Source organism: Rhinatrema bivittatum, chromosome 12, assembly GCF_901001135.1.
Source record: "Rhinatrema bivittatum chromosome 12, aRhiBiv1.1, whole genome shotgun sequence".
Classification (NCBI taxonomy): Eukaryota; Metazoa; Chordata; class Amphibia; order Gymnophiona; family Rhinatrematidae; genus Rhinatrema; species Rhinatrema bivittatum.
This window is the reverse complement of record NC_042626.1, coordinates 4,719,883-4,776,301: the sequence shown is the minus strand read 5'-3', so window position 1 is coordinate 4,776,301 and position 56,419 is coordinate 4,719,883. Positions and strand designations below refer to the sequence as shown.

At 50.0% G+C, this 56,419-nt stretch overlaps 2 protein-coding genes across 2 annotated transcripts; both read left to right on the top strand.

The window, feature by feature from the left end:
• The first annotated feature begins 19,784 nt into the window (after positions 1-19,784).
• On the top strand, positions 19,785-24,275 carry LOC115074497 (protein FAM72A-like). The gene is made up of 4 exons (XM_029573992.1): positions 19,785-20,362; positions 21,840-21,917; positions 22,186-22,310; positions 23,036-24,275. Exons 1-4 carry the CDS (start codon positions 20,211-20,213, stop codon positions 23,128-23,130), a joined length of 450 nt encoding a protein of 149 aa, XP_029429852.1. The 5' UTR covers positions 19,785-20,210; the 3' UTR covers positions 23,131-24,275.
• A 26,221-nt stretch (positions 24,276-50,496) lies between these two features.
• LOC115074238 (vasopressin V1b receptor-like) lies at positions 50,497-52,591 on the top strand. Its single transcript, XM_029573533.1, has 2 exons — positions 50,497-51,397; positions 52,239-52,591. The coding sequence occupies exons 1-2, from the start codon at positions 50,497-50,499 to the stop codon at positions 52,535-52,537; spliced, it is 1,200 nt and encodes a 399-aa protein (XP_029429393.1). The 3' UTR covers positions 52,538-52,591.
• Positions 52,592-56,419: the final 3,828 nt, after the last annotated feature.

Below are 56,419 nucleotides of genomic sequence, written 5' to 3'. Positions count from 1 at the left end.
TTAATTAAATCAAGCTTTCAATCTGCAGGCTCTTCGTTTCATGTTAGGACAATCTGAAAGGGTAAATACCCATTCCACCCCACGCAGCAGATCTCGCCTGCGTAGCCTCTCACCACGGGAGCGATGGTTCACCCGCTCCATCATCTTGGTCGCCCTCCTCTGCGCCGTCTTCTGAGACCACGCGAGCAGAACTGCGCACAACATTCAAGATGCAGTCACACCACGGCTTCAAAGGATTTTGCTGGTCTGGCCCCCAGCCTTGTTCTGAGTCTGCGGGGGCGCTGCTGGTTATTGGGTGCAACGGGTACAGTGATGGTGACCCCCAATAGATTGTCAGCCCCAGGAAAAACAATAGAGGCAATCTGATATTTTCCATTTTATTCTCGGATCATTCCTGCTATTCGGTTTGCTTTTCTGACTGCCGCGCACACGGAGCTGAGGATTGTTCGCAGGGATGCCGAGCTCCTCTTCCTGGGTTAGGCGACTCCCGATACAGAACCCGGCATCGGGTACCTGTTGTTGGGATGATTTTTCCCTGTGTGCATCACTTTGCACTTTTCCACATTAAAGAGGCAATTCTGAAAGTCTGCAGCCCGGGTGGTTTCCCTCTGAAATGCGCCATGGACATAGCCACCCAATGGCTGGGCCGGGACGTTTTATTTGTGCGCAGTTCTACACCTAAATGTCCCCAGGAGCGCATCCTCTAAATGCAGACCATACATCCATAGAACATCTTATTTATTTATTTAGAATTTTTATATACCGACATTCTCGATACACATATCAAATCAGGTCGGTTTCTATTGAACAAAACAGTCGCTGTTAAGGCGTTACATTGAACAGAGTTTTTTTGAACATAAGAACGTAACTTATTAAATAGATATCAATAACACGTCAAACCGTGTTATTATCCCAGGAAAGCAGGAGACAGCTAGAGAGCGCGAGCAACCTCGTCACTGGGAGGCAGTAACAGGGGCAGCGTCTTATGCAGCCTGTGAGCACCACCGTCTTATCCCAGGAAAGCAGGAGACAGCTAGAGAGCGCGAGCAACCTCGTCACTGGGAGGCAGTAACAGGGGCCGCGTCTTATGCAGCCTGTGAGCATCACCGTCTTATCCCAGGAAAGCAGGAGACAGCTAGAGAGCGCGAGCAACCTAGTCACTGGGAGGCAGTAACAGGGGCAGCGTCTTATGCAGCCTGTGAGCACCGTCTTATCCCAGGAAAGCAGGAGACAGCTAGAGAGCGCGAGCAACCTCGTCACTGGGAGGCAGTAACAGGGGCCGCGTCTTATGCAGCCTGTGAGCATCACCGTCTTATCCCAGGAAAGCAGGAGACAGCTAGAGAGTGAGAGCGAGAGCAACCTCGTCACTGGGAGGCAGTAACAGGGGCCCGCGTCTTAATGCAGCCTGTGAGCACCACCCGTCTTATCCCAGGAAAGCAGGAGACAGCTAGAGAGCGAGAGCAACCTCGTCACTGAGAGGCAGTAACAGGGGCCGCGTCTTATGCAGCCTGTGAGCACCACCGGCTTATCCCAGGAAAGCAGGAGACAGCTAGAGAGCGAGAGCGAGAGCAACCTCGTCACTGGGAGGCAGTAACAGGGGCCGTGTCTTATGCAGCCTGTGAGCACCACCGGCTTATCCCAGGAAAGCAGGAGACAGCTAGAGAGCGCGAGCAACCTCGTCACTGGGAGGCAAGTAACAGGGGCCGCGTCTTATGCAGCCTGTGAGCACCACCGTCTTATCCCAGGAAAGCAGGGAGACAGCTAGAGAGCGCGAGCAACCTCGTCACTGGGAGGCAGTAACAGGGGCCGCGTCTTATGCAGCCTGTGAGCATCACCGTCTTATCCCAGGAAAGCAGGAGACAGCTAGAGAGTGAGAGCGAGAGCAACCTCGTCACTGGGAGGCAGTAACAGGGGCCGCGTCTTATGCAGCCTGTGAGCACCACCGTCTTATCCCAGGAAAGCAGGAGACAGCTAGAGAGCGAGAGCAAACCATCGTCACTGAGAGGCAGTAACAGGGGCCGCGTCTTATGCAGCCTGTGAGCACCACCGGCTTATCCCAGGAAAGCAGGAGACAGCTAGAGAGCGAGAGCGAGAGCAACCTCGTCACTGGGAGGCAGTAACAGGGGCCGTGTGTTATGCAGCCTGTGAGCACCACCGGCTTATCCCAGGAAAGCAGGAGACAGCTAGAGAGCGCGAGCAACCTCGTCACTGGGAGGCAGTAACAGGGGCCGCGTCTTATGCAGCCTGTGAGCACCACCGGCTTATCCCAGGAAAGCAGGAGACAGCTAGAGAGCGCGAGCAACCTCGTCACTGGGAGGCAGTAACAGGGGCCGCGTCTTATGCAGCCTGTGAGCACCACCGTCTTATCCAGGAAAAGCAGGAGACAGCTTAGAGAGCGCGAGCAACCTCGTCACTGGGAGGCAGTAACAGGGGCCGCGTCTTATGCAGCCTGTGAGCATCACCGTCTTATCCCAGGAAAGCAGGAGACAGCTAGAGAGCGAGAGCGAGAGCAACCTCGTCACTGGGAGGCAGTAACAGGGGCCGCGTCTTATGCAGCCTGTGAGCACCAACCGTCTTATCCCAGGAAAGCAGGAGACAGCTAGAGAGCGAGAGCAACCTCGTCACTTGAGAGGCAGTAACAGGGGCCCGCGTCTTATGCAGCCTGTGAGCACCACCCGGCTTATCCCAGGAAAGCAGGAGACAGCTAGAGAGCGAGAGCGAGAGCAACCTCGTCACTGGGAGGCAGTAACAGGGGCCGTGTGTTATGCAGCCTGTGAGCACCACCGGCTTATCCCAGGAAAGCAGGAGACAGCTAGAGAGCGCGAGCAACCTCGTCACTGGGAGGCAGTAACAGGGGCCGCGTCTTATGCAGCCTGTGAGCACCACCGGCTTATCCCAGGAAAGCAGGAGACAGCTAGAGAGCGAGAGCAACCTCGTCACCGAGAGGCAGCAACGGGGGCCGCGTCTTATGCAGCCTGTGAGCACCACCGGCTTATCCCAGGAAAGCAGGAGACAGCTAGAGAGCGAGAGCAACCTCGTCACTAGGAGGCAGTAACAGGGGCCGCGTCTTATGCAGCCTGTGAGCACCACCGTCTTATCCCAGGAAAGCAGGAGACAGCTAGAGAGCGAGAGCAACCTCGTCACTGGGAGGGAGTAACAGGGGCCGCGTCTTATGCAGCCTGTGAGCACCACCGGCTTATCCCAGGAAAGCAGGAGACAGATAGAGAGCGAGAGCACCCTCGTCACTGGGAGGCAGTAACAGGGGCCGCGTCTTATGCAGCCTGTGAGCACTACCGTCTTATCCCAGGAAAGCAGGAGACAGCTAGAGAGCGAGAGCAACCTCGTCACTGGGAGGCAGTAACAGGGGCCGCGTCTTATGCAGCCTGTGAGCACCACCGTCTTATCCCAGGAAAGCAGGAGACAGCTAGAGAGCGAGAGCAACCTCGTCACTGGGAGGGAGTAACAGGGGCCGCGTCTTATGCAGCCTGTGAGCACCACCGGCTTATCCCAGGAAAGCAGGAGACAGCTAGAGAGCGCGAGCAACCTCGTCACTGGGAGGGAGTAACAGGGGCCGCGTCTTATGCAGCCTGTGAGCACCACCGTCTTATCCCAGGAAAGCAGGAGACAGCTAGAGAGCGAGAGCAACCTCGTCACTGGGAGGAGTAACAGGGGCCGCGTCTTATGCAGCCTGTGAGCACCACCGTCTTATCCCAGGAAAGCAGGAGACAGCTAGAGAGCGAGAGCAACCTCGTCACCGAGAGGCAGCAACAGGGGCCGCGTCTTACACAGAACTCTGGGCGAGATCACCCTTTTGTCTGACCCAGGTTGCCAATTCTTGAATTTATGGAGATTGTTAAAACTAGAAGTCTGGTCTCGAAGGGAAAACGAGGGGGCAAAGAGTTTTAATCTTAGAATCTAAAAACAGTAAGGCAGCCATGGAATAAGGAGGTTACAGTAAGAGTGGACGGGCCTGGTGACCCCTTCCGCAGGCCGAGTTACCGTTTCTCCAAGCCCAGTCCCACCTGGACTCTCAAGTGAAGAGCAGAAGCCATGGGTCATTTCAAGGACTACAACCAAAATATGAAAAAGAGACAGACAGACAGACAGACGTAAAAACCATTCTAAACGAGAGCATCCAAGCTCCGTCTAAACGTTTAATTACAGAAGGCCCTCAGCAAGTCGGTAAAGCCTTGTGATCATAAAAACAACAACCGTCGATCATTCACCCGCATCGGTCCCGGTAAATGCACTTAATAAATACTCAAGATCCAGTCCCCACATCAGGGGAACGTTCTGTAACCCACTCGTCTGGACGTCACCCTTCTTTCAGTCGGGCCATTTATTCTGAGGTGTAAGCAGAGTTCAGAGTGGTTTTTAGGTCCGTCCCTCTTCCATATTTTCAAGCCGCACTGCCGGCCTCACGAGCGTCCCAGACACAGGTTCGACGCTCCCTGGCTCGGAGCCAGCTCCCTCGCAGACTCCGGCCCAATGTGCGCGAAGGGCCCACACCCATCCATGCACCGCAGGAAGCGCTGAATGCACAAGAGGAGTCTTTGTAGCAATGGGGACAGGATAAAATTAAATCAGGAGAAAGCGAACTCAAGATCTCAAGTGAAAGGAAATAATAGCAGAAACCAGCGCGCACTGCCCCGAAGCTCCTGCACTAATTATCTGCAACGCAAGCCTCGGGCGTCTTGGCATGCACGTCCCTGGCCTGGCACAGAGCGCCCCCCCGTCACCCTGGCAGCAAAGGAGGCAAATCTGCTGGGATCAGCAGCAGGTCAAAGCCAGCAGAGTGTGACAAGCGTGAGGGGAGCCCTCCAGGCCCCTCGCTCCTGTTTACATTCCCCTGAAAGCAGGCCCTGCTCACTCACATCCTGACAAGTGCTCTCCAGCTGACAAGGCCGCTCCTGCCTCCCAACACGTGCCAGACCCTTCCCAGATTGGCCGCACGCCCCGGCTCCCAGCCAGATTACAGCGAGAGAATTTGTACTCGGCGCCAATTCCATCGGAGCAGGGCCGTAAGGAGATTCCCAGGCCTGCTGGCGAGCACAGAACAGATGTGAGCGCGCGGCGAGGGACACAGCAGCCCAGCTACACAGAGGGAGCCAAGGCACACCGGGAAGGGAGGAGGAGGTGGACCCTGCCCCAAAGAGCTGAGAACAGAAATCTGACCCAGAGGCTCGGCCGTGAAATTCCCCAAATAATCTGCATCAACCCCAGGCCGTTTCCAAATCAAGAGAAAGACCCAGCGAGTCAGGGAGGATTCCTCGCTTGGGTTTTGTGCCAGTGCTTTTGCTTTATTTTACAGCTGCCGACGGATTATGGGCGGGGGACAGAATAAAATCTTAGCAGGACAGGATGCTGCAGGGATTGCACAAGTTTCAGCAGAAGGCAAGCCTGGATTTGCCGACAAGTTAATGAAAGTCAGCAGCCTGTCCCCAGTTCCCAGGAGGAGGCCTTCTTCCCGAAAATCAAAGATGGCAAAACAAAACCCGGATTGTAAGCCAGCCCAGCGGCCCCTCCCCCATCCTGCAAGCCACTCCGCCACGTCCCCCCCCCCCCCCCCCAAGAGTTTCCTGCTAGGGACAGACGGGAGCTTGGGAAAGGAAGGAGCCAGGCCTGCTTCACACAGCGGGGCCCACGTAGTCTGGCCGGCTCCTCGCAGACCCCACTCGGTCAGCTCCCTCTGCCACGCCTGCTTGGACTCAGCCCCCGGTCCGGGGGCACCAGACAGACATCGGCCCCCCTCATATCAGGTTCTCGCCCACTTCAGTTCCTTTATCCTCTCCCAGCTGCTTCCATGGTGCGAGGTCAGAGAACGCCGAGAGCGGAGGGAGCCAGGTCACCAGCAACAAATTACAGCCTTCCTATTAACTCTGTTACGTGCCCCAAAACGAAGCCAGCCCGGACCCGCCAGGGACTGCTCCTATAGGGGAGATAGCAGCTCCCTGCCCCATCCTCAGGGACTCGAGCGCTTCTCCAGAACTGACCCTGCATGCGGCTAGCCGGGCCAAGGCTGCTCCGAGCCACGGCAGAAGCAAGGAGCAGGTCTGCAGCCGCTCTGCCGCCAGACAGATGTGCACCCCGGGCTTCTGCGATACCGCGCTGGTGGGCGCCGCAGGCCCCTCTCGTTCACCTCGGTCTCCCTTTCCTACACAGCCAGGACAGGAGAGGAGAGGAGGGGGCCCCGCCCAGCCCTGCTGGAAATGTTGTAGGGGGCAAAGAGCTGGGCAAGGCTTGTGAGACGGCAGAGAGCCAGAAACACACAGAGCCCTCCCTCCGCACCCCACCCCCCAGCTCTCCGGGAGGGGAGAGCTTTGTCTGCTCGCAGGATCTGCGCGCCCAGAAGCATTCGGGAAGCAGCAGCTGGGGCCCTGCCCTCAGAAAAGCAAACACAAAAAAAGAGGAGGATTCTCAGACAAGCGGATGTCACTGCAGTTCCTCAGGCCACCGCCCCCGTGTCCCTCCCTGCAGAGAAGAGAGGGGAGCGGGTCCAGCGAGGAGGGGCCCCAGCAGGTCCACTAACCTGGGTAGAGATGAGGGCAATGCCAGGGTGCAGGGCAATGGACACGGAGATGTGGGGGGATTTTACCTCTGCAGGCGGCTTTTGCACGCTGGGGAAAAACGCTGGCCGCGCTCACAAGTTTCAGGATCCACGAGTGGCACAGACAAAACGTGTGCGAGGGAAGCGGCGAGCGGCTTGTTACCAGCAATCCGTGATAAGAATTACGGAGGAGGGACTTGGACGCTGCAACACAGGAGAGGAAAAGCTGCACTGCTTGCAGAAAATGGCAAAGGCTGATCACACCAGCGAGCACGGGCCAGCCACATAGCCAGGGGCAACCTGGCCCGAGCTGGTGCCACTCCGAGAACGGTCTGTGTGTGACAGAAGAGGTGGTGGCAGACGTGTGCTCCAGGGTCCGGCTCGTTCCCCGGTAACCAGGGAAACCCTGGGCAATGAATGCAGGTCCACGCGCCTGTGCGGGTTCCTCTCTGGGTGCCAGGACCAGCCCAGCGGCTCCATGTGCAGGACCCAGTGCAGGCCTTCCACTGCTCCACAGATCGGCCGGGGCTGGGGATGCAGAGAAGGGACCAGGAGCAGCCCTGGTGCAAGGCCCTGCAATAAGTGAGATTAAAGTTAGAGAGGGAGAGGGGAATCTGCTGAGGCCAAGCAGGAAATGCTTCACCCGTACGCCATTAGCTTCTCGCAGCGCTGCCGGCGCACGGCCCGACAGGAGGGGATTTTGTTTCTGGAAAATTCAACAATAGCAACGTACAGAGCTGGAGGTCTCCAGCCTTGCTGCCCTCCGAGCCTGGTTTAGTAAGTCCTAGCGCAATGAGCGGAGGTCCTTAGAGTCCCGATATTGCATCCAGGACGAGTGACGTTAACAATTTGCCTTCCAGACTTCACCGCACCGCCTGACATAGCCCGAGCCACCTCCGCTAAGCAGGATCTAGGCCCAGCCCCACCAAATCTGCAAAGCAGGACACGAGGGGTGAGAGGTCAGCCGCCGGCCTCTGGGGCGTTCCTCGTCTGACAAATAAGGGTCTTCATGCAGTTCTGGCAGGGCTGCGATGGGAAGAGTCCTGTGTTGGCGTCTCGCTGCTGAGGCATCGTTTGGACTCCAGCGAGCCCAGACCCCCGCACACACATAGGACGGCAGCGCTGGGGGAGGGGGGTGGAGTCTCTCCCGTTAACCGCTGAAAGGCCAGGGGGAGAGCATCCAGAAGGTGGACGGGGGCACAAATGTCTTACAGGGACAGAGCTGGAGTCCTCTTAGAGGGACGAAGGAAACCAAGCAGCCAGCCTGACGGCCCAGCGCAGGTCCAGTTCCATTCCTGGCTGAAGCTCCTGGGCCCGGCTTCTGAGGGAGGGAATCCCAGCAGGTGACCAGAGCAGCAGTGGCCGAACCTCTGGGGCAGGAGAGCCCGGATTTGGGAGCCCAAAAGCAGAGAAGCAGTTGGGGAGGAAAGGGTAATGCTGAAGCAGCCCCAGGGCAGGACGCACGACCCGGCTTTTCTTCTAATGGCAGGACTCTCCGATGAGAGCCAGATGGAGAGAAGAGGTGCAACGAGTCCAAATGTAACCTCTGCTCCCAAAAACAAGCCCGTCCAACAGAGGAAACGGGAGACTAACAATACCTGAAGAGCTGAAGCCTGCCTGCCCTCTCAGCAGAGCTGAGCATTCAGAAACCCCGGGAAGGTGCGGCCAGGAACGAGACCACGCAAGAACCCCTCACCTGCCCAGTCCGGAACTGCCACAAGACAGCTTCAAAATTCACAATTCCACCCTCTTGTGCAGACTTCACTTCTTGGCCTCTGACCCCCCCCTCCTCAGGCCAACCACCACACCGGGAATCCTCCAGGCAATCCCCGCAGTGAATGAGAGACGGACAGAACGGTGGAGCCGTCCGTCAGGACCCAGGCCCATCGCTCTGATCACCAAAGACAGATACCAGCTCGATAACAGCTGGAACCCAAGCTCTGCAGATGCTCCAGAGTCAAATAAACTGTAATAATAGCCACCCGTACAGCCAAGCTAGGGCGCAGCACAGTGCCCGGGCAGCTGCTCAGCCTCCGTTTCCATGGAGCCTCGCATTTCCAGTCCTGTAAGAGAATCCGGGAGTTTTAGGATCCCGACCTTGCAAGGCTTCTGGGCTCCCAGGAAACCCTCCCAGGCTGCCTGAATCACTCAGCCCCAGCCTAAGGATCACTGCTTCGGGGCAGGTCACCTGAGGGGGCCATTAATCCGGGATCCCATGGCACATTTAGACAAAATTAAGCATCTTTACGGCAGTACCTTGGGTAATAGCTGCACGCGACTTGCTTACTATAGGAATACTCCAGTCACCTACACAGCAGCAGTCGGCATATCCAGTTTAAGAACATAAGCGCCACACTGGGTCAGACCACGGCCCATCCAGCCCCACATCCCGTCTCTGACAGCGGCCAGTCTGGGTCACAAGAACCCGGCAGCTCCCAAGAAGTAGATCCGATTCCTGTAACTCACTGCCAGGGATAGCGATGGCTGATCAGGGGTTACCACGTTTCCTCCAGGAGCTGGACAATCCTCTTTTAAACCTCGCTCTGCGCCTCGCCCTGACCACGTCCCGTGACAGCAGATTCCACAGCTTGAGTAGGAGCAGCGTGAAAGAGATCACGTCTCCCCTGGCTTACTGTACAAGGGAGGCTCACCTCTGCCCGCGAGCTGTAAACGTGGGTCCCGCTCGGGCCTTGAGAGCGGCCGCTGGAGAACATTTTGCATTGCTGCGCGGCTCCAGGCTTTGGCTGACACACAGACACTCAGAGAGGCACTGAAGCCCTCTCTCTCTCAGTCATGCGCTGCCTGCCTTATTATTAATGCTTCTTGCTCTTGATTTTAGGAAGCTTTTAGCTTGTCCTCTGCTGCAAACTTTGATTTATTTAAACGTTTTATGTTCCAATCTGCTGAGCGTCCCCTTGTTTTAGCATCTGAAAAGATAAATGCCCGTCCTGTATTTACCCCCTTCAGGACTTTGTAAACTTCTATCGTTTCCCCTCTCAGCCGTCTCTTCTCCATCCCCTTTTCCCTTTCGGTCGCCCTCCTCTGCACTCACTCCAGCGAGCAGAACCGCACACATTGGTCCCTAGGGGAGAGAGTGGACCTGAGCCTCATTCATTAATGTGGCAGGACCACGCTGTGAGTCCACTTAGAAATATAAAATCAGGAAAGCTGCAGGGGACGCCTGTGACAGTGCTGCCTCCGGCTCGTAGTGCTACAACAGGGCTGCGTATAGTGGTACGGGGCTAACACCACATTTATGATTGGCTTTTGAGAGCGATCAATGAAGAGAGAGTTGCTTTGTCTAATAAACCTCTACCCACATTCACCTCCCTTCCAGCTGACGTTACTGGACGCACGTTTTGTCTGTTCCTTATTGCGGGGGATGGGGGACCAGGATAACCCAAGAGACTGCCCAGACCTGTCAGCCTACACTTAGAGAGCTGCGAGATTAACGTCAGGGCAGCAGGGGACAGCAGCGGACCCCCCCCCCCTCCTCAGATCCCCTTATTAACGACCCAATCGATCGGAAGGAGAGCCGATTAATTTAAGCCAGCGGGGACTTCACTTCCATTACACGCTGCAGAAACATTTTGATGGATGGGAAGCAGAGCTATTCATCTGGGGAAAAAGAAAAGCCAGATCGATGCGTTTACGGGACTGGAGGGATTCAGAGGACAGGGGCCGTGGCGTCAGCACGAGACAGAAGAAGAAAGCCAGAGGCCTGGTGCAAGCCTTCAGGTGCTGGTTACTTCCCTTCTCCCCACTCCCAGGCCTGCCTTTTGCTGCTGAATCTGTTCCCTCCCGCTCTGCTTCCGTGCCCTCTCTGGCAAACACAAAGAGCGAGCCTGTCTGTTTCAATCAGAGCCTGGAAACAGGGCTCGAGTCTTCCTGTAAAGCTGCTGCTGGGCCTGGCGGGCAGAGGTTAAATGCCAGGTCAGCTGGCAGTGGGAAGTAAAAACCACGGAATAATTCTTAGCTTTTTAGGGCTCTTCAGCTTGATAGAGGTTTATAAATGTACGAGGCGGGTGGAGCGGGTAAATAAGGAATGGTTATTTATCCTTTCAATTAATGCAAAAACAAGGGGACGCTCCGTGAGACTACATCAGCAGATTCAGATCGTGGAAGGCACTTTCTCAGCCTGTGGAATCTCTTGCCGGAGGACGTGGTCAAGGCAACGAGCGCAGGGAGGTTTAAAAGAGGTTTGCACAAGTTCCTGGAAGAAAAGTCCATGAGACATGACTAGTCAGGAAGACTAAAGGCGGCTCCTGATCTCCCTGGGAGCAACAGGAATCAGATCTACTTTACGGGATCTGCAGGTCCTTGCGGCCTGGACTGGCCACGGTTGGAGAGAGGATGCTGGGCCGGATGGATCCCGGTCTGAACCAGCATGGAGAGTCCTTCTCCTCATTACCTGTCCTCCCTCAGTCACTGCCCCAGCACTTGGAGAGGGCAGACATGATATGATACCCCTTCCTCATTTAAGAAATATGTAAGAATCTCTGTGCCCAGCTCTTGGCTTTCTGGGGTGATCCCACTTCAGGGAATACTTTCACAGGATTTACGCCCGACTGGGCATCTCTTAGAAAAGGTCTGAAAGCATCGCACCTGCCCGATCGGAGCTTTCAGCAGCTCTCGCCACAGAAGGGGGGTCAACGCCATGCGCTGGGCAGCGAACATTTCAAGGCTCCTACCATACAACAGTTTGATCCACTCCAGCTTTTACCGTGAGCTTAACGAGTTTCACCCACCGATGCCGAGCTCACACGTGCGGCCTGCAAGACTCAAAGTGTAACCCAGCAGGAATCGTGAATGTTCCCTGCTGGTGGAGAGATCCTCGCAACTCCCACGCAGAAACCCGCCCCCTCCCCGCCAGGGGGTGATACAGAACATAATCCCACGGGGAAAAGTGCACAATGTAACCCCAATATTTAAAAAAAAGGCTCCAGGGGTGATCCGGGTAACTATAGACCAGTGAGCCTGACTTCAGTGCCGGGAAAAATAGTGGAAACTATTCTCAAGACCAAAATCGTAGAGCATATAGAGAGACATGATTTAATGGAACATAGTCAACATGGATTTACCCAAGGGAAGTCTTGCCTCACAAATCTGCTTCATTTTTTTTGAAGGGGTTAATAAACATGTGGATAAAGGTGAACCAGTAGATGTAGTGTATTTGGATTTTCAGAAGGCGTTTGACAAAGTCCCTCATGAGAGGCTTCTAAGAAAACTAAAAAGTCATGGGATAGGAGGCGATGTCCTTTCGTGGATTACAAACTGGTTAAAAGATAGGAAACAGAGAGTAGGATTAAATGGTCAATTTTCTCAGTGGAAAAGGGTAAACAGTGGAGTGCCTCAGGGATCTGTACTTGGCCCAGTGCTTTTCAATATATTTATAAAAGATCTGGAAAGGGTTACAACGAGCAAGGTGATCAAATTTGCATTTGACACAAAATTATTCAGAGTAGTTAAATCACAAGCGGATTGTGATACATTACAGGAGGACCTTCCAAGACTGGAAGATTGGGCATCCAAATGGCAGATGAAATTTAACGTGGACAAGTGCAAGGTATTGCATATAGGGAAATATAATTCATGCTGTAGTTAGACGATGTTAGGTTCCATATTAGGTGCTACCACCCAGGAAAAAGATCTAGGCATCATAGTGGATAATACTTTGAAATCATCAGCTCAGTGTGCTGCAGCAGTCAAAAAAGCAAACAATGTTAGGAATTATTAGGAAGGGAATGGTTAATAGAACGGAAAATGTCATAATGCCTCTATATCGCTCCATGGTGATATCACGCCTTGAATACTGTGTACAATTCTGGTCGTCGCATCTCAAAAAAGATATAATTGCGATGGAGAAGGTACAGAGAAGAGCAACCAAAATGATAAAGGGGATGGAACAGCTCCCCTATGAGGAAAGACTAAAAAGGTTAGGGCTGTTCAGCTTGGAGAAGAGACGGCTGAGGGGGGATATGATAGAGATGTTTAAAATCATGAGAGGTCTAGAATGGGTAGATGTGAATCGGTTATTTTCACTTTCGAATAAGAGAAGGACTAGGGGGCATTCCATGAAGTTAGCAAGTAGCACATTTAAAACTAATCGGAGAAAATTCTTTTTCACTCAATGCACAATAAAGCTCTGAAATTTGTTGCCAGAGAATGTGGTTAGTGCAGTTAGTGTAGCTGGGTTTAAAAAGGTTTGGATAAGATCTTGGAGGAGAAGTCCATTAACGGCTATTAATCAAATTTACTTAGGGAACAGCCTCTGCTATTAATTGCATCAGTAACATGGGATCTTCTTAGTGTTTGGGTAATTGCCAGGTTCTTATGGCCTGGTTTGGCCTCTGTTGGAAACAGGATGCTGGGCTTGATGGACCCTTGGTCTGACCCAGCATGGCATGTTTTTATGTTCTTATAATTGCAAAGTTCTGCCCGACCACAGGATGTGGAAGTGCACCTCCAGGAACTTATCTAGTGCTCAGGAAGCCTAAAGGTTGCCTCTGGGGGATGGGCGGGCTGAATACAGCAGGACCTGAACGAGCCCCGCCGAGCCAAGTCCTTGCTGGGCTGCAGAGAAGCGCCACGTTTACCACACGCAGCAGCTGGCATGACGCGGAGGGCTGCTGCATTATCCACTTTAGGTAAAAAGGAGTGCCGACATCTTTTTATTCATAAAAGAGCAGGGAAATAACGCGATAGCCTCTAATAAAAAGGTCTCAGCTAGAGCTCCTGTGCTCACCTGGACTCTCCTCTCTACGTGGCCCAAACTATTTTGTGGAGACGCTGCTTAATTTCCCTCTGTTCTTCCGTTTCAGATCCTTCTCCTGCCATCTGTGTAAAGAGGGACCTTCTCCAGCCCTACAGGAAGCCAGGGAAGGGGAAATCCGGCTTCTCTGTGCTTATTGCAAGGAGGAGAATTTCCTTACCTGCAGACAGCCCTGCATGGTGCCCTCCCCTGCCCAGCCTCCAGCAGAGTCCTTCATACGTTCAGGGGGTCACCAAGCTCCCCCGCTGCTGGAGGCTTGTGAAGCCGCTGCATTCTTGCACAGGGTGGGCACAGTCTGGGGAAACGCTGAGCCAAGGCTGCACGCTGGGCTCACAGAGCAACACACCCCACTCTAGCAATTGAAAAAATATTATCACGTTCTCTGTTGCAAAACCGTCCAGAGCAGTGTACGAGCACGCACAGGCTGAGCAAAACAATACGTTACTAAACAACCATCCAGACAAGAGAATACTGCACCCTCAGGCACGCACTTCCCCACCCCCCACAGCTATGATCTGCCCAGCCAAACATGCACCAGAAACACATCTGATCTTTGCTGTGTGTTAGAGCCTTCATCGACCCCAGGCACAAAAATACCAGAAACATCTCCTCCATACTTCCCAGCCCCTCCCCTCCCCCAGTCCTCTCTCATCAGGGCACAGGTGATCCCCTCTCTTCAGGTCCAGCAGGAAGGGGGAAAATCACTCAGAACAAGGTGAAAGGGAAAACCACAAAGAAAAGACTCTGTCTTGTAGAAAGAGTATTTGGGGCCAATTGTTTCGCTCCAGTAGGCGTGTAGCAGGAACTGGGCACACAGGTCTAGATTTCAGAATATCTACAATGAATATGCAGGAGATAGATTTGCATACAATGGAGGTAGTACCTGCAAATCTATCGCATGCATATTCCTCGTGGAGATCCTGAAAGCCTGAGCTGACAGCAGTACTTGGGGAAAATGTTGGATTGTTAATAAAATATCATTTACAAAAAAAAAAAACTGCCTGTCGCTGCCGTTCAGCATTAAACATTAAAGCAAAGGCAATAGACAACCCTGTGGACCTAAATCTGCATTCCCTGGAGGAGACACTCAAATACTTCAAAAGGTACAAATGCACAAGAGGCTCAAGTTCTAGATTGGCACGTGAGGCTATGTTCTAGATTGGCACGCGAGGCAAACAATGCACGCAAGGCAACAAATGTACAAGAGGCTATGTTCTAGATTAGCACGCGAGGCAACCAGTGTACAAGAGGCTATGTTCTAGATTAGCACGCAAGGCAACCAGTGTACAAGAGGCTATGTTCTAGATTAGCACGCGAGGCAACCAGTGTACTAGAGGCTATGTTCTAGATTAGCACGCAAGGCAACCAATGTGCACAAGAGGCTAGGTTCTAGATTAGCACGCAAGGCAACCAATGTGCACAAGAGGCTAGGTTCTAGATTAGCACGCAAGGCAACCAATGTGCACAAGAGGCTAGGTTCTAGATTAGCACGCAAGGCAACCAATGTGCACAAGAGGCTAGGTTCTAGATTAGCACGCAAGGCAACCAATGTACACGAGGCTAGGTTCTAGAGTAGCACACAAGGCAACCAATGTACACGAGGCTAGGTTCTAGAGTAGCATGCAAGAAAAGATTCATGAATAACATTAGAAACTATTTCTTCACAGTGACCAATCTCAAGAAACCCTGGGATAAAGGACAGAGGATCCTGAGCAAGAGAGAAATGAGAGAACCGCCAGAGATCAATCAGGAAGAGCTGATCGAACATCACTCTCTGCTTTGTCGCGGAGCACATGAACACAGCTGTGACTGAGGGGCAAAGGTGAGTGTAAGCCTCACTGAGTCCAGCCAAACTCATCCAGGGGCTGTCGACCAACTTGCTTACAGGTCCTAACAGCATCACTTTTAGCTGTAAGTGATAAATATCTTTTCAAAAGGAACTATTAACATAATATTTCCATATCTTCTCTGGCAGAAGGCGGCACCCAGCCCTTGTGGCCTGATCTGTATATAATTCAGTGCTCTTTGGGGCAAGGACCCCATAGTCTTCACGCCGTTGTCCTCACTAACAGTGGGATATAAATAGCCTTATTTAATGTTTGTATTGTTTATTTATGTATTTAACATTTATTTATTTATTTAGCATTTTTTATATACCGAGGTATAGCAGAGTTGCCTTCACTCTGGTTTACATATAGAAACAACATGTTTATATACCACAATTCATGTAGCAGAGTTACATATCATTTCGGTTTACATTAGAACATTGAACAGGCATGTAAGAATGCAATTATATAGAACAAGGGAGATAAACTAGGATCAAAGTAACTGGGGAGTAACGTGCAACGAATAAATAGACAAGTAATGGTAGTCTGTGTAGAGATTACATTAATATTGTTAAAGATCTAGGTGTATATTGTTGTGACAAAGTCTCGGTACATGGAGAACATATTAGGATTGGTAGTTTGCGATGTTGGACTCTGAACTTCGTATGTAGGAGGTAAATCCCCCATGAAGGCTTCAGTAGCAGGATGTTATGTGGCTTGCTCAGAGTCACACAGCAAGTGGTGGTGGGACTGGAACCTGGCTCTGCAGTTTATCATCTCTGTGGTGTTACTGTTACAGAGTGGCTGGGTGGGGGGGGGTCTTAGCCACAGCATGGGAAAAGCTTTTGGAATAAAGCCCCAAGAATACCAGTTATTCATTGCTTTCTTCATATACTGTGGCTCTCCTGAGGGACTGGAAGTGGGATGGAAAATACATGGGCCTATCATCTTTGAGATTACTTCTCAAATCTGCCTTTATCCTACCTATTTCGGGACAGAAACACAAGCTGAGGTCGCCTTGAACTCATCAGGATCCCCATCTCCCCACACACATCACAATCACAGTCACCCAGCAAAGAAACCACCCATGCAAGAGACGAGCTAAACCTGCTCCAGGGCACCGCACCATCCACAGGCTGCTGAGGGAAAGAGGGGGAATGTCATCTTTACATGCCCCATCCTCACCATCCACCATCCCAAACCCCACCCCGAATGCCTAAAGGCAGAAATATACTCGTCCACCTCTCCCCAAGTCAGGGATTACCAATGGCTCTCCCTCAGAAAAAGGGATTTAAGACCAAAGTGAATTCAGCCAGCCTCACCCCACTCCCTCAAAAACCCTTTCAGACGGGAAGGTCCGCAGGCTTAACCCGACGGCCCCAGGCCATCAATGGTTAAATAAATCCGGTCTCCTCCCTTTCCTGGGGGGAAGGGGGTCATCGGATGCCAATGCACTCACCTCCATGCCCCGTCTAACCTCCGCCTTCGGGAGGCAGTGCCACCCAGCAGCCCCCGGGGAAAGGGTCTGCTAAACCTTGCTGGGAGGAGAGGAGCTGCAGCGTGCAGGCTCTCTCGCGCTGGATGGCGAAGTGAAGCGGTATTGTGGGGGAGACATGCTGTGCGATTTCCTGACACATCCAGGGAGGCTCCGGGCTTACCGGGAATGCTTTCCACAGGCTGCAGATCCTGCAGGCTCCCTCCCCCACAAAGCTCGTGCTCGCCTACCTTTCACTTGGGTGTCATATTCAGCCAGGATTTCTTTCTCCTTTTTGAATTTCGCAGGCGACGTCATGTTTTCCTTCCCCCAAAAAAAGCGATCGCTTGGATTGGATCCTCCAAACAAAAAATAATCACAATTACAGCAACGAAAACAAAACAAAAAAAAAAAGACTGCAGTCCGTCCCTTGTCTTTCCTGGTTTCAATGTGGCCCCGGAAGGGATGGCTCAATCCATGGGGAGGGGAAACCCTGCAGCCCTCAGAGGCGGCCAACGAGTCCTTCCGCTTCTCGCCTGCTAAATCCCGCAAAAAAACGGCGAGGACGGAAGGCGGAGCGGAGTCCGAGCGACCTGCGCCACCGATCGCCCGCGGGGGGACCGAGCCGTGCCCTGGCACACGGGGAAAGCCAACATTGCAAAGGCGGAAAAACCCAAGGCTGCAAATCAGTGCATCCGCAGAGCCTGACGAGCCGCACTGCGCCCCATCCCTCTGCGGCGCTGTCCCGCAGGGGCCCGAGTCGGCTCCGCTCCTCCGCGAGGGGCAAGGAACCCTTCCACGAGCAGGCGGGGTGAGACTGGAACTCGGCTCTCACTGCCCGCCCCTGCCCCACAGGCTCCACTCCCTTTCCCTCTCCGCGCCAGCGAAGACCGCGGGGACCGTCACCTCCCCCCTGCCCCAGGGAACCGCATGCAAGATTCCAGCGCAGCGCCAGCCCCGCGCTTTACCTCGCCCCGCGCACCCTCACGCGCCAGGGCGCCTCATCCCTCCACGTTTTCCAGCCCCAAAAAGCCAAAGGCAGAACTTTTTCGCTTTCCCCCAAAACTCCAAAGCCTAGGGAGCAGCTAATCCCGCCCCCCAGCCCTTTACTTCAATAGCGGCCAGCGGAGGGGCTGAGCGACGACGCTCAGAGCCAATAGGAAATAGGTGTTGCTCCGAGGGGCGTTTTTCTCAAGGACGACAACTCTGTCTTTGACTGATGATCCTCTCCTCCAATCAGACGTTTGAGATGGAAAGGGGACAGGCCGGCGGGGCACGCCTCCGGATTAATTGGCCAATCAGAGCCCAACGAAGGAAGGTGCCGCCTGACGGCGGAAATCGCGATTATAGCTATTTGGCCGTTCTGACGCGCACGTTCCAGCGCAGGAAGAACCAACCAGAAAGCGAGGCTGGGTTCCGCTCAGCCAATAAGAGCGCGGGCGTGGACTTTTTAAAATAGTCGGACCCCAGTGTTGTTAGGGTTGGTGTGAGAGGAGTTGGTGTGGGGTCTGCGGGTCATAGAGAGGGAGGCTGGGGACAGAGGGTCGGGGGGGGTGCTCAGTGAGAATGCCCTGGGGCGGTGCCTCTCGTTAGTGCTGAGGTTATTTAGGGGCAGCGAGCAGGGCTTGGTGAGGGCTCCCAAAGGCTGACGGTGGCACAGGGTCTAGAGGTCGGGGGTCCCTGGGGGCAGTATCTCTCGTTCACCCTGAGATCTAGGGGCAGAGATTGAGGAGTCCTAGGAGCAGGGAGGACCTGGGGGCAGTGCCTTTCATTTATCCTGAGATCTAGGGGCAGAAGGAGCCGGGGCAGTGCCTTTCGTTTATCCTGAGATCTAGGGGCAGAAGGACCTGGGGGCAGTGCCTTTCATTTATCCTGAGATCTAGGGGCAGAAGGACCTGGGGGCAGTGCCTTTCATTTATCCTGAGATCTAGGGGCAGAAGGACCTGGGGGCAGTGCCTTTCGTTTATCCTGAGATCTAGGGGCAGAAGGACCTGGGGGCAGTGCCTTCCGTTTATCCTGAGATCTAGGGGCAGAAGGAGCTGGGGCAGTGCCTTTCATTTATCCTGAGATCTAGGGGCAGAAGGACCTGGGGCAGTGCCTTTCATTTATCCTGAGATCTAGGGGCAGAAGGACCTGGGGGCAGTGCCTTTCGTTTATCCTGAGATCTAGGGGCAGAAGGACCTGGGGGCAGTGCCTTCCATTTATCCTGAGATCTAGGGGCAGAAGGAGCTGGGGCAGTGCCTTTCATTTATCCTGAGATCTAGGGGCAGAAGGACCTGGGGCAGTGCCTTTCATTTATCCTGAGATCTAGGGGCAGAAGGACCTGGGGCAGTGCCTTTCATTTATCCTGAGATCTAGGGGCAGAAGGAGCCGGGGCAGTGCCTTTCGTTTATCCTGAGATCTAGGGGCAGAAGGACCTGGGGGCAGTGCCTTTCGTTTATCCTGAGATCTAGGGGCAGAAGGACCTGGGGGCAGTGCCTTTCGTTTATCCTGAGATCTAGGGGCAGAAGGACCTGGGGGCAGTGCCTTCCATTTATCCTGAGATCTAGGGGCAGAAGGAGCTGGGGCAGTGCCTTTCATTTATCCTGAGATCTAGGGGCAGAAGGACCTGGGGCAGTGCCTTTCATTTATCCTGAGATCTAGGGGCAGAAGGACCTGGGGCAGTGCCTTTCATTTATCCTGAGATCTAGGGGCAGAAGGACCTGGGGCAGTGCCTTTCGTTTATCCTGAGATCTAGGGGCAGAAGGACCCGGGGCAGTGCCTTTCATTTATCCTGAGATCTAGGGGCAGAAGGACCTGGGGGCAGTGCCTTTCATTTATCCTGAGATCTAGGGGCAGAAGGACCTGGGGGCAGTGCCTTTCATTTATCCTGAGATCTAGGGGCAGAAGGACCTGGGGGCAGTGCCTTTCATTTATCCTGAGATCTAGGGGCAGAAGGACCTGGGGGCAGTGCCTTTCATTTATCCTGAGATCTAGGGGCAGAAGGACCCGGGGCAGTGCTTCTCTTTCATCCTGGGATCTAGGGGCAGAGAGTGGGATCTGGTGGTGACTGAGGGGTCCTAGGGGCAGAGAGGAGCAGGGGGGACTTGGGGGCAGTGCCTCTCATTCAAGCTGAGATGATTTAGGGGCAGGGAGGTGCAGAGAGGGGGGGCCTGGGGGTCAGTGAGGGCATTTCTCATTCGTGTAGTGATTTAGAGGTAGGGAGCTGCTGCTGCCTCGTTTATGGGTCTGGGGGCTTTGCTGGCTGGGGGTCAGAGCTGGACGGATTTACAGTAATTGTAGGTTCCCAGGCGTTGAGGCCTGTCCTGCTCCTTGTTTTCTGCACCAGGCAAACATAAACTCCATCTATATATGTATCTATCAATTGGAGAAACTCCACTCCGGCTTCCTTTGAGCAGAGAGATTTTTAGATGAGATGACAAACTCTGCCTCGCCAATGCCTCTTGCTGGGAGGTGCTAAACTGTCAGTACTGGAGCAGTTAGGGTGGAATATAAGGAGCTTGTTCCTTATTTATAGTGGTTTCTAATTCCACCTCTAACCTTCAGGATAAAGTGCCGACTGCATTTTTGAGCTGAAAGAGACTTGGAGTCATGTCTAGCAGCCCTTGTAGTTTTAAGAATCGATGCGTCTCCGTCTTGTGCTGTACGTTTTGCCAGCATGTTCTCAGCTCCAGGGGTATGAAAGCTGTGCTGCTGGCTGATAGTGAGACAGAGCTCTATTCAACTGATATTCCCCCATCCAGGTAAGTCACCTGCATGCACCTCGGGTGCCTCCGCAGTAAGTCCTCAGATCTCTGAAGGCCTTTTAAACTTAAAATGAACTTTAGGGAGACAGATGTTAGATGGAGGGAGTTGTCTGGTTTTTTTTTTCACCCTCCCCAAAAAACAGATTTATTGGGTGGGGGGGGGGGGGGGGGAGTGGTAAGGAGGTAAATATTCTAATGGTTCAAATGCAGTCTTAAAAATGAGCTTTGACACTTTGGAAATCTTGGTTAAGTGGTGACCAGACATTCAGAGGCTCAGAAGGATCTGTCCAAGGACTTGCATACCTCTTCTAATTCCCAGATTTCTGTTCTTACTCTCGAATCCCAAAAGGTGGATGATATACTTATCTTGTTTACAAAATGCAGCACACATCTTCATATATTGTGGCCGATGCAACGAAGTACACTCAGCGAGGTGCATAGGTTTGGATGCGCTAGACTACTGCCTGATAAAATAAGATTAGAGAGTTCAAAATGTGTACCCGATAGTGCCCGGCAGATGTAAATTGCATGTAGATGAGGACATTAGATATTACCCCCAATGCATTTAAGTGCTAGGTACCCAATGCCTACTCTTTAACGCGGCTAATTTAACTCCAGGCTCAGAGGTGGCGTAAAGTCAGCTTGCAGTCAAGCGCTCATGAAAAAATAGGTTCTCTGTGTTGTGATAAATGTGTCACTGTACTGCTTGTGGTGGAGAAAAATAATTGGCTATTTTGACTTTGATTAAAAGAAACCCAATTTTCTTATGGCCACACAATTCAGATGCCCATAGCAAGGGGTGCCTAATATTTTGCTGAGCTAAATTATAACAAAAAATAAAGTGGGATGAAAACACTGATATTGGGTGCTCAATGCAATAAACTATTGAGGGCTAGGGATGCTCGGTTCTCAGTTAGTGTGCCCTTTTACCGCTTGCATCGGGTGCCCAGGAGATGTGGCTGCACGTGTGTTATGACAACAGGCGCTCACTGCTAGTGCCCATTTTCAGTGTGTGTCTTACTGCATCAGCCCCATTGTGTGGATATTGTCATACTATCACATTTACCCGTCCTTAGTGAGATTTCAGGGGAATATCTGCCCAGCCATCTCATGCAAAAATGCTTGAAGATAACCCTTGACTAGTTGTCCTGTTGCTTCACATCCCTGTGGTAAGATAAGACACCTCAATCTGCAGCAGTTGACTAATTTTGTTTAAGATTTTTTGCCTGGATTTGTTTTCATTCATGAGGAGAAAGAGGTGTCTGAAGGCTGTATCTGGCTGTTGGAGTACCCAGTGGGGTGAAGTGAGAGAGAGGAGCTAAGTAGGATGAGGGTATCTAGCTATCCATCCACTTAGTATTTGGAGGATAAATTGTTAATATATTAGTTGAAAATGAAGGGTTTTTCCTGGACAGAACAACAGAATCCAGCTTCTGCTGAGCTGTAACCCTCTTGTATTACACTTTGCTTCCAGTGCTGTGGACTTTGTTGGGAGCTGCTATTTCACAGACATTTGCAGATGTAAACTGAAAGATGTGGCATGTTTGAAATGGTAAGTAAAGGATCTCATTTGTATCCCATGGGTCACCAGTTCATGAAGTACTGTAGTGAGCTCCATATACACACACCAGAAACACAATCCCCCGAGTAAGGTTTTTCACACTTGTATTTTCTGAACAAAGAAAACCCAGCTTATTTTGCGTATTGAAATAGATTCTTCCTGGATGACTAGAGGGGCACCTTATAGCTTACTGTACACTTGACTTTCAAGCTGTGTTCACTGCTGACTTCTCTTTTTGTGCTTGGTTTTGCTGTACTAGTGGCAATGTTGTAGGTTATCACGTGATTGCCCCATGCAAATCCTGCCTTCTTTCATGTAATAATGGCCATTTCTGGATGTTTCACGGCAAGGCTGTTTTCGGTGTCAACAGACTGGATCCCTCTGGTAAGAAACCCTACAATAACTCTTAAAACGAGCCCGGAGCAGCCGTGTATGAATGGGCCTTATAGCTGTGCTTAATTCAGAACCCCCTTTGGCTCTGTGCAGCTTCAGTCCAAAAAAAGTTCTTATCTTCAGTTGCCGATTTGTCAGTACCCAAGGCATTGCCATCTGTGCTGTTCAGTTGGGTCGCTGTCTATCTGTGCTCCTGCCCGAGATGTGTGGTATGGCACAGCTAGGGGCTTAACTGAAAAGAGAAATGCAGCTGGAGAGACCCTTTGCTGAGCTCAGGGAAGCAAGAATAGGGTTTATTTTTAAAGCCACACATGCACCACGAGGTCCTGATGAGTGAGATCAAGAATATTTAGTAATATTTCATGCAGGTAGCAAGCAGACTTGCCTTCCATTAAAAGTAAGAGGCAGGGACTAACCCAAACCAGAGAGCAGATTTCAAAGCACTAATCTACTTGTACTAGAACATAGCTCTGGCAAGTCTCAGGTTTCCAGCTATGCATAAAACTTGTGGTCATGCTTATCCTGCATCCTGTCAGGTTAGGAATGGATTTCTTAACTTCCTTTTAAGTGTAAGATTGGGGAGGACCAGTGCAAGAGATCATTTCACTGAAAATGTTTAGAAATTGTTAAGCATGGCAGGAGAAAGACAGACATCCTTTTCTAAGTCTACTGAGCGAGCCTCTCTGGTATGGGAATAAAAACTACTTCCATTTCAGGTGTGGACTTGCTTCTGTGGGGAAACCTGCCGGCCACAGAGGAAAAGGAATCGGATGAAATATTCAGCTTTGCAGAGGAAGAGTGTATCAGATAAATGCCCAGATTCAGTGACTTCTGTAGAAAGCTCATCTGAGCTTGGAGCCTGAAAAAACTTGCAGCTAAAGGAACCAGAAGAAAGCTGGATCCTAACTGCCAACTCATGATCCTCAGTGCTGCAGAGAGATCACTGTATCCAGTCCTAATCCAGAGCTTCTCTGCCTTCCGGCGCGGCTTCTGAACTCCGCTTCTCCTCAAGGCTCGCCTGTGGTTGGACTTCCTCCGCCTGTCTTACATTGCGTCTGAGCTGCAGGCAGGGTGCTGCCACCTGCATTATCTCTGGTCCTGAAAACATTTGCATGCATCTCTTAAAACAAGCAAACTCCTCTTTGGATGCTGTCCTTGTTCGCATTATTCTAGCAGTATTGTGCCTGTGTTACATTCCTTGCAGTTTGCTGTAATGCTTTTCACATAAACAGCATTGTACAGTGCTACACCTCCCAAAGTGTGATTTATGCATCGCTGTTTGAAAGAGAAGGTGGAATTACACTTGCAGCACAGGACACCCCCCCCAGATGTGATGCACGCAATCTCCATTGCATTTCACTTGCCTCTCTGGGATAAAGCAGAGAGGGAGGACATGAGAGGGGCTTTCAGGAGCTGGGTCCCCTAAGCCCCTGCAGACAGTCACAGTGAGGAGGGGGGGTTTTTTCCTTGCTTTGCAGACGTTATCTGGGTTAACAAGTCTTAAGCTGAGCTGGACTTTTAAGGAAGAGAGTACGACACTGCTGACTTATCCTGTAGGTGTCATGGGGAGGCCGAGCAGTGGGATGGGAACGAGGGCAGCCAGAGTTCAAATCCCACTGGTGCTGGAGCAGGGACTTACCTTGTGTCCCTGAATTATGACTTGAGGGAGGGATGGAAAGTTAGGTTTTTAAATCCCAAATTAGGTGTGGAAATGTGGAGAATGATAAATGAAATGTAACTTAAGAAGGATCTGCCCCAGCTCGCTGTGAACCACGGGTTAGTAATGTGAGAGATCTTCTCTTCTCCGATAGTTAATTCCTGGCGGGTGGGAGAACAGCACTTATGTCTGCCTTCCTTAGGACTGTAACTTCTCTCCTTCAGCACTCGCATCTCTCTCTTCTCAAGGAAGTCTTGCCCTCTTCTACCTCCACTACAGGAGGCAACTTGGATGCTGCTTATGCTGAGTGTGCAGTATCCACAGGGGCAGGGAAAATGCTTTTATTAAATCTCCCAGTCATTTGCTTCAATCGATGCTATTTTAAAATGAAGTAATTGGATTGATTGCTGGTTAAGTCCCAAAGCTGCTGTTGTAGCCTTGCACTAAAAGCAGTGGCACGGGAGCGTCCTCTTCACTGAACAGGGCTTCTTAAAAACCCGGCCAGCAAAATGCAGACCCGTGTTGGGACTAAGTAGCCTTCCCTCCCTCTGTGCCCCATCCTGCATGCCACGGGCTCGCTGGGAGCAGAGTAGAAAGCGAGCCGGGCTGGGGCCGACCCTCTCATTCACAAAGCTTCCGCATTCTGGCGCGATTGAAGGGGGGGGGGGGGGGCGGCTGAAAAAATCTCGGTCTAATTTTTTTTTTTTTTTATTTAACAATTCTTTAGATTTTTTTTTTATCTAGAATTTTACTTCTGCCTTTTGAAATATTGCAATGTAAATTCTCAAAAGCACAAATATAACAGTTAACAAAACAAGTTCTTTCTTGGTATAAACATGCATGTAACCTAAACTGGTTTGGATTAAAATTAAAAAAAACCCACTAGCGGTGCAGGGGTCGCCAGAGCACAGAGCAGGCTGGTCCTGCTGTAGGCCTGCTGCTTGTTTAATACCACTTTTCTCTTTCATGCAGCAGCTCATTTGCCTACTGCATTGCGTGCCCAGGACAGGTGGGTGAGTGCACGTTAGGAAAGCTGTGCCCAGTCTGGATGCACGGTTTAGTGCGTCTGTATGGCATTGGCCTGACTGTGAGGTGCTGTGTCCAGGGCAGGTGGGTGAGCGCACGTTAGGAAAGCTGTGCCCAGTCTGGATGCACGGTTTAGTGCGTCTGTATGGCATTGGCCTGACTGTGAGGTGCTGTGTCCAGGGCAGGTGGGTGAGCGCACGTTAGGAAAGCTGTGCCCAGTCTGGATGCACGGTTTAGTGCGTCTGTATGGCATTGGCCTGACTGTGAGGTGCTGTGTCCAGGACAGGTGGGTGAGCGCACGTTAGGAAAGCTGTGCCCAGTCTGGATGCACGGTTTAGTGCGTCTGTATGGCATTGGCCTGACTGTGAGGTGCTGTGTCCAGGACAGGTGGGTGAGCGCACGTTAGGAAAGCTGTGCCCAGTCTGGATGCACGGTTTAGTGCGTCTGTATGGCATTGGCCTGACTGTGAGGTGCTATGTCCAGGACAGGTGGGTGAGCGTGCTTAGGAAAGCTGTGCCCAGTCTGGATGCACGGTTTAGTGCGTCTGTATGGCATCGGCCTGACTGTGCGGTGCTATGTCCAGGGCAGGTGGGTGAGCGCACGTTAGGAAAGCTGTGCCCAGTCTGGATGCACGGTTTAGTGCGTCTGTATGGCATCGGCCTGACTGTGAGGTGCTATGTCCAGGACAGGTGGGTGAGTGCACGTTAGGAAAGCTATGCCCAGTCTGGATGCACGGTTTAGTGCGTCTGTATGGCATTGGCCTGACTGTGAGGTGCTATGTCCAGGGCAGGTGGGTGAGCGTGCTTAGGAAAGCTGTGCCCGGTCTGGATGCATGGTTTAGTGCGTCTGTATGGCATTGGCCTGACTGTGCGGTGCTATGTCCAGGGCAGGTGGGTGAGCGCACGTTAGGAAAGCTGTGCCCAGTCTGGATGCACGGTTTAGTGCGTCTGTATGGCATTGGCCTGACTGTGAGGTGCTATGTCCAGGGCAGGTGGGTGAGCGTGCTTAGGAAAGCTGTGCCCGGTCTGGATGCATGGTTTAGTGCGTCTGTATGGCATTGGCCTGACTGTGAGGTGCTATGTCCAGGGCAGGTGGGTGAGCGTGCTTAGGAAAGCTGTGCCCAGTCTGGATGCATGGTTTAGTGCGTCTGTATGGCATTGGCCTGACTGTGAGGTGCTGTGTCTAGGGCAGGTGGGTGAGCGTGCTTAGGAAAGCTGTGCCCGGTCTGGATGCATGGTTTAGTGCGTCTGTATGGCATTGGCCTGACTGTGAGGTGCTATGTCCAGGGCAGGTGGGTGAGCGTGCTTAGGAAAGCTGTGCCCAGTCTGGATGCACGGTTTACTGCGTCTGTATGGCATTGGCCTGACTGTGAGGTGCTGTGTCTAGGGCAGGTGGGTGAGCGTGCTTAGGAAAGCTGTGCCCAGTCTGGATGCACGGTTTAGTGCGTCTGTATGGCATTGGCCTGACTGTGAGGTGCTGTGTCGTGCTGCTAGTAAATGGTGGAGCCATGCCATCAGGATCTTCTTGAGCTACACCCAGGATGGAAATTACAATTTTCTAGTTGTTTTCCAGTGTTACATCATTCTCTCATCTTGTCTGACATAAGAAAATGGTTCCTTATTGGGGCCTGTCTTTAAATTACCCGGGCAAACTCGGATGTGTAAGGGGGAGGAGCCTCATCCATTTGGGTGTTAATTGCTCTGCACAGGAGCCGTGCATGCACCGTGCTTACAAATGCAGGCAAAGCAACCCGAGTCCTTTGAACTCCAGGATCCTGAGTGCAGTAATTCTCTGAATGCTTTGCGGGCGTTGCTTCAGAGGGTTTTAAACCACCTTTGCCTGCCCGGGCTTCCTTTTATTTTGGCCCTGATTCATTCTGGCAAGGCAAGTGGAGGCTTGAGGAAGAAACTGAAGTGGGGCACCTTTTCAGCGCTGGGTGGAAAGCTGCTTGTGCGGTAATACAGGCTCCAGTGAGGGCTTGTGTGCAGGGTGAGGGTGCATCTCGGCATCCAAAATAAAGCAGTGCAGCCAGGGAGCCGAGGCACGAGGAGGGCAGCAGAGGGGGCGCTGGCTATCTGCCTTGGCTTTATTCTGTTTGGGTACTTTTTACTTGCCTTATCACTCAAACACCCAAGCCAAGCTCCAGCGTTTCAAGAAGTTACCAGAAAAGATAAATTCAAAATAAATGCACCGTAGCTAAACCAAGTAGCATGCAGTAAAAATGTAATAAAATACATAATGGATATGAATGATGAAGCCCCAATCAATTGCACAGTTTTAGCAAGGTGAAACCAACAGCTGTTGAGCAGGTAAGGGAGAATGGACAGGGCCTATGGTTCCCCCTGCTACCTCTGTTGCAGTTACTGTAAAGGAAATGAGTGACCGATTGCAGCTCTCAGGCCCTCTGACCCTGTCCAGGTTTCCACATGGAAGGTGCAACAGCTCTGGATGTCAGGTCAGGAGGGGCAGCTGGAGAATTAGGGAGCAGGAAGCTCAGATCCTGCTTCTCCCCCCGATGCTGCGTGTGAGCTTGGGAAGTCACTGCACCTTCCATTCCCTCGGTTACAAACTTAAGGCCTGACTTACTAGGGCTTTTCTCCCAGTCTGGATCTGTGGGGAAAATGTTTATTAAACCAGGCCATTAGCTTGTAGCCCACCTCGAGCTCGGGGTTGGAAACAGGAGTAATTCAGTGCTATCCCAATCTCTCCCTAGTGCTATGATCGCTCATCTGTATGGCTCGGCTTCCAACACCAAATAAATAACTAAACTCTTCCGGGGGGCTGGAAGCAAACTGCAGCTGTCATTTGTCTCTGCGCGAGGAGGTGGGCTGAGTCCCTGTCTGCTTTCTCTCTCATTGCAGAAGGGGAGAAAGCCCTGTTATTGTGCAGCATCTTGCACAGCCCTGCCTGGCTCACAGATTCAGTGTCTTGGCATTGCCGTCAGCCTCCACACCTCGCCCTCAGCTGCTGTAGCTCCATTCTACGTGAAACAGCAAGTTTAGCAATGAAGGGCAGAGCCAAAATCCTGTTCTAATGATGGATGGTCAGGGTTAAGTGTCTTATTCATGGTCACCCAGCGTGATCACTTTCACTGCTTTGTGCTCCGATCTCTAGGCTATTAGTGCCAATCCCTAAATGTAGCACAGTTAGGATACTTAATGCTTAATTTGTATAGTTAAACAAAACTCAGTTTAATATTTAGCTGTAGCCAAAAGGCGCTCTAATCAACCCCCATTTATGAATCAGTGCAATCAGGCCTGATCAGTGCCGTATACAGAGGAGCAAAATGAAAAGTGCCTGACAGCACTATAAGTATATCGGGCACTTCTGCACAGCAAATCTGAGCGCTCTGCCACACCTCCCCGGCAACGTGTTACATTAAAGCAGCAGCTCTGGGTCCTGCTAATAAAGAGGTGTTTTAGTGCATAGATTCTGCACTAGACAGGCTCCTCTAAATATTTCTTCTTTTTAAATAAGAAATGTTAGCACTGTTTTATATGCCAGAGGCACTGTTGGCAGAGGACGTGCACTTCACACAGCAGCTATTTGCCAGCTGGCTGAGTTAGTAGGACAGTAATGATTAATCTATGCAGAGAATCTGTAGCAAGAACCCCCGGGCCAAGAGTGCACAGGAAGCTGCCTTCAGCTTGGTGCCAGCCCTCAGCCCTCTTCCTTCTGTGCACAGGATGGGAGTGGGCCCTGCAGGTACCACCGGCAGCTAGAGGCATCACTGCCTGCCATGCCTGTGCAGAAGGGCGATCTCTGCTCAGCACAGGGGTGAGGGTCCAACCAGGAGAGGTGAGCTGACTCCAAGCCACCAGCAAAAGAAGTCAAAGACCCTTTATCCTCTCGCACCTTCCAGTTTCCCTAATTGCTCACTCAGCCTCCTTGCCCTCAGTTTTTTGTCCGAATAGACCTCAGTAGCTTCTCTTCTCAAGCCTCTCGTTGTGTCACAAAATCTCCCTTATTAGCGTCATCCCTCACTTGTAATGTAGCAATAGAAGAGGTTCCCCACTGTTTCAGTCCAGTTAAATGTTCATCATCAGGATAAAACCCCCAGTTTGAGGACCTCCTGCAGTGGCCCTCTGAATCCAGAACATCTCCTGAGCTGCAAACGGATTTCCCCGCAGACATTTCACTGAAGTTCATTGCACAAAACACCTGGAACACTGCTGGTTTTTGCATATCACCCAGTAGGCAGAGATTTAAGGACATACAATGTTCTCTCTGCCCCTGAATGTCCCATCCTGTCTCTTCACCCTCGCCTCCCCTTTGTCACATGATTTCCCCATCCCCCGATTATATTTTGCCCCATAGCCTTCTCAGCCCTTTCTCTTATGGTTCCTCCAAAACCTGAATAATTTCCTTCCACTCCTTCATCTTTTTTTATATTTCCCCTACATTTTGCTATTAATGTTTCCAATGCCATGAAGAATTGCCTCCTGTCTAGCAGGACACCTCCAGCGTCCTGGGCCCATCGTAATCCTCACCATACCTTTGATATATTCTTTGACACTGGTCCACAAACCCTGAATAACGGGCACATTGCAAGAATATGAGATGAGGCTCCCATTTTCCCCACAATCTCCAGCAACCTTCCGATACGGTTTCTAAACTGGAGTCAAATAAGCCCTCATTAGCCCTCTGTACTGCTGTTCTATTATATCTACTGAGCGAGAGCTTGTTCATATACCCTCAGTTATCTGATCCAATTCCTCTGCTTCCGTTCCTTTACCCATCTCCCCCAGATATCCAAATCAGGCGCTTCCACTGCCCGGTGCAGTTGTTTTGTAATGAACCTTTCTCCTCTGTGAATTGGTGTGCGTGAGCAGTCACTGGCAGTGAGGACTTTTTGGGTTTTTTACTTACAGGTCATACAGAGGAGGGCAGCACCTGCAGGAGCTTCCTTCCCAAAGCAGCGCCCACTGCATCTTGCCTGAGACTTGCACGGACTACAGGTCCTAGAAGGAGCTGTTTACCCCTGTCAGTGGCTGGACCCCATCTCAGCACCATGAGGCCAAGAACATGTCCTCTCCTCTCCGTGATGTTACCCAGAGACCTTGCAGAGAGCATCCTAAGAAGCGGGGTTAGTCGGCAGCCAATCTCATCTAATGCACTAGAGGTTTGAAGAACGCTGAGCTAAAGTATTGTTTTACAGCATTGCCCAGACCGTGAAACTCGGTGCGAGAGGACAAAACCAGTTCCCTAATCCTCATTCTGCCAGTCAGTCTGAGGAGACATCCTGTACAGGTTAATGCTAAAGGTAATCGTTGAGGCCGGGATCCTGTCTGATTACAGGCAGAAGGAAGCCTCTTAATGGGCTCCTGAGAGGGCCTGTGTGCAGACTCTTAGTATGTGGAAGTTTGGCATCCATAGCTAGGGATCACCCCCTCCCAAAATCCCAGCGAGCAACAGCAGTGCCCCTTTGAAGTGGCCGCTGGAGCAGGCTCCTCCTTGGCACAGTTGGTATTTGGTGCCTTCAAACTTTGGAATTGATGCTCTGCCTACACATTTCTGACTTTAGCACCAAAAGCAAGGTGGAAAGGAAGAGATCAGGAAGCAATTTACTGCTGCAATCATGGAGACCACGGGAAAAGTCACTTCTGCGCCGGCAGGTCATTTGCATACTAATCCTGGGCCCGGAGTTCTGCTTGGGAAAGGTACCGGTTAGAAGAGTTCTGGACTTTGTGTATCAGTCCCGGGTCCGGAGTTCTGCTTGGGAAAGGAACCGGTTAGAAGAGTTCTGGACTTTGTGTATCAGTCCCGGGTCCGGAGTTCTGCTTGGGAAAGGTACCTGTTAGAAGAGCTCTGGACTTTGTGTATCAGTCCCGGGTCTGGAGTTCTGCTTGGGAAAGGTACCGGTTAGAAGAGCTCTGGACTTTGTGTATCAGTCCCGGGTCTGGAGTTCTGCTTGGGAAAGGTACCGGTTAGAAGAGTTCTGGACTTTGCTGGAGGTGGTTCTGCCTTTGCTTTCCGCATGTTCAGTCAGAGGGAGGGGATGATCCCACTGCTTCCAAGATTTATGGGGCTTCCTAATACACTTTGTCTGGCAGTGATGGCTTTTACAATCTTTTGGGTTGCTGTAATGTTAATGTATTTCCCATTGCTATGAGGTAATGCATGTCCCTCTCCAGGCATTCGGCTCTCCCTTCTGATCTTTCTCATGAGCTGTACTTAAATGGAGGAAAACTGTCTGCCTGGCTGATTTCACCTCCAAGGTTTCATGGTTTCTGGGGTTTTGTTTTTTCACTTCAGAGTTAAAAAAAATAATGTGTCATTTGTACGCTTGCTGTGAACATCAAACAGCACTGGCAAAGGCTATAAACCTTTTATTTAGCTCACAGCTTTTCATAAGTAGCATAATGCAAGTTTTATTCAGATACTGTAGTATTTCCTTGTATCCAGAGAGTTTTTGGTGAAGTGACTTGCCCAAGATCACAAAAAAATATCATTGGGAGAAGCAGAATTTCCATCCTTAGCTTCCCTGGTTCTCAGCCTGCTGCTCTAACCACTGGACCACAGCTGCATTCTGCCTTGGGCTTGTACTGCATTTCATTACACAGATCTGGCAAATGTGCAACCTACTCTTCCACTCCCCATGTCCCCCCGTTCCTCTGCCAGTACTGAGACCTGCCCCCACTCCCCATGCACACACACAGCCCTGCTAATGCACCTCTCACCTGCCGTGCACTGGCCCTGCTAATGCACCTCTCACCTGCCGTGCACTGGCCCTGCTAATGCACCTCTCACCTGCCGTGCACTGGCCCTGCTAATGCACCTCTCACCTGCCGTGCACTGGCCCTGCTAATGCACCTCTCACCTGCCGTGCACTGGCCCTGCTAATGCACCTCTCACCTGCCGTGCAGTGGCCCTGCTAATGCACCTCTCACCTGCCGTGCACTGACCCTGCTAATGCACCTCTCACCTGCCGTGCACTGGCCCTGCTAATGCACCTCTCACCTGCCGTGTACTGGCCCTGCTAATGCACCTCTCACCCGCCGTGCACTGGCCCTGCTAATGCACCTCTCACCCGCCGTGCACTGGCCCTGCTAATGCACCTCTCACCCGCCGTGCACTGGCCCTGCTAATGCACCTCTCACCCGCCGTGCACTGGCCCTGCTAATGCACCTCTCACCTGCCGTGCACTGGCCCTGCTAATGCACCTCTCACCTGCCGTGCAGTGGCCCTGCTAATGCACCTCTCACCTGCCGTGCAGTGGCCCTGCTAATGCACCTCTCACCCGCCGTGCAGTGGCCCTGCTGGTCCAGCAACGAGGATCCCCCTCCCCCCACACATGGCGCACAGCTCTGTCCTGCCGTACTCCTGCTATTCCAGGACTGAGACCTCCATGCACACTGCTACAAATGTTCTTCCTTTTGGTTATGATCAAGAATTTAGGGAGGGGAGGATAAAGGGGTGCAGAGGCACAACCAATCTATTTATAGAAACACAGAAAATGTTAGTCTGCAGTTTTCTGCCTCTCTATGGTGACATCAGTAATCCAAAAAATTGATTTGCATGCTTAATGGCAGTCAATAACGTGAGAGAAATCCAGATAGAGAGAAACCGCAGCAGTCTGTATTAATAGCAATAAAAAAACTATTTGGTGTTTCTGCCAGCACCACAGGATGAGATAGGGCAGAGCAGCAGCAGCTCTGGTTTTATATCCCTGCTCTGAGGCCAGAGAGGGAGCTGCAGCTGTAACCTGCCCCTCTGTTCACTGCTACTGGTGCAGCCTGGGAAACCCCTGGACCATGTCCATCTCTGGCAAGGGCCTGCCTTGTATCAGAGCTCAGGGACAGGCAGAGGGCCTGGGAGTAGGGGTTTCTGCAGCAGAGCAATCCCAGCTGTTTTGGGTGCCTTCAGAATTTGGCACTGTAACCACTGCCTGCTCTGCCTGTGCTGAATGTATAGGGAGGATCTCTCAGTGCCAGGACGGGTCCTGCCTTCAGCAGCTGAATGAGTGATGGCTTAGGCCTTGGCAGCCTCTCATTAAGCGCCATTTCACTGGCAGCTTTTCGGACCAGTGCCGGACCCTTCACATGGATGAAGTTAAGGCAGAGCTGGCAGCTACAGCAGTCCATTCCCAGCCAGGGCAGTGTCTGATGTCTGTACCAGTCAGACACAGGTCTGTCCCCCACCCACGTATTAACTGAGCAAGGAAAGAGGGAAGAAAGGAGGCAACTCTTCTGCTTTATCTCTAAGTAAAGAAATCAGGTTTTATCTGTAACACCTAAATGTACCGCAAAGTACACACAGGCTGCAGACGCCCCTTCGTTGACCTGGGGAGAGACTGGATCTCCACAGCTAAGTCCCCTCCCAGAGAAAGCAGCAATGCCCACCTGCACTCGCCTAACGCCAAGCGGCTTTCCAGAGAGAAGGTACCCGAATGCATCTCTGGGGTGCCTGATCTAGAGCAGTTTCCCAGACAGGAGAAGGACTGATCTGAACTTGCACAGCCTTGTCCAGGATCCAACATTCATTGCCTCCGCTTGGTTCTGGATTGAAATATTCAGCAAGGAGAAGCATCTCTTGTTCCAAGTCAAATTGTGCTAGAAGGCGAGGGCTCGTCCACCCTGTCCACAGTGGGACGGTTTGATTACATGAGCTGTGGAGCAGCCTCCTGCAGCCCACCCATGGGCACCCCTTCTTCCAAATATTTCACAGTTCAGCCCCTGATCCCGCTGGGCCTTGCCCCCAGTCCTGCCACCGTAGTGCCTGCTAGGAGCAGTGCTGGAGAAGTTTGCCTTTGTGAGTTTTGGCTGGTAGCCAAGGGGCTAGGAGAATGCCCTGGAGTAACTGGGAGGAGGTAGAAACCAGGAGAGAGGGCAGTCTGGGCAGGCAGATGTTGCCAGCTTCCATGAATCTCTCGATGCTGAGCATTTATTTATTTATTTAGAGATTTATTTAGAGATTTTTATATACCGCAGTACGTAAGGATATACATCACCGTGGTTTACATTTAACAATAACTTAGCAACAGGCTTTACAATTGACATTATTAATAAGTATTAATTAGAATTAATTACAGATAACAGGATTGATGGAAAAACAGGCTGTACAGACCATGGACCATCCATTAGTGTTTAACATACAAAAATAAACTTAGGAAAAAGCCGGAGCGAGGTTCCTGGAGTTAGGAGGGAGATTTTCTGCAGCGTCTTGAGTTAGTTATTATTTGCATTTATTTAACCACGCAAGGCAGGGTAGAACTAATGGGGAATTAGTAGCTGCTTGATACAGAGTAAGGGGCACAGCAATGCAATGAACTTTAAATCATTATTAATGCGACTAATTTTGCAGACACAAACTAAGCTGAAATAAATAGAGTTAGAGAGAAGAACCTTAGACTTTGTCTGCCCAGCAAAATTCATGCAAATCAAAATCCATTTCAGTGAGGTTTAGCGCCCGCCCTTTCCTTCCCACCACACATTCCAAAATGCTCCCCAAAACAGGATTTGAAAGATGCCCCTGCCCCATAAACCACAGCTCTGAGATCACAGCCACTCCTTCTTACAGGTTTCCGACTCCTGCCAACCTCTCTGTTACCTTGTGCCCAGCGCATGTGCAAGTATTTATTGCAGTCATTGCAAAGGCAACTATCAGCCCAGTGGCTATGGCTTAGCTTAGCAGTGCTCAGTGGGTCAGCCGGCGGGCCTGGCACCTGGGCTTCTGGCTGCCTGCTCAACATGTAGCGTCAGCGCCACCTGCTGTTAGAAACACATACTACAGTCAGAGGCATTGATCAAGAAGAAACGTGCAACTATCTCATGCTCATACAGTCAGAGGTATTGATCAAGAAGAAATGTGCAACTATCTCATGCTCATACAGTCAGAGGCATTGAGCAAGAAGAAATGTGCAACTATCTCATGCTCATACAGTCAGAGGCATTGAGCAAGAAGAAATGTGCAACTATCTCATGTTCATACAGTCAGAGGCATTGATCAAGAAGAAATGTGCAACTATCTCATGTTCATACAGTCAGAGGCATTGATCAAGAAGAAATGTGCAACTATCTCATGTTCATACAGTCAGAGGCATTGATCAAGAAGAAATGTGCAGCTATCTCATGTTCATACAGTCAGAGGCATTGATCAAGAAGAAACGTGCAGCTATCTCATGCTCATACAGTCAGAGGTATTGATCAAGAAGAAACGTGCAACTATCTCATGCTCATACAGTCAGAGGCATTGAGCAAGAAGAAACGTGCAACTATCTCATGTTCATACAGTCAGAGGCATTGATCAAGAAGAAACGTGCAACTATCTCATGCTCATACAGTCAGAGGCATTGATCAAGAAGAAACGTGCAACTATCTCATGCTCATACAGTCAGAGGCATTGATCAAGAAGAAACGTGCAACTATCTCATGCTCATACAGTCAGAGGCATTGATCAAGAAGAAACGTGCAACTATCTCATGTTCATACAGTCAGAGGCATTGATCAAGAAGAAATGTACAACTATCTCATGTTCATACAGTCAGAGGCATTGATCAAGAAGAAATGTGCAACTATCTCATGCTCATACAGTCAGAGGCATTGATCAAGAAGAAATGTGCAGCTATCTCATGCTCATACAGTCAGAGGTATTGATCAAGAAGAAATGTGCAGCTATCTCATGCTCATACAGTCAGAGGCATTGATCAAGAAGAAATGTGCAGCTATCTCATGCTCATACAGTCAGAGGCATTGATCAAGAAGAAATGTGCAGCTATCTCATGCTCATACAGTCAGAGGTATTGATCAAGAAGAAATGTGCAACTATCTCATGCTCATACAGTCAGAGGCATTGATCAAGAAGAAACGTGCAACTATCTCATGCTCATACAGTCAGAGGCATTGATCAAGAAGAAACATGCAACTATCTCATGCTCATACAGTCAGAGGCATTGATCAAGAAGAAACGTGCAACTATCTCATGCTCATACAGTCAGAGGCATTGATCAAGAAGAAACATGCAGCTATCTCATGCTCATACTGTCAGAGGCATTGATCAAGAAGAAATGTGCAGCTATCTCATGCTCATACAGTCAGAGGCATTGATCAAGAAGAAATGTGCAACTATCTCATGTTCATACAGTCAGAGGCATTGATCAAGAAGAAATGTGCAACTATCTCATGCTCATACAGTCAGAGGCAATGATCAAGAAGAAATGTGCAACTATCTCATGCTCATACAGTCAGAGGCATTGATCAAGAAGAAATGTGCAGCTATCTCATGCTCATACAGTCAGAGGTATTGATCAAGAAGAAATGTGCAGCTATCTCATGCTCATACAGTCAGAGGTATTGATCAAGAAGAAATGTGCAGCTATCTCATGCTCATACAGTCAGAGGCATTGATCAAGAAGAAACATGCAACTATCTCATGCTCATACAGTCAGAGGTATTGATCAAGAAGAAACATGCAGCTATCTCATGCTCATACAGTCAGAGGCATTGATCAAGAAGAAATGTGCAACTATCTCATGCACATACAGTCAGAGGCATTGGTCAAGAAGAAATGTGCAGCTATCTCATGCACATGCATTGTTGATATCCTGGAAACCTGTCTGGCTTTTGGATGCCTGCGCCAGGTTTGGGAAGACCTCCATTAGACACCTTTCTTCCATGGGCCAGCACGGATTGTGCTGGGGGTGTATGTGGAACTCGGACAGTTTACAACGGAAATATTAGTTTAGTTAGTGATCACGTGGATGGAAAGAAGAGAGAGGACTAAGCATTCGCTTTGCACTGCCTGGGTATCTCAGCTCTGTGCTCAGTTTATTAGTTACAAAGCTGCATCTGGTGCCTTCCCACCCCAGTTTATGCCCCTCGAGAGTGTGAGAGCCACAATGGAATCAGTACAAGGAGTCCAGGGTGCTGTCAGGTGTCTCACGATGCAGGGAGCGCCAGACACCCACTAAGTGCACAAAAGAGGCAGGAGCTTGTGGGGTCTCCTAAATTAGTAAAGGGCGGAGGCTTGGTTATCTGCTCAGATCATAAAGTCATTTCCTTTGGGATTTTTCTGGGAAAGGAGGTTGGGAGGAGCGGCAGGATCAATTTGGAAAACTTTTACAATGAATGGAGAAGTTTGGATACAGGGAACGTTTGGTACATAACTGGAATCAGCAGTTAGGGTGTTTTTTAAATGAGAAGGAGCAGGAAGAGAGCGTGTCCTAGTGATTTGGAGAAGATTCGGGTAGAGGTGAGGAGGTTAGAAAGAAAGTGGATTCATTGAACTGGTAGAAGGTGGTGAGTGCCAGTTATGGCAAGATTCGTCAGTGTGAAAAAGGTTTCGGGGAAAGTTCCATTGAGCGAGCAGATAATAAGCCTCGAGAAATCTTTTGGATTTTGTAGGTGATGGTGGAGAAATCTTGCTCCACGAATGGCGAAGGATTTGTCCATTTCTGGCACCATAAGACTGAGGGCTATAAGAAGGAAGTAGCCGCTGCTCGTTCTCTATCTGTAGGGTCCCCGGAGGTGGCAGAACATTCAGTAGTTGATGTGGGAGGTCTGGATAATCTCGCTTTGGAAGATTTCATTCTCTGGGTTTGTCAGAATTACAAGAGACGTTGTCTTCATGTAATGGAACCGCTGTAGGTTTGATCCCTGCCCTTCATTCTACAAAGGGGGGTTCTGCAAATTGTTGAATCATCTTTGTTGTGGGGCTGTGTACCAGTGCTTATTTCTCCTCTCCTGAAGAAACCCTTTCTAGATCATGAGAAGCGGACTAGTCAGAGGCCAGTGGCTAATAGCCCTTTTCTGGCTAAAGCTGTGGAGAAGACAGTGTGCAAACAATTGACATCTTTTCTATAAGCGGTGTGGGGGTCGGTTATGGTCCGGAGACAGTAGCAGTACCTGTAAGTGACTTGTTGCAATGGACCAGGGATCAAGCTGAATCAGCTCCTTTGATCTTGCTGACCTGGTGGACCCTGCCTGCTGTTAGACTGAAGCGGATAAAATCATTTCTTTCTGAGGGTGAACGTCAGAGATGAATTTTCAGGGCCGTTCTCCATTCAGTCTGCTGTTCCACAGGGTTCCACATTGTCACCATCCTTTTTCGTTTTGTTTTTATACCTGTTGGGTAAATTGATTTGTTTGTTGGGATTTGACGTTCATATTTACATCGTGCACCCAGGCGATTTTACAAGAAACGCACACGCGTTCATTTGTGTTATAAAATAGGCTGACCGCGCGCCCATGTGCGCCCAATTTAAGTGGGTGTGGGCATGGGAGCCCAAATCCTGATCCTACTGCATAAATGGGGGAATTTTAAAGGGAGCGTGCGCCCAGGCTATGGTCAGTTTTACCAGTTCATTCACCAGTTTGCCCAGTTAACCAGCTAGGTCCTTCCAACCCCCTGCACACTCCCCACTTGGGCCAGACCTCAGATCTTGCCATTTTTTTATTTTTTTGAACTTATACCTGGTCCTAGCAGAAGTAAAGCTACGAGGGGCTGCACCTGGGCTTGCACCCAGGCAGGCGTGTGAACACATACGCAGTCATCTCTTGGCCCGCCCAGGACGCCCCTGTTGGAGAACATCCGAGATGTGCGTGCTCCGCCTTGGCTCAGTGCACACAAGCCTGACGAGTTTGCACATCCCCTAATTAATGCGCACATCTGGGAGTGGCCAGCCTTCTACTGACCGAACGCTTCCGGCCATCTTTGCCCTGCCCTTACTGAATGAAAGCTCATTTTATTGAATTAATTAAGAGGCTCCTCTCCCACTGGATCACAAGTTCTCAGGGGTTAACAACAATGCAGACACAAAACCTCCCAAAGTCCTCATCTCGGTCCTTTAAAGCCTTCCACTTATTCAGGGCCAAGGTTTAAAGAAAGTGAAGAGGTCAAGGGTCTCCAGAGAATCTTTCTCTCGACTGCCAAGAAGCAGAAGTCATGTCCAGGAGATGGGAATTTCAGGCCTGTGTCTCACCCGATGAGAAATGCTGCGAGAACATTTTGTAAGGAAAGAGATTCATGCACGAAGCACACGGCGCAGCCAGGCAGGATATTACTCTGCCATCTACGCCTCCTGCACTGCCACCCTCCGCCTGCCCTGCTTTAATTAGGGCTGGGATAGTTGAGGTAAAGATGTTTCCTTCCTCGTTGCGTCTTCCAGCCTGAAAGCAGGAGCAGCTCAGGGGATGGTGACAAATGGGCGCGTTTTCCTGACTCCACCGTGGCGTGGGTGACCATGGACGCTTGCAGCGTTTCAGCCAGGAATCGGGGCCCGTTCTCAGCAAAGGTCTGCAGGATGAGCGTCGCAGGCCGGCCTTCCCATGGGAGATCGGAACAGGGTCCAGAAAGCAAGAGGACAAAACCAGCTGCTAACCCCACCATGCACTGATTTATTTATTTCACAGACTTATATTCCACAGTCTCAGTAAAATCGAGTCACAGAAGGACCTCCCTAAACATCTTAGACAGTGATTTCTTACTTTCCTCTGTGTTCACCTGAGACTTCCGTGAGGGTGAACGCCATTGCCAGGGTCAAAGCCAATGTTGTATTTTTAACAAAATAATTTTTATTGATAAAAGAATAAAGTTTATAAGAGAGATCATCAACGTAGCATTGGATACAGTGCAGTTAGCAATTAGATGACCGGCAGATTACATGAAGCATTTCCATAATTAAATGGTTGAAGCTCCAAGTAGCCTTCAGTATCTCAGAATCAGATATTCCAGATCTGTTTTGTCTGCAGGTTAGAGAAAGCATTCACACAATGTACATTAACAGCATAGCATGGTAATACAGACAGGGTGTGGCCACCATAAGGCTGTTGGTACCAGCTCACTTTTTATTTATGTAAATGTTTTATATACCATCATTCCATGTCAGAATCACTAGATCATTAAAACATATAAAATATAATGTGTATAACAAGGTGGATAAACATTCAAAGAGACAGAGGAAATACAATGGTAGAAGACGAGGCTGGATCATAGGGGTTATTGTACAATAAATATATGGATATCTGATTCATGGGGAAGTGGGCGTTTCTATCAAGTGCCAGGTTTTTAAGACAGTTTTGAAGATCTTCTGGCAGGGAATTCCAAAGTTTAGGGCAGCAATTGCAATCATTCTATAGTTAGCATTAGATGAGAGTCTCTTAAGTGTGGGATTTGGAGGAGGCCTTTATTCTGTGATCTGAGGGTTCGCAGTGGGTTGTGAGGTTTAAATGTTATTCCCAGCAGATCACTGTTGTTCGGTTAATGTTGTTGCACATTAATGTTAGAACTTTTATAATGAATTCTTGACTGTATAGGAAGCCAATGCAGAGCCATCAGTATTGGGGTGATTTGGTCCAGACAATAGTCTAGCTGCGACATTTTGCAGACGTGACATGCAGGAAGACCTAGAAGTAAGGAATTACAGTAATGAAGGTTTGAGAAAATGTTCTGAAATCTGTTGTGCTTAGCACAGGTTTTAATCGTCTCAAACTCCGCAGCTTGTGAAACCGGATCTCATCAGTTTGCTTATGTGGGCTTTCATTGTTAAACTTTCATCGATTTGGACCCCTAGGTCTCTCACTTGGAGGTAGATCTTTAAACAATACGCGATCGCGTACTTTTGTTGGCGCACCAGGCGCAAACAAAAAAACGCTGGATTTTATAAGATACGCGTGTAGCCGCGCGTATCCTATAAAATCCGGGATCGGCGTGCGCAAGGCTGCCGATTTTGGGCAGCCTGCGCGCGCCGAGCTGCACAACCTACCTCCGTTCCCTCCGAGGCCGCTCCAAAATCGGAGCGGCCTCGGAGGGAACTTTCTTTTCGCCTGCCCTCCCCTTCCCCTCCCTTCCCCTGCCGCCCCCCCCCCCCCACTCCCGGCCCTATCTAAACCCCCCCTTACCTTTATTTCGTGATTTACGCCTGCCCAAAGCAGACGTAAATCAACGCGCGCCAGCGGACTGCTGGCGCGCCATCATCCGACCTGGGGGCTGGTCCGGAGGCCTCGACCACGCCCCCGGGCCTGCATCACGCCCCTGGCCCCGCCCCTGAAATGCCGCATCCCGCCCCCGAAACAGCACGTCATTAGGCCCCGCCCCCGACACGCCCTCAACACGCCCCTTTTCAAAAACCCCGGGACTTATGCGAGTCCCGGGGCTCTGTGCGCGCCGGCAGCCTATGCAAAATAGGCGCGCCGGCACGGGAGGGCCCTGCTCGCGTAAATCCAGCCGGATTTACGCGAGCAGGGGGTTTAAAATCCGCCCCTCGGGTTGCAGGGGTTCTATCCCTGGGAGTACAGTTTTTTGTGGGTTGCGGCTTAACCAAATTATTTCAGTTTTATGAGGGTTCATTGAGAGTTTCCACTGAGCTAGTTTTTCTTTTCTTTTAATCATATATTCAGAAATTAGAGATGCTGTAAGTGCAAATGATTTTGTTAGAGGGATATAGAATTGCAGGTCATCTGCATACAGGAAGACGTTTAAACCCAGGTCATTTAGTAATTTGTGTAGATATTAAATAAATGTTGCTGATAGGGCTGATCCTCCTGGGACGCCAGTTGTGCATTGGAAGGTGTCAGACAAGTAATTGTCAAGTTTTACTTGGAATGATCTGTCAGCGAGGAAAGAGGAGAACCATTTTAGCACATTTCTCTCAATCCTGGACGTGCAGGGACCCACAATGTTCCCTCTCATCTGACAGGTATCTGCAAAGCTTTCTGCTTTGTTAGAAGCTCAGTGGCTCATTCCCTGCTCACCAGGTGAAATCCTCGAATTAAGCCCTTGGATGTAACTGAATACCTGGAGGATTGGTGGGAACAGCAGACGGGAAATGCACAGCCAATGACCCCATTCAGAAGAGAGCTGGGAGCTGTGAGATCAGAAATCGGACAGCGTGCACATTTCTTTTCTAGTTGAAGGCAAACTCATGTATTGCATTTGCAAACTTAAAAGATCAGAGTCTCAGTACAGCCACATTTCACAGGGGTGCTGGGAATCTAAAACAGCAGTATTTGGCTGGAATCAAGCAGATGTCAGTGTCATTAGTGGCTGGTCAGTTACCACTAGGGGAAGCTGCACGTCAGTGCAGATGGTGCTGTACAGTACAGCGCTCTGACCCTTAACGGAGAAGCACCATCACCTCCAGGTGAAATCAGTCACCTGCCCTGGAGAAGGCAAGACTAGCAGAACCAGGTCTTTGAACGCAGCATTTTCCTGTTAATATTTAGTGGAGAGAGAGCAAGTTTGTTTTTTTTAGTGCAGTGTCCATACAGTTCACTGTGAGGAAGCCGGGCTGCTGTCCCATAAGATAAGGCCGGAGTGAGGCACCTGTGACACTGCTGCACGACTGCTGTGCATAGGGCTGGCTTCTCCTCGAGGGCGCCACCTTCTGGGCGCAGAGGGAATAGCAAGCTTCAGCTTGCTCACAGTGCGGCCTCTCCTGTGATTTCCGGGCCTGACCATAGGGCTCCTGTCCCTCTTATTCTTGAGAAGTTGTACATTTTGCTCCTGGAATGGCATTGATCTTCAAAGCAATTAATGGCTCTGCTGCACCTCGTTTCAATCCAGTATTAAAGATGTATCCCCCTAACTGAGATCCTCTTCCCAGGTTGTGCATCCCTACTGAGATCTCTGCCCTGCCCTGCTGGAAAAAGCTAAACCGGCTCGCAGGCATTGATATCCATGTGCGAGACAGCTGGCTTTGGGACCCTCGTCATCATCCAGACACTTTATTGTATTGTATTACATTGCCTTTGATTTCTGGGTGTAAGGATGCAAACCCCTGAGAGCAGGCGACCATGTGGATTATGCATGTTTAAAATAAATAAGTTAAAAAACCTGATCAAGTGTGAGCAGTTGACAGCTCTTGGGGAATGAAGAGGTGAGACATGGCAGTGGCCTAAGGTTTCAGGGCCCAGCCACTGCCACCCTTTCTGCTGCTTTATTCCTTGGGCTCTGCATCCCAGCAAGACTTCAGCAGCAGCAGCAGCTTTAAAGCCGAAGTCATCAATCCAGTCCCCAACGCAGGGACTTTAGTCTTGGCTCTCTGTGCCCGATGATTACAACCAAAATTGTCCATTACTTAAAAAAGGCAAAAAGCCCCAGAGAGAAGATTAAAGACACTGGAAATGGTGCCTGTTATTTATTCCGCTTTGTAATCCCTGCGATGATTGCTATTGAATTCTCAGAAGATTTATTTTATTTTTATTAGTTCTTGTAGTCTGGAGGAGCATTTGTGACCAAAGATGAGGGCTAGTGTGGCTCCAGCACCCAGAACTGGCACAAAGCAATAGGGAAAGCAACCGAACATTGAAAGCAGGGGTGGCCAACTCCGCTCCTCAGAAGCCACAAACAGGTCTGCATTTCCAGATTTCCATAATGAATATGCATGAGGTATATTTGCATACAATGGAGGCAGTGAACGCAGCTCTATCCCAGACATATGTATAGTGGATATCCTGAAAAGCAGACCTGTGGGTGAAAGGACCCTCGCTTGTCCATCTCATGACGGTGGATCACTTCAGGGATCCAGAACAGCTGGTGAACATCCCCAAAGCAGCAGCTCTCAGCCCAGTCGGGTTACACTGCAGGCAGTGTGGATATCCTGAAAACCTGACTGGCTGGGTGAGCCCTGAGGACTGGGATGAGATTTGAGTTCCCTCCCTCCCTCCCTCCCTCTCACGTGACTCTTCATGCCTCTGCCAGTTTACGATGGTTGCAAAACCCAGCCTGGGTCTCCTGATCCCTAGTTCCAGTTTAGTTAAGAAATGGGCAGTCAGAGAGTGCCTTACAATGAGGGCTGCCAAAAAGCTTCAGGCCACTGGGGACAGGTGGGACCAGCCCTGGCTTTACCCCTTGCATTGCACTTCTCGGTTCCTGCTTTTCGTAGAGAAGTTGGAGCCGATGGGGTAAAACCCTGCGCTGGCTGAGGCTGTCCCTGCTGCTCTGGAGTTCGGGGGCAGCCCGACTTTATTTATTTTATGTATTTATAAGCATCTGATATTCCGCCAGTTCCTAAGTAAATAATGCATTGCAAGGAACGAGATGGGGGACGGGACATTGGATCGCGTATTTGGGATTTCTGTGGTGCCTTACAAGGGGCTTCCCCATAAAATGTTTGGGGACAGAGCCAAAGGTCTAAACAGGTTTACAGCCTGGAGGAAAGGTGAGCTAGGGGAGATGTGAGCGAGAGGTTAAATCCCTCCAGAAGGTCAGCCTCTTTCAGTGGAAAGGAGACTCTGGGTCATGCCTTGAGGCTGAAGGGGCAGACTCGGGATCAATCTAAGGAAATATTTCTTTGCGGAGAGGGTGGTGAATGCACGGAGCAGCCAGGACAGGATCCGAACTGAAGAAAGCCTGGGAGAAGCGCAGGGGCCGGTCAGCGACTGCTGCCACCAGACTGGGCTGATTTCCCTTTGTGGCTGCCCCAGGGGCTCGGGCTGCACTCTGTCCATTCCCTTACCCCACCTCCCAATCTGAGGTTCTTGCATATAAAACGATAGCGATACAGCTGACAAGGAGGTGATGAGACTGGACGGGCACATTATTCATGCAGCCCGGATCCTTCTAGCTGCCACTATGATCGCCCTCCAGGGAAGATGATTGTTCCATGCAAACTGAGAAAAGGTACTAAGATGGTCCCATGACTCACGTGTTGCAGGTCACCCTGCACGGGCCCGAACGCTCGTGATGCTCCAGCAATATTTCTGGGGGCCCCAGATGCAAAGGGATGTTCGAGCCTATGTGAACTCTTGTCCCACCTGCTCTCAGCAGAAACCCTTGTCTGGACGACCCTAGGGTCTGTTACATCCGTTGCCAGCTCCCAGGGAACCCTGGACCCACTTGTCCACTGATTTTGTAGTGGACCTCCCTCTCTCAAACGACTGCACAATCCTTTGGGTTGTCATCGGCCGTTTTTCAAGGCCGGCTCATTTCATTCCCACGGCCCCGGATCTGGCCCCACTATTCACGCATCACATCGTCTGCCTGCACGGCTCTGACTGTGGGGCCCAGTTTACGGCCAAGTACTGCCATCTCTTTAGATTATACAAAAAGTACCACTCCCACGCTAATACCCAGTCCGAATGGACCATCCGCCCGCTGAAAAGTTTCCTCAGGGCCTATGCAAATGACCGACAAAATGACTGGCTCTCCCTCCTGCCGTGGATGGAGTTTTCCCACAGCTCCCATTTCAGCACCACCACTGGGGCGTCCCCTTTCAGACTGGACATGGGAGATAACCGTCACTTCCATTCCCTATCCTGCTGCCTGATCCCTTGTCTGCAGCCCAGGTGAGAGCCCAGGAGCTTCAGGAATTCTGGGTGGGTACCCAAGAAATGCTCCAAAAGGCAGCCGAAAAGGCCAGAAAGAGCTCGGATGCAACCATTGAGCAGTATTGGGTTGTTGGAATCAGTTCTATAGCTTCCGTTCTCCCTGCATCATTGCCCCCCAAATAAAGTATTGCTCATTCTTGCCTGGAATATGAGCAAACTGAGCTAAGTCCCAGTGCATTCTCTGTGTTTCCCTCCAGAGATCTTAGACTCTTGCTCCGACCAGCCATGGCTTTTCCTTGGTAAAACACTCAGAGACCTGCACTTAAACTACCACGGGCAGCAGCTTTCCCCCTGTAATCCGGCGCAGAAAGGCAGACTTGCTTTCAGCCTGGTTCTCAGTTCTGCTTTGTCCTTCACACTCACTTTCCTCTTACAACCTAAGAATCTGATGGACCACCTGCCTGCCAGCCAGCACCACCTCTGCCAAACTCGCACCATGCCCTGCTAGGAAAGGACCCTGCATTCAAAACAGGAACGATAAGGATTTGTTAATCAACTTTAACAAAGGATTTGTTAATCAACTTCTGTAAGAAATGAATCTTTGTAATCTTTCCTCGCTCCCAAACGTTTGCTTCCTTCCAGACTCCCCACAAGAACAAAAGCGCGATCCCTCCCTGGCATCTTCCCTGCAGTGCATTAATGTACAGAATAAATGTTTCATACCTGCTTAAATGAGGGCATAAACTCCATACGAGCTTATTATCAAAGAGCCCGGTTCATTTATTCAAAGAATGGCAGTGCATTTATGTAGAAATCATCCCCTTTTTAATATTCATAATGCACAGGATCTGATCAGTGTTGCAGCGCAGAGAGCAGGTTTTGTGCTGCTGATAACTCTTTGTTTACAGCATCCTGACAAAAGCGCACTCATGAATACATTCTTGTTGATTTTCATAGGTAGGTTTGTCTCTGGGGTTTCTTCTTCTGAGCTTTGTTCTGTTTTAGTGTTTGTGAAAATAACAACCTCAGTTACAATTGCTTTAGGTAAATTAATAGTAGATGCTTTAGAAGCTTTTATAATACTAGCAATACACCTCATGCCAGCACCCCCTGTTATTCCAGTACTGAGACCCTCACACACAGCTCTGCCAATGCTCCTCACTCCTGCCCTGCAGCACCCCCTGCTATTCCAGTACTGAGACCCTCACACACAGCTCTGCCAATGCACCTCACTCCTGCCCTGCAGCACCCCCTGCTATTCCAGTACAGCTCTGCCCATGCACCTCACTCCTGCCCTGCAGCACCCCCTGCTATTCCTGTACTGAGACCCTCACACACAGCTCTATCAATGCTCCTCACTCCTGCCCTGCAGCACCCCCTGCTATTCCAGTACTGAGACCCTCACACACAGCTCTGCCAATGTACCTCACTCCTGCCCTGCAGCACCTCCTGCTATTCCAGTACTGAGACACAGCTCTGCCCATGCACCTCACTCCTGCCCTGCAGCACCCCCTGCTATTCCAGTACTGAGACCCTCACACACAGCTCTGCCCATGCTCCTCACTCCTGCCCTGCAGCACCCCCTGCTATTCCAGTACTGAGACCCTCACACACAGCTCTGCGCATGCACCTCACTCCTGCCCTGCAGCACCCCCTGCTATTCCAGTACTGAGACCCTCACACACAGCTCTGTCCATGCACCTCACTCCTGCCCTGCAGCACCCCCTGCTATTCCATCCTTGAGACCCCCATCCCAAATAGTTTTGCAACTGGTATACCGAGATATTTTGAAAAAAACCTTGGCTAATGTTTACCTAAAAAGAACAAGAAAAGGATTCCCAGTCCTATACCTGCACTTCCCTTCATTGCCTCAAATTAAAATATGTCATTTGCACGGCAGAGAACTATATTAATATATATACTAGCAAAAATTGATGCATTGCTCAGGTAGTCCAGTCCATAACAGCTAAAAATGTTTAAATTTAACAGAAGTGAAAACAATAAACACTGTTTTATTTTAAGTAATTAACAGCAGTCATATAGAACTTAGGGAACCTGTCTTTAAACTACACTGATAGTATATTATTCATCTCTCATTGCCCAACTCTAGAAAGATCTAACTGGTAATTGTGATAGAAAAAGATTAAAAAGCATTAGTTCCAGTACAGATCCCTGGGGCACTATTTCTCATCCTCCATAGAGAGAACATAGCCATGGGTGGGCCTGGCCCACTCACTTAGAGCTCAGGCTCATGCATATCAGGGCTGCCTAACACCAGAAGAAGAAGCCATCACAGTCCCCATCCCGCGGCAGCCATGGACCCCATCTGATGGCAGCTGAAGGTCTGGCAGGACACTGAGTGTGCGTGTGTGAGTGTGCGTGTATGTGTGTATGAGTGTGCATGTATGTGTGAGTGTGCGTGTATGTGTGTGTATTTACACGCCTGTCCATGCACGCTTGAGAGTCAGGGCTTTGCAGATAGAGCATATTCTTTGCACAATCCACCTTCCACTGTTCAGGAAACCACCTGGTGAGCACAGGCAGACACAACAGTGTGACTGACACAAGTCTTTCAAAAACAGAGATTTTTTTTAGGGAGGGGTGGGAGATATTTAGTTTAGGAAAGAAAAGACTTCTGCATTGGTAGAAGGCTGTGCAATTTGCATTTCACAATTTATTTCTCATACACAAAACTCATTGTTTACAGAAACTATTAACTGAAACCTCCAGTGGATAATGTACATATTAACAAAAATTCCTCACAATACCCTTAACATATGTACAAATATAAAATGCACATGCACATATTATATGTACTGTATATATACAGTTCTGCTCATAAGTTTACACACCCCAGCAGAATTTGCAAGATGTGTAGCATTTTAAGAAAACATGAGTGTTCAGACAAAACACATCTGCTATTTTTTTATGTATTTCAAATTAAACTATTTTATGCATCACAGAATAGCACAATCATTAAACAAACCATAGCAATAAAGGAAATAATAAAAATGGTCCTGTGGAAAAGTTTACATACCTTTGAATGTTTGGGCTGATAATATCAACTCAAGCTGACCCATACAGGTTGAGAAGGCAGTGAAGGGTAGGCATCCACACTTCTGCCTTGTTTGTTTGTAATTGGTGTCTGTGTATAAACAGCCAATGAGTGTCTTAGCTCTTGAGAAACCCTCCTGCATTTCATCCAGTGCTGCAGTGAGTTTGGTGATTACTGAAGCATGGGAAAAGCAAAAGAACTGTCAGGATCTGTGAGCAAAAGTAGTTCAACTTTATAAATCAGGAAACAAATATTTAAAAAATCCAAAGATTTGAAAATGCCAATCATTGCTGTTCAAACTCTGATTAAGAAGTGGGAAATTATGGGCCAGACCGAGAAAAATTTCAGACACAACTATCAGGAAAATTTGTTGGGATGCAAAGAAAAACCCACAAGCAACTTCTACTGAAATACAGGCTTCTCTGAAACAAAGTGGTGTGGCAATAAGGTAGAGCCGCCAGAAAAAAGCCATTGCTGCACCAACGCCACAAAACACCCTGCTTACAATGCGCCAAACAGCAGCTAGAGAAGCCTCATCATTTCCGGAACAAAATAATTTGGAGTGATGAGATCAAAATTGAACTTTATGGTAGCAACCATAAACTCCGTGTTGGGAGAGGAGTCAACAAGGCCAATGAAGAAAAGCACACATCCCTCCCACGAAGCATGGAGGTGGTGAGCTACAGTGGCAGAGGGAACTTGTCAGATGAATGCAGCATCTTATCAGAAAACATTGGAGGAGAATCTGCATTCATCAGCCAGGAAGCTGCGCATGGGGCACACTTGGACTTTCCAACATGAGAATGTTCCGACCCTTTGGTGGCTGCAGCAGAAGAAAGTGAAGGGTCTGGCGTAGCCTTCAGTCTCCTGACTCAGCATCACTGAGCCACTGTGGGGAGACCTCGAACATGCAGGTCAAGCTACACAAGCAAAGAATTTACAGGATCTGAGGCTTTTTGTCAAGAGGAATGGGCAGCCCCTATGAGAAAATAAAGGACCTCATTCAGAAGTTGTAAAATGGGGGCAATACACGATATTAAGGACTAAGGGTATGCAAACTTTTCATTATTTCCCTTATTCTTATGGTTTAATGATTGTGCAATTCTGTGATGCATAATAGTTGAATCTGAAACACATTAAAAATAGCAGGCGTGTTTTGTCTGATCACTCATGCTTCTTAAGATGCTACACAGCTTGCAAATTCTGCCAGGGCTCTGTAAACTTATGAGCAGATCTGAATATGAAAAATAATTTCTAGTGAGAAAGAACCTGGGAACATAAACTGCAGGGATTCTCCATAACTTGGGTCTTACAGTTCCACATATTAAATATTTTTTTCCATAACGGGAGAAAACTGTTAATGCATCAGCTGGATAGGGAGCTCCATTTTCAACTTTTATTTTACTTTTCCCCAGGAAGGTCTCGGTGTTTATTACTACAAGAACGAAAATGATCAACAAGAAGTCATTTTTCCACTGGTTTCTCCCGTTTTTGTTCTTGTGATAATAAACACAAATTAATCATCCCCAGGAAAAATTGAAAACAAAGGACCCTATAGATGAGGTAAACTACAACACTGCCAGCATTCAAAAAGGAATATTTAAATTCTGGTGTCCCCTCTATAACATTAGAGGTAACAGAAACACTCAGAACCTATCTCACAAAGCTACCCTATCAAAACAGCTGTAACTACCAGCAGCAACCCTACCTACCTAATGGGCCCTAGAACCCCAATGCATCTCCTTCTGAGAAAACTGGAGAAAGAGCCCCAGAAAACCATATGCAAGCAGAATACTGCAGCACAGTGGCAGGCACAGAATAAGCCACCCAAAATTAGAACCAGAAAAATGAGCTGGAAAGCGCAAAATGCATGCAGTGCAACCCGAAAGAGAAAGAGGCTGCGTTTCCTCCGAGAACGGAGGAGAAGTGCCGAGGAAGCCGGGAAAGTTTCCGAGAGAGACGGTGGGCGGGAGAAGCCCTGGCAAGCACTGATGGATGAAGCAACCAACCAGCTCCCAGGGCTCAGCTCCCCCCTTATAAAGCTGCACCGAGGAGGAGGGGAATCGTCCTCAGTTCTGGCTTAGCAGGGCACTCAGGGTTGGGGAAAGCAAACGCTCCCGTCTCGGTGTGGGAAGCAGCGATCGGATTCAGCCTCGACCTACAAAGGAGCAACAGCTCGAGGCCACTTCTTAGCTCCAAGCATATCTAACCCTGTCGCAAGAGAGCCTGGGGACCATGGGGACCCCAGTGCCAAACCTCACCTTCCAGAGCGTGCCTGAAACCAGTAGGAACCAGTCGTCCCAGAACCCAGGTGACCCTCGGGATGAAGAGCTGGCCAAGGCGGAGGTCGCAGTCCTGGCCACCATCCTGGCAGTGACCACAGTGGGCAACCTGGGGGTCCTCCGAGTCATGCACAGGCTGGGGAAGAAAATGACGCGGATGCACCTGTTCATCCTGCACCTGGCCGTGACAGACCTCGGGGTGGCCGTCTTCCAGGTCCTCCCCCAGCTGATCTGGGACATCACTTTCCGATTTGTGGGCTCCGACTTCCTCTGCAGGGCAGTCAAATACCTGCAGGTGCTGAGCATGTTCGCCTCCACCTACATGCTGGTGGTGATGAGCGTGGACCGCTACCTGGCCGTGTGCCACCCTCTGAGGACCCTCCAGCAGCCCAGCAGGCAGGCCCACCTCATGATCGCAGGCACCTGGCTCCTCAGCGGCCTCCTCAGCACGCCCCAGGTCTTTATCTTTTCCTTGAGAGAAGTCAGCAAAGGCTCTGGGGTCACCGACTGCTGGGCCGATTTCAGGTTTCCCTGGGGAGCCAGGGCCTACATCACCTGGACCACCTTCTCCATCTTCATCATCCCCGTCGCCACCCTCCTGGCTTGCTATAGCCTGATCTGCTGGGAGATCTGCAGGAACCTGAAAGGCAAGACCCAGGCTTGTGGGGCTGAGAAGGGGAGCCAAAGTAGCCAGGCACTGCCTTCCAGGGTCAGCAGTGTCAGGACCATCTCCAGGGCCAAGATCCGGACGGCGAAGATGACCTTTGTCATTGTCCTGGCCTACATCCTGTGCTGGTCGCCCTTCTTCTGCGTCCAGATGTGGTCGGTCTGGGATGAGAAGGCGCCCAATGAAGGTAAGACTGGCACGAGTGACCCTGCTGTCCGCTTCCCACAACCCCGGGTGCGTTTACATTGAATAAGGAGCACAGCTCTCGCTCCGGGCACGGCGAGGAGAACCAGCACTAGGGCAGCTCCTTGTGGTCCGGGAAGTCTTTGCTTTCTGATACGGCTGTTTCTCGGTGCCAGTAATTTATGCAAGAAAACAGATGGGAAACTGGGGACAAACTGGTCCCAGCATCCCGGGGCACCCCGGGGATCTCTGGAGTCAGGGGTAATTAAAGCAGCAGGACCAGAGAGCAGCACCTCGTGCTGGTGCCGGCGGGAGCTCCATTCTGCATTCAGCTCATCCTCAAGCAGTGCAGTTACCCCGAAGCAAGCATGGTCCTTTGTCTTTTAAAAGAAAACTTGCAGGTTCAGATCTGTTCATTTCCTCTCGTTTCCCAGGTGATTTGATTATAGATGGGAAGAGATAGAAATGGATGCATTGCACAGCAGAGGTGTCAGTCAGATATTACCCTGCCGTGCAGTCTTGTCGGGAGGATCTGGCTAGGGGGGGCCTTGCTGCGTTTACAAGAAACATTACAGGCATGAAATCTGCAGAGAGAGAGAGAGAGAGGTGAACTCCCTCTCTCTCTCTTTTCTTGGTTATTATTTTCTCGACGGGCAAGTAATCCATGGCATGAAATCAGTCAGGTCTGCTTAGCGAACATTATATAAATATCTATAACATTTTAAAGAGAAATCAGCTCCTCCTCTGAGCAGGAGAGAAATGGTTGGGTAAAGCTTCTGCCCTCACTTGCCAGGCAGACTGTGAGCTGACTTTCTGTAAAAGGTGCTATCTTCTTCTCTCTCCAGAGTCCTCGGACACTGCCTTCACCATCACCATGCTGCTGGCCAGTTTAAGCAGCTGCTGCAACCCCTGGATTTACCTGCTCTTCAATGGACACCTCCTGCAGGGCAGTCTGAGGCACCTTCCCTGCTGCCGGACCTTCCAGTCCAAGCTGAAGAGGCAGGGCTCCAACGGGAGCCTGTCCAGCCGCAGGAACACCATCCTGACCCACCTCCCACACCGGCCCATCACCAGCCAGGAGCCCGAAAGAAAGACGGAAAGCCCCCCTTACGACGACCCCATTACCGAGTCAGGGCTTCTTTAATGGGGCTGCCCAGGCTGCATCTCCCAGACACGAGGCAATCGCCAGGAGGACCCAGAACTTCATCATTTCTGACCCAAGGTTTGATCCCTAAACCCTGACTCTCTGCTCCAGTCCCTGTCGTGTCTCCCTTTCATTGCTTGTCTGCACACAAAAAAAAAAACCCCAAACCTAGGACACTCCGGCCATTTCTGCATCCCTCTCTTTCTAAGAATGTGCTCCCTGCTGATAGAGAGGCCGGCTTGGAGATGCCACATACTCTAATGAGAACATAAGAACATGCCATACTGGGTCAGACCGAGGGTCCATCAAGCCCAGCATCCTGTATCCAACAGTGGCCAATCCAAGTCACAAGTACCTGGCAAGTACCCAAACATTAAATAGATCTCAAGCTACCATTGCTTATTAATTAATAGCAGTTTATGGATTTTTCCTCTAGGAACTTATCCAAACCTTTTTTAAACCCCCTTACACTAACTGCAGTAACCACATCCTCTGGCAATGAATTCCAGAGCTTAACTATGCGATGAGTGAAAAAGAATTTTCTTTGATTTATTTTAAATGAGCTACTTGCTAACTTCATGGAGTGCTGAGAGATCAAATAACCAATTTACATTAACCAAGTCCTTTCATGATTTTATAGACCCCTATCATATCCCCCCTCAGCCGTCTCTTCTCCAAACTGAGCAGCCCTAACCTCTTCAGCCTTTCCTCATAGGGGAGCTGTTCCATCCCCTTTATCATTTTGGTTGCCCTTCTCTGTACCTTCTCCATCACAATTATATCTTTTTTGAGATGCGGCGACCAGAATTGTACACAGTATTCAAGGTGGGGTCTCACCATGGAGCGATACAGAGGCATTATGACATTTTCCGTTCTATTAACCATTCCCTTCCTAATAATTCCTAACATTCTGTTTGCTTTTTTGACTGCTGCAGCACACTGAGCCGACAATTTTAAAGTATTATCCACTATGATGCCTAGATCTTTTTCCTGGGTGGTAGCTCCTAATATGGAACCTAACATCGTGTAACTACAGCAAGGGTTATTTTTCCCTATATGCTCACCTTGCACTTGTCCACATTAAATTCATTTTATGTCATCTGCAAATTTGATCACCTCACTTGTACCCTTTTCCAAATCATTTATAAATATATTAAAAAGCACTGGTCCAAGTACAGATCCCTGTTTACCTTTTTTCCACTGTGAAAACAGACCATTTAATCCTACTCTCTGTTTCCTGTTTTTTTTTTTAACCAGTTTGCAATCCACGAAAGGACATCACCTCCTATCCCATGACTTCTTGGTTTTCTTAGAAGCCTCTCGTGTGGGACTTTGTCGAACACCTTCTGAAAATCACAGGTTCTCCAGAGCTCTCCAGCTGTTCACAATGACCCAGACATGACAGCAAGCCAGGTGGCATTTCCACATCTACCTGAAAGCTGAGAAGTTCATGAGTGGCTCTGGCTGACACCCCAGGACCACTCTATTAAAAACGCTTTTATTAGGATCCCCCCAGCGCTCAGTGCGCTCTTCGTTATTACAAGAAGAATTTTGAGTAGTCTTGGCGGTGGGGAGTAGCCAGGCTTACAATGACCCCCTCAGCAGTCGGTCTGATCATGATTAATGAACTCCGTTTAAAGAGCGGAGAGATTAAAGTCCACTCTTACCCCTTAACGAGCTGTCCAACACTAATGAGAGGATTATGTGAGCAGCCAGCTTTCTCTTAGCCTCAGAGAAATCATCAATTTGCCACCAGACACAAACTGACAGACCTCAGCCTAAAGCTGTGGCAGAATATTTCAGGGTCTCTGTCCCATGAGATCTGGGGCTCGCACCCTCCTTCATGTAACTTTCCTTTTGATTTTGCTGTTTATCCACCTCTGCATCCAGTTATGTTTAAGAAGGAAGTAACCCTTCTAAACCAAAGGATGGGATATTAGTAGCCACAAATGTTTTAAGTCTTAAAACAGGGACAACTGAATCAGTAATAAGGATAATCCCCCCAAAGTCCAGAAGATCTCTAAATTTGCTTTTCTACAGGTTTTGGTTTTTTTTTAACTGCATTTCAAAGAATATCTCCCGCTCTTGCAGCTAATGATGGTGACCTATGACTATAACCGATTTGAGAGACATAACATATGTGCATTCACTGCTGGATAGGATTTGATGGCCACTCCCCATACATTTATTTAATTGCTTTGTCAGCTGGAGTTTTGGGGGCTCACCTTTATTACTAAGCCTTAAAGCAGCTCTCTGCTGGCGGGACGTTTGTCGGTATTGGAGCAGCTGCGTGTGCCCTGTGCGACCCTCACGCCAGGGCTCCTGACAGGGCTGGTGGAAGCACTAGGACGGCAAGGCCAGCTCACCTAGAGTGGCACAATTTTGGGAGCCTACCCAAATCAAGTGAACCTGAAAAGGTGAAAAAGAAATACTACAGATATGTGACGCTGCATCTGTAAAGGCAGGAGATAAACTATCAAGGCATCCCCATACCTCTAGCCTTACTTTCACCTTCATATAGCGATGCCGGCCACAGCCGTCTGGCAGAGGGCAGAGGTCTTACCTGGATAGGGACGCCGACAAGCACGGGGGACATGACCATTTGAGCACACGAAACGCTGCCACAGCGTCTGGCGGCAGATGAGCACATTCTTCATGAAAGCTTAAGTAATTTTTATTTGCAATTTGAAAAATTTTCAAAACAGGTTTCTTCATGGATAACATCGATGATTATAATTAAAAACTGGCAGATCTATACGACGGTGAAAGTAAGGGCTAGAGGAATGAGGAAAGTTTATCTCATCCACTTATAGTCGCATTTGTTACACATTTCTACAGTTTCGGGAGCAGCAACAGCAGGACGGGGCTGGGCTGGGATTAGGGCCCGAGGTTTGCCGCAGTGGCGGGATTTTGCTAATGCGCGCTCCCTGCCTCTTCCTCTAGCTTCCTCGCTGTGTGCGTAATAATCCCGGGGTGGCCCTTCCTGGGAACCTAGTGACCCTTCCCTCTCTCTGCACCGGGGTCAGGGCCCCGACCTAGGACTGGGGAGGCCGTGCCTGCTTCTCATTTTCTGACAAAGCTAGAAGTTTAATAAAGGGAGCATCGCCATTCAGTTCCTTTCTTTTTCTCTTTACACATTTTCTTTTAAGCTTGTGCCCACCTGGTTCTTGAAAAGCTCCGTAAATTTGCCCCAATGAAGGCCAAAGCCATTTTATACTGCGGATAATGCTTCGCTATAAATCCTCCTACAATTTTCTTGTGCATTCTTTCCATCATCGTTTTGACAGAATAAATATTCTCCGCCATCCTCTCGCAATGAATTCCTATAACCCTCTTCCAAGCTTTCTAGAGAGCCACTTGGTGTGCGTTTGTTTTGGGACTTGAGACCTCCTTGGTAAAACAGTGGGATGACTGCTCAACAGAAGCTTTAATGCCAGGCATTCAGACTGCTACAATCAGGGCGTCAACACCCCAAAATGTCCTTTTCCTTGTTCAGAATGTTTCCTGGCTGGATGTAGGGAACACCAACCTCGGAGTGGCACAGGGCTGCAGGGCAAGTCTGCCTAACCAGCCTCCTCCCCCGCAGGTTGAGCCCTAGGAGTTTGGTGGCCAGCAGGACTCTGCGGCAGCAGTACATCATGGCGAGTCTGGAGCAAGGCTTGGACAGGCTGGGAAGACTGGGGCAAGGCATGGACAGGCTGGGAAGACTGGAGCAAGGCTTGGACAGGCTGGGAAGACTGGGGCAAGGCTTGGACAGGCTGGGAAGACTGGGGCAAGGCATGGACAGGCTGGGAAGACTGGAGCAAGGCATGGACAGGCTGGGAAGACTTGGGCAAGGCTTGGACAGGCTGGGAAGACTGGGGCAAGGCTTGGACGGGCTGG

Bases quoted from the DNA above. Each gene is read 5' to 3' on its own strand.
- LOC115074238 (XM_029573533.1), top strand. From the start codon at position 50,497: ATGGGGACCCCAGTGCCAAACCTCACCTTCCAGAGCGTGCCTGAAACC. The intron at 51,398-52,238 runs GTAAGACTGGCA...TTCTCTCTCCAG, and splicing joins TGAGAAGGCGCCCAATGAAG to AGTCCTCGGACACTGCCTTC.
- LOC115074497 (XM_029573992.1), top strand. From the start codon at position 20,211: ATGTCTAGCAGCCCTTGTAGTTTTAAGAATCGATGCGTCTCCGTCTTG. The intron at 21,918-22,185 runs GTAAGTAAAGGA...TTGCTGTACTAG, and splicing joins GATGTGGCATGTTTGAAATG to TGGCAATGTTGTAGGTTATC. The intron at 22,311-23,035 runs GTAAGAAACCCT...CTTCCATTTCAG, and splicing joins CAACAGACTGGATCCCTCTG to GTGTGGACTTGCTTCTGTGG.